This window comes from Theobroma cacao, chromosome 4 (genome assembly GCF_000208745.1).
Source record: "Theobroma cacao cultivar B97-61/B2 chromosome 4, Criollo_cocoa_genome_V2, whole genome shotgun sequence".
NCBI classification, from domain to species: Eukaryota; Viridiplantae; Streptophyta; class Magnoliopsida; order Malvales; family Malvaceae; genus Theobroma; species Theobroma cacao.
This window is the reverse complement of record NC_030853.1, coordinates 26,571,439-26,632,756: the sequence shown is the minus strand read 5'-3', so window position 1 is coordinate 26,632,756 and position 61,318 is coordinate 26,571,439. Positions and strand designations below refer to the sequence as shown.

The window sequence follows — 61,318 nt, the reverse complement described above, 5'->3', positions numbered from 1 at the left end:
ATATTATTCATAAAAAAATTTGAATACATTCAAAATGAATCTAATCCAAACCAAAAAACTTCATCCTCATCGAGTCTTTCTTCTTTTTTTGTGATCAGATAAGAGAGTTTCCCAAGCCTGACGAACGATCTTGAAAGCACCATCTGCTGCAACTGAATCATTCTTGTCCGGATGGACCAATAGTACCACTTCCTTGTAGTGTTTTCTAATAGTCGCAGCATCAACTACGGCAGAACAATCTTCGATAAAAAGAATCGAATATAGGACTTCAGTATCGTCCATCTTCATCTTCTGGCAAAAGCATAGCATCAAATCAAACTTGTGAACAAGATAAGCTGCAGTGCATTTTTGGACCATTCGTAACTCAGGGTTCAAATCAAGTGCTGCGAATCCTTATTGGATGGCCTTGTTGATATTTCCCAACTTAAAGTATTCTTCTGCAACTGCTTTGGTATTTTCAGCAGCGATTTGTGTGAGTTGAGGTTGACAAAGGTCTTGAAGACGAAAATCAGCCATCGCAACACAATTTCTTCAAAGAGAGTAAGAAACGATCTGAGATTTGATATCTGAAATCTGAGATCTAAGATTTTGTGAGTAAAGGGAACGGTTTTTATAGTGTTGGGCAATTTGGCGTTGAAAAGACGCTATTTCGTTTGGTTGGCGTCTAAAACAAGCTAAGGCAAGTGAAAAGGAAGGCCGGGAGAGAAACCCAGGAACCATCGTGGGAGAGAGGTGGTGCGGCTCGGTTAGAGTCCTAGCCAGACGAGGAAGAAAAAGAAACAGGCCAGGGTTTCAAGGGATGGTTTTATCACTTGCTAAAACGACACCGTGTGGCAGGAGGGAAATAAGCATTAAGAAGGAACGACGTCATTTCACTCATTTCAAGTGACTAACAACAAACGACGTCATTTTCTCTCAAAATTTTTAAAATTTTTTTTTTTTCTTTTTCTCGTGATGAACTCTATGATTTGAATTTAAAATTTCTACTCAAAATGCATCTTATCTTTCTTGAACCAAAATTCAATTTGGTATTCATTGCAATAAGAAATTATGATTGAGAATAATTATAATTAAAGGTATTTAATCGTTATAACATACTACTTTTGTAGTTTTTTATTTTCATTTATAAAATTAGAAAAATACAGACTATACACGACAGATTTGTAAATTTTATGAACAATTGATGTTAAAAGTTTTGTATAAAAAATTTAAATTAGTAGAATCAAGAATTGTTTATTAATTTTAATAATTTTTAAGATTATTATTGTTATAAATTAGTTACAGAAAAAGAAATATAATGATGTATTTGTTATGATGCGAATGTAAAAGGATTGATTATGTTATGGTAAAAATAATACGTAGTAATGAATAAATAGTTAAACAGACTTTGTTATGATAAAAATAATACACAATAATGTATAAATAGTTACACAAATTGTGTTAAGTTATATATAGTTTAAAAGGCAAAAATAAAAAATATAAACATTTATTGGAAAATTAGTGAAAATTTTGTTACCAACTTTATTGACACATCAAGGCAGATCTTTCTTAGTGACAAATCTCTGAGACCAAAGAATGATATGAGTTAAAAGTCTACTGCTTCTTGGTGAATAGTCTTGCTTCTTTAGGGACAAAATGAGATTCAAATGGCTTCAAGAAATTTCGTAAAAATATAAATTAACAATTCCAAGCTGAAGCACATTCCACAAGGCCAATTGTGCCCAAAACCTTAGTTCTCATCTCTGGAGCAAAACCCTCAATGTGATCTTTCTCTTTTTGCAAAACACTTGGAGATACAAAGAAAGGGAAATAGTAGTTCTTGACTTTCGTTTTCTTGATTTCCACGTCAAAGAATGTGTGCAATTTAACATCACAAATGAGTTAAAAGAAAGGTAAAGAAAAAAAAACCAAGGAATGGCATCCGTGGCCATTTTTTCCCTTGTAATTAATTAACACTTGCTATTTAGTACTTAAACTGCAATGAATATAAATATTATATGACTTAATCTCCCACTTGAAATTGCCCACGGCCTCAGAATATAATAGCTAAAAATGTCATTGTACTCAATCATTTCATCGTTGACAGCAACTTACAAAAGCCAAAATGTATGATATAATCATAAAATACTAAGATCCTGATAAAGTAGTATAACAATCACAAGCAATTGTACCATTGCAACAAAATGTACCTCAAAGTACCATTCTTTGAAATTTTCATCCTTAGTAAAAGAGAGACCCAAACCAGTCTCCTTCACTTCCTTCTTTTTTCCTCCTAGAATATGAAAAACACATCATTTGCAAGATTAGAAATGAACATACTTTTATGCATGCATTAACAATGGATCCTAACAAACTTGAGCAAACCAAAAAAAACTTACCACCGACAGACTTTTTCTGCTCCCATCTAGCCATAAACTTCAAGTACATATAAAATAAAACATAATTTAGAACAATTAAAAACACATTCTAGGCTTTGTGGTTCTTGAAAACTATCCTCCAGTTTGCCAAGGTGTTCAGCCCGCAGGGACATCCGATAACCATAAACCTACATCCAACAATACTGGTGCAACTAATAAATTTAAATAGGAATTTAGGCAAACATTAAATATATTTTATACCCCAGAGATACTATTCTCCATGCTCTAATGCCGTTTTGTTTCCTTTGAAGCATATGCTAAAACAATTAAACCAAAAAAACAGAAGTAGTATGCATAAATGACTGTCTAGCACTTTTTTGAGCATTTAAAAATGAGTACAGACAGAATCCCAAACCTAGCAATGCGGGCGGGATTTGTTTCCTGCCCATGGGTAATTTGGTTGGTAAGCACCTAATAGCTATTTTTGTGTCCCTAGAACCATTTAAGGATCTTTAGTTAATGTTTACTGATCTCATGATAACATACTTATCATCAATTATCATCCCTTTGGTATGGATATAAATCATGAATCTGCAAAACTTTTGAGCCAATGCTTGTCAAAATATATAAGAAGAAATTTCTAGAGTTAACCCAATACGGATGACCAACGAAAAAAAACCAATCCATTAAAATTGTGTTCTTTGCAAAGTTTTTGATACCCATAAAAAGTGTTTTCTGCCATGATTCGCTATGAATGGGCTATATATCTAAGCTCTGTTCTGTTATAGAGCACTTTATATTTTAAATGTGCATTCTTTGCTTGTATTTAACAAACATTTTAAAAAATATTCTGTATTTACAGAACTGAGGTAAGAGATAGAGATTGATTAATACTACAAAATTATGCAAGTATTGATGCAATAAGTACTGTCAGAAAAGGTCTTTTGCAGCAACTATATAGCAATTAATCAACAATTAGTCTAATTTTTAGTCTTTGGTTGTTGCCAAATTAAGTAAGTAGTCATTGTTAAATCTTAGTATACATTCTTTTGAAGAAGTTCTGGAAAGCCTTTGACTTTTGAAATTTTTATGATGACAACAAATTTGAGTTTGATGCTACATTTGAAAAAATAATTATATATTCATAGCATTGTTGACACAAAAACAATAGTACACACTTCATACAGAAGGTATCAAGAACATGCCATTGCCCTTTTTATTTTTGTATAATGACAATCCAATATCAAAAAGATTCCTTCTAATATGAAGCAATAGAAAAATATGTAACAATTTGTATTTATTAAAAAAGAACCAGAGCTTCTTTTGCCAAGGTCACTTTTAGTCCTCAACTGAGTTTCCTCTGCTAATGATTCATCCATTTTTATTTAAGATAAGCTTTTCCATTGATGCAGAACTTCTCAATTCAGAAAACTAACCCAATATGGAATTTTGAGACTAAAAATGATGTAAGTAGTTGTTACATTCACAAAGTATTTTGTACATTCTAATCATCCTTTTAGAGAACAAATACGTTCAAAACAGAAGAACCCATATCTATTGAAATAAATCATTTGGTAAACTTACCTGAAGCAAAGAAAAATTACTACTCAAATCATTTTCAACTGTTTCTTTCAATCCATTCTTTATATTATCTGAAAAAATAAAGAAAAATTTTACTGCTCTGAGCTTAAATATAGCCATAACGTTCCAAAATTTGTCTTTTCATACACTTTTGTAGATTGTGACTCGAGCCCACCTATGTTTAATTATATTGGAATATAAACTTATGAAATGAAAGAGAATCATTTTTGCATATTGAATATATATCGGGAAAGAAAAGTAACAATTCAAACTGCAGAAAACCATTAATGATCATCATAGCAAGATGTTGATGAGATTGAGAAGACTGACTTGTAACCTTAGCCCGTCTTCCAAACCCTTCGAATTCCATAATCTTAGAAAAGTCCACCGGATAATTCAACTCCACTGCAACCATCGAAACTCTCCATTGCATTGAGTCAAGGTGTTTCGACCGTAAATCCATTCGCTGACAAAGGCCCGATTCCATGCTCATACCAAACCTTTCTTCCATGCACCGGATGAATGCCTAGAAAGACGGACAGAAGCTTAGAAAGACACTGGCAAATCCCAAGGCAATCAGCAATTTACCCATGAGTTGGCTGCTGCACAAATAAGACGGGTTAAGCTCTGTGATTGAGCATGTCCAAAATCACATATCCGTGTTGATCTCGGAGAGGATGATGACCGTGCTGAAGAACTTGGAAGTAGCATCTTTGATTAGGACCGACTTGTGATTGTGATGCCTGAGTCGAGGCGGTGTGACCATGAAAAGGTCGATAGGATCAACAAAGGAAAAAGGATCTGCAAGAAAGGGCGAGTAGAACTAAAAACTCAATAATACCCTTTACTCTTGATAAAATACCAGATACAGGTGTTGAATGTGGAGTATATAGGTAGGTAAGAATCATATATAGTTTAGATACCAATTAAAAAAATCCTTTGTTATATAATATATATCTATATATATTTTAAGCACGTAAAAAGATGAGACAGAGATGATAATGAGACAAAGATGATCCAGCCAACAACGGTCATAAAGCTTTTAGGTATTTAATATTGAAAAAATTCCAAAATGTTAAAATTTATGTTAAGCCTTAGTTTTTCCATTAGTGGCATCTAATCTTAACATATGATGTACAAACCCGTGAAGACAGTAGTGCTTCTGCTTCACATCATTGCTACAATTTCCCATATATTATAATCTGTTCATGTGAACATTAATTTTCATTGCTCAAAACTCGATATTACTGTTTTAAAGAGTTTGTACGATTAGAACTCAAATTGGGTCGTTTTTAAGCAAAAATATCCTAACTCCTTTTATTTGAATAATGTAAAATCGAAAGGGAACCAACTGTCAATTAAAATTCGATTTGTTTCATAGTCAAACTAATTTTTTAACAAACCATTTTAGTTTTTTAACAAAATAACCCTTCATCAACATCCCTTACTTGTTCCCCAAATTTCTCTCTGGAGAAAGATTAGATCCTCAAAACAAGACTTCAAGGTGAGCGGGGGAAAATCGATCATACACATCGCTCTAATCATTAGAGCTAAAGACCTTCCCTGCGGAAGGTAAAGACACCGAGCTACTCATGCAACCATAGGCTCCTAAGCATTAAAAAATTTAACAAAACCAACCGTCTCCTCTTACCTCTAAAAAAGAAATGCATATACAAGGATTTACATGATAAGCGAAAGAAACAGAAAAACAGATTAATAACATTTCAAAAGGACAAATATGATACGCAGGCATCCGAGTATTCCCCCATTACAATATAAAGAAGAAATCCTCCACAGAAATTTTTATCTACCGCAACAAGTTCAAACTATAACCTATACAGCCAACCAAGATACAAAGCCTCCCCCTATCCTAAATGGCTAGAAAAGGGAGATATATATGCCCTTAAAAAACATGTAAGACAAAACAATCTATCAAGACAACCAGGGCAGCAAGAGCTGTACCAGGGAAATCCAAGATAGATTAACATTTGAAGCCATGGCAGACTGACAGCACAATGATAAGGATCAGGGCAATAAGGATACCCAAAACAATCAATTCTATCTTCATATTCTGAAGACACATCTTTCTTCTCATCTTAGTTCCCTGCTGCCTAAAGTCTTGCGCCTGTAATGCAATATCAAATTATATGTATCATATTGAGCATCGTATGTATATCAAGTTAAATGCATCATATTGTGCACCAATATACAAGGCATAAAGAAACCATAAAAGACGGTACTTAAATTAGAAAACCAAAACTGATCAGAATCCTAATAATTTTTAAAACCAACTTTGAAAAGGCAATGGCTTCACCAAAACACAATTAAGTCCATGTTTCAGTTACCCATAAAATGCAGTTTGAATATGACTAACCTGTGAGCGAAGGTTCTCCGTTTTATCCACCAGCAACTCAATTTTCTCGCCACAATCAAGGACCTGGCAAAAGCCAAATGTTACTAACAAAACAACACACCACATGCAATATATTTGAAGTACTTTCAATTTTATAACACATCTAGCAACTTGCAGAAGCTGGATATGCATCTTATCATGTTTTAATCCCCAAACTACCTCTAGAACAGCTACAAAATCAGCAGCAGCCTATTACCTTCTCAATGTTTTCCATCATAGAACCCTTGACTTCAGAAACTTGAGCCTTCACTTTAGCAAGTTTGCTGATCTCTTCAGGATGGTCCACACAATACTGCATATGCTCCTTCAATTTGGACCTATTATGTATAAAGAGCTAAGCATGTCACGAAGAAGTAAACAATAAATCTACAAGAAAAATAAAGACAGCTAAATACCCAAATTCTCTATTTTGGCTATTCGCGGTAGCTGTTGCAGCTTTCCTCCACCATATCTCTTGTTGAAGTCTTCCTTGACTCGTTCCAGAAATGCAATTGGAACTTGCCTGCCAGCAGATTCAACTGCTACTACACGGTAGGCTGCAGCACCAAATGTATTTAACAAAATGAGTATATGAGAACGATTAAAGAAATCAGGATTTATGGCAATAAGCATTCATTTCCTATTAAAGCCACATTCAACAAATTCAAACCAGAAGTCAGCATCCAGATCTATGATCAAAACCAACATGCTTAGATAAAAAAAATAACCTTCTCTCCGTTTTCTTTTCTAAATGTAATCCATTATGCATATAATCAACAGCTTTAAAACTAACATCAATATGCACACACTTGTTAACACATGCACCCACAGAGAAGCTAAAAGGCAGCAGCCAGCTGCAATTGATCAATCAGACAGTGACCTGGATATGTCTCATCCATGGGTATGATTAGAGGGTGAGGTCCTTGACAAAACACGTAATTAACAATGTGTCAGAAGGTGCTGTTCATTTTTCTATGTTTGATACTAGTTATGTCTTCACAAGATCCTTTTGCTTTTCAACATCATTCCTTACTTTCTACATATTAAGCATTCATTTGGTAACATCAGCATGGAACTAACTTCCATGCATGGTCATTGGAACCAATCCAGATCCAAAGCACATATAGATGCATGAATGGAAACATCAAACAGATATTGACTTTTGGGAGGGCAGGGGAAAATCAACATGAAATGCAGCTAGCTAAGGAAAAGAGAAAAGGGAAAAGCATAGAAGCAACAATTAAAATGAAACATACTTCAGACTAGAATGCTTCTTGTAAATTATAAATGGCATAATAAAAAAATAAGCTCTCAGATTATGGTAAAATTCTCACTTAAGCCTTTATTATTTTATTTGTGTCAATTGAGCCGTCAACCTATTATTTGGTGTCAAGTGAATCCAATTTAGATGGAAATGCTGACATTTCTAATGTCCCCAATTAACTTATGTATGTTGGAATAAGTCACACCTTTAGCGATGTCAGCATTTCCCATTCAAATTGGATTCATTTGACATCAAAATAATAGGTTGGGGACTCAATTGACGCAAATAAAGCAGTAAGGGCTTAAGTGAGGATTTTATCACATGTGAAGGGCTTATTTATGATTATGGCATTATAAATTATGTGAACCTTATGCTACATTAACCTGATAATTTTCAGAGTCATCTCATTAATGCACCCGAATCTTAATATTACCTCCATTTTGTCTATCAAAATAACCGACAACCAGCACCCTCAAAAGATACAATATCGCTCATTATCACAACTTTTCTGATTAATGCTATATACATCCAAATAAAACATTACCATCTCATTTAAACAGGAAAAAATAAAACATTATCACCCCTAAGCTACGCATTCACACTAAAAATCCCCTCAATGATTTTGCTTCTTTTTATGGATTCATTTCACCAGACACTTATGTAGTAAAGATTCAGATAAACCAACACAAACCACTCCAATGAAGACCTTGTCTCCTGTACCCTTAAGTTAGAGGATAGCTGCCAGCAACATTTCAATAGATAATGCCTCCTTATTAACAAGGCAATTCAATTCATAGCCTAACATTTACAAATGGGACAAAAAAATGATTCAGGAGAGAACTACATGGTACATGAATTAAGGACCAAGAAAAAATGTACCTTTACATAAATGTGTATACGACAATTGTTGCAAACTGCTCAGCAAAGGTTGGCCGGAACTAGATATTAACAGCATTTCTTTTAGCACAGAAACAACAAGAGTAATTTAGGCTTATAATCGATGGTGACTGCCCAGGAAAACAGGTTAAAGGTTCAAATGAGTCAGAAGAAGGCCAGGCAGGTTGCTGTTTCAGGTTAAACTTCTTCCTGTCAATAAGAACTTTTACGGAAAGTCTGAAAGAAGAATATCGGTTGCTAATAGATATATCATGTGATGGGACCATAAATTGATGAATAGATGGATATGAATGGGTTGTAAGGTTGTCTTTAGGGCAGATAGCAGCAAGGTTGAGATGCAGGTAACTTTCATTTTGGAAAGTAAAACACCAAGATATGAGTAAAGATAAAGCGGAAAGTGTTAAAATTTCAAGATGTTAAAATCTGAATTAAACTTTAATTTTTCTAGTAGTAAGACCTAGTCTCAACATATTATATACAAAACCGTGAGCACAATAGTGCTTTTGCTTCACATCATAGCTACAGTTTTTCATATATTATAATCTATTCCTGTGGATATTAGTTTTCATTACTCAAACTCGATTTACGATTAAAAACTCAGATTAAATCGTTTTCAAGCAAAAATATANTATTAAAAATCTTTTGTTATATAATATATATATATATTTTAAGCAAAAAAAAAAAGATTAGAGAGGATAATGATACAAAGATGATTCAGTTAACAGCGGGCATTAAGTTTTTAAGTATTTAATATTGAACGAATTTCAAGATGTTAAAATTTGAATTAAATTTTAATTTTTCTAATAGTAGGACCTAATCTCAACATATTATATACAAAATCATGAGCACAATAGTACTTTTGCTTCACATCATAGCTACAATTTTTCATATATTATAATATATTCTTGTGGACATTAGTTTCCATTACTCAAACTCGATTTACGATTAAAAACTCAAATTAAATCGTTTTCAAGCAAAAATATACTAACGCCTTTGATTTTAATAAAGAAAAATCGAACCGACTACCAAATAAAATTCAATTTGTTTCGTTGTCAAACTAGTGTTTTAACAAACCATTTTTTTTTTTTTTGACAAAACAACCATTCGTCAACATCCCTTACTTATTCCCCAAATTTCTCTCCGTAGAAAGAATAGATCCTCAAAACAAGACTTCAAAGGTAGTGGGAGAAAATCAATCATACACATCGCTTTAATCATTAGAGCTAAAGACCTTCCCTGCGGAAGGCGAAGACACTGAGCTACTCATGCAACCGTAGTCTCCTAAGCATTAAAAATTTTTACAGAACCAACCTTGTCCTCTTACCTCTAAAAGAGAAATGCATATAAAAGGATTTGCATGATAAGCGAGAAAAACAAAAAAACAGATTAATAACATTTCAAAAGGACAAATATGATATGCAGGCATCCGAGTAATCCCCCATTACAATATAAAGAAGAAATCCTCCATAGAAATTTTTTATCTACCGTAACAAGTTCAAACTATAACCTATACAGCCAACCAAGATACAAAGCCTCCCCCTATCCTAAACGGCTAGCAAAGGGAGAAATATATGCCCTAAAAAAACAAGTAAGACAAACCAATCTATCAAGACAACCCAGGCAGCAAGAGCGGTACAAGGGAAATCCAAGACAGATTAACATTTGAAGCCATGGCAGACTGACAGCACAATGATAAGAATCAGGGCAATAAGGATACCCAAAACAATCAATTTTATCTTCATATTCTGAAGCCACATCTTTCTTCTCATCTTAGTTCCCTGCTGCCTAAAGTCTTGTGCCTGTAATGCAATATCAGATTAACTGTATCATATTATGCATCTTATGTATATCAAGTCAAATGCATCATACTGTGCACCAATTGACAAGGCATAAAGAAACCATAAAAGACAGTATTTAAATTAGAAAACCAAAACTGATCACAATTCTAATAATTTTTAAAACCAACTTTGAAAAGGCAATGGCTTCACCAAAACACAATTAAGTCAGTGTTTCAATTACCCATAAAATGCAGTTTGAATATGACTAACCTGTGAGCGAAGGTTCTCTGTTTTATCCACCAGCAACTCAATTTTCTCACCACGATCAAGGACCTGGCGAAAGCCAAATGTTACTAACACAACAACACACCACATGCAATATATTTGAAGTACTTTCAATTTTATAACACATCTAGCAACTTGCAGAAGCTGGATATGCATCTTATCATGTTTTAACCCTCAAACTAACTCTAGAACATCTACAAAATCAGCAGCAGCCTATTACCTTCTCAATGTTTTCCATCATAACACCCTTGACTTCAGAAACTTGAGCCTTCACTTTGGCAAGTTTGCTGATCTCTTCAGGATGGTCCACACAATACTGCATATGCTCCTTCAATTTGGACCTATTATGTATAAAGAGCTAAGCATGTCACGAAGAAGTAAACAATTAATCTACGAGAAAAACAAAGACAGCTAAATACCCAAATTCTCTATTCAGGCTATTCGCAGTAGCAGTTGCAGCTTTCCCTCCACCATATCTCTTGTTGAAGTCTTCCTTGACTCGTTCCAGAAATGCAATTGGAACTTGCCTGCCAGCAGATTCAACTGCTACCACACAGTAGGCTGCAGCACCAAATGTATTTGACAAAATGAGTACACGAGAAGATTAAAGAAATTAGGATTTATGACAATAAGCAATCATTTCTTGATTCATTTCCTATTAAAGCCACATTCAACAAATTCACACCAGAAGTCAGCATCCAGATCTATGATCAAAACCAACATGGTTAGAAAAAAAAAAAAAAAACCTTCTCTCCCTTTTCTCCAAATGTAATCCATTATGCATATAATCAACAGCTTTAAAACTAACATCAATATGCACACAGTTGTTAACACATGCACCCACAGTGAAGCTAAAAAGCAGCAGCCAGCTGCAATTGATCAATGAGAGAGTGACCTGGATATGCCTCATCCATGGGTATGATTAAAGGGTGAGGTCCTTGACAACACACACAATTAACAATGTGTCAGAAGGTGCTGTTCATTTTTCCACGTTTGATACTAGTTATGTCTTCACAAGATCCTTTTGCTTTTCAACATCATTCTTTACTTTCTACATATTAAGCATTCATTTGGTAACATCAGCATAGAACTAACTTCCATGCATGGTCATTGGAACAAATCCAGATCCAAAGCACATATAGATGCATCAATAGAAACATCAAACAGACATTGACTTTTGGGGGGGACAGGAATAATCGACATCAAATGCAGCTAGATAAGGAAAAGAGAAAAGGGGAAAGCATAGAAGTAACAGTTAAAATGAAACATACTTCAGACTAGAATGCTTCTTGTAAATTATAAATTGCCTAATAACAAAATAAGCTCTCAAATTATGGTAAAATTCTCACTTAAGCCTTTATTATTTTATCTGTGTCAATCGAGCCGTCAACCTATTATTTGGTGTCAAGTGAATCCAATTTAGATGGAAATGCTGACATGTCTAATGTCCCCAATTAACTCATGTATGTAGGAATAAGTCACGCTTTTAGCAATGTCAGCATTTCCCATTCAAATTGGATTCATTTGACATCAAAATAATAGGTTGGGGGCTCAATTGACACCAATAAAACAATAAGGGCTTAAGTGAGGATTTTATCACAGGTGAAGGGCTTATTTATCATTATGGCATTATAAATTATGTGAACCTTATGCTACATTAACCTGATAACTTTTAGAGTCATCTCATTAATGCACCTAAATCCCAATATTACCTCCATTTGTCTATCAAAATAACCAACAACCACCACCCTCAAAAGATACAATAACCCTCATTATCGCAACTTTTCTGATTCATGCTATATACATCCAAATAAAACATTACCATCTCATTTAAACAGGAAAAAAATAAAACAATATCACCCCTAAGCTACACATTCACACTAAAAATCCCCTCGATGATTTTGCTTCTTTTTATTGATTCATTTCAGCAGACACCTATGTAGTAAAGATTCAGATAAACCAACACAAATCACGCACATATTTGCACAAATAAAGTGCATGAAAATCAAGTGAATCACCTTCGATGTTTGTAAAAACAAAATTAACCATGGATTGTCCTCATTTCCTTTCAATCAAAAGCTCAAATTCATTTCCTTACTCTGCGTTTGCTCGGCAACCAAACAGAACATAACCCAAAACTCAGAAATGAAAACAACAAATCCAAACAAAACACCTTCCAAATAAAAAAAAGATAAAGAAAAAGCCCAGATCCAACACGGGGCAATAGCACTCACCCGATCAAAAAAAATCAAATCATAACTAAACAACAGAAAGTATCGCATATCGATATTAATATCCGAATGATTATATAATTAATCCAAAAATAGAAGATCCACAGATCAATTCAATAAAAAAGAAAGTCAACCAACCAAAAAAACACAAAGATCCAGATCGCAAATCGCAACCAATAATTTCAAAAAAAAAAAAACAAGAAATCTAGAAAGAGAAAGAAAATATATTCTTACTGAATCCATTTTCAACGAGGTAATTGAAGGTGTGGCCATCGCAGTTATAGGTAAACTTGTTGTTGGAAGCAGGGAGCTTCTGGAGACATTGAGCCGCGATGCTGGTGAAATTACCGGTGAACTCGGTATACTCGGCGAGGATCATCGTACCACGCGCCACGAAGCTGTAGATCAGCGACTGTTGCCCCATCTCTCAAAACCCTAGCCCTAAAGTTTCACAACCAAAAATCCAAACGAAAGGATAAAATAATGAAAATAGACAGAGAGAGAGAGAGAGCAACGAGAGAGCGAGGGAGGGGCGATGGGATCGGAGAAGGAAATTGGAAAATGAAGAAATGCTGGATTTGCGGTGAATGGATTTATATTTATATATGTACGACGATAATTTTGTTTGTACGTATATATATTTAAGAGTATTTTTTTTATTCCTATGTTACAATTTAGAAAGAGGGGAAATTGCCTTGAAATAGTGCGAATTTTGGATTTGGTCGTAAGGGGGGAGTTGGAGGTGGAAATATCTAAGGCGTTGCTGTGGATTCAGGGGTTCAGAGTCACGCGGTTTTGTTGAACTTTTTGGGACAGTTTTGAACTAGGGATTGGCCCATTGGAGAACCTTCCTGGCCTGGCCCACCCCCATTCTATGGCTTCTTTTTATTGGTGTTCCCTTCCTTCTTCTCATGTTATATGTTCGTTTATTGTTTAAAGAAAATGAGAAGGAACCTTTGTGCAGTAATCTGTCCAACGCGATGGCAAAGTTAGCTACAAAGATGTGCATTTAATCATTTTTAAAATTTTCATTCTATGCATTTTACAAAAATAAATTTAAAAATAAATAAGTCATAATCTTATATATTCAAATATGACACGTTTTATTTTATTTTATAGAAATATCGAGATTTAAGAATATCATTAATATAATTTAAATCCGATGTCGTTCATTAAAAAAACAATTGAAATATTTAGTGTATTATTTTGTTTACATATATAAATTTTGAAAAAAAAAATAAAGTGCATAAAGATATTCTAATTCAAAATGATGATATATGGTTTACCTATGATTACACACAACTCAAACCGCACGTAATATAATGTAGCAGTTGTCTCTATTTAAAAGGATCCAGAGTTTTCAAAACAAAAGTCTGATGTATAATTTTTTTTTTCTTATAAAATATTTTATTATGGGTTTTCAAAGGTTTTGTGCTATTCTTTTGACACGTGCATGTGAAATATCAAATCAATGAGATAAGGTGCATGACGACTATCTTGGAACTATCATCTTTGTATTGATGTATGAATCCTCGACAGTTTCTTTCTTATATATTGATATATAAAAACCATTGTCACGGAACGCATGGTACATTTGTCAAAAGCAAACAAACTGTATACAATGTCAAGTTTACAATAAGCATAATCCTTCTAGAAGCTTCCATTTGGTGGTGTGATTTTTGGTTTCCACATTCGTTTTGCTCGATACAAAGCAAAGAATATTGACTCATTGATTCAACACTATTATAGATTTCAACGACAGTATAAACTTCCCAAAGAATGTTGGGAATGAGAGATTTGCAAGCAAGGTTACATTCAAGCTAACTAAATAGAAATCGAGTCATTTTCATGCTTCTTCTCTCTTTACATGGCTGATGGCTTTGGTGACTTGAGAAATAAGATTTAATTAAGGTATGAGGGTGACCCCTCCACTCCTTAGGCAGAAGGCTCCACAAGCCGAATGAATTCCTAGTTTGTTTGTTTGTTTTTTTTTTTATTGGATTGTTTGTACTAAAATTCTTGACCAAATTAAGGTATAATTATTTTTATATTTTCTCATACTTGATTTTACATTATTCTTTTTTATTTTATATTATTCACCTGATCCAAAGGGAAGAAAAGTAAACATAATCACAAGTTAGGCATCTTACCCAGATGCACAATTATGTTGAGAGCCTGTTTGGTTTGATTTTTTTATAACTTAAAAGTTATTATAAAACTCTTATGAAAAGTAATAACTTTTAAAATTAAGTTAAAATTATTTGATAATTTTTTTTATAAATTATAAATTTTATTAAAATTATCATATAATGTATTTTTTTAGAGGGTAATATTGTAATTATTTTTAACTGATGAGAATATTTTTGAAAAATAAAATAAAAATTCTCTTATATTTTTAAAAGAATCGAAGATTCTTGGAGATATTTTTTAAAAATTTTATTCTTTAAAAAAAAGTTACTTTTTTTTAAGAGTTTATCAAAATTTATGTTTGACCCGACTTTTACTTTTAAGAGATATATAAGCTGAAAAAAAATCAAGCCAAACAAACACTGAGTCAAACTGATAAAATAGAGTAAAATTAGCACAAAATATGTCTCCAATTTATAAAAAGTAAACGTAATTATAGAAACATCTATCTGTATTTATTCTTTTATCACATTTATTTAAGATAGATAAATTTATTGTTCTTCAAACATGACCATCATATATTCAAGATTAGTATCAAGAAAAGATTATTAATAAAATTAAAATATAAGATATCATTATCGAAACAGATCAATTTATCTCATGAATTGAGATATTTTTTAAGTAGTTAACTTAAATATTTAATTACAAAAATTTAGGAAAGGGATTTATTAGTATTAGTGAAATGCATTTATTGGATAAACTATTTTAATACTAAATAATAGTTTCTTTTTCTTTTTGATAGATAATAGTGATATTTTATGCATATCTTATCTATACTAATTATTTAGCTATTTTTAACAGTATTTTTATTTTAATAATTAAATATTTAACTCATTAATTAATACATAAAATTTTTATTTAAAAATATAATTCAAATATCTTATTTTAAATTAAAAAAACAATATTTTTGTATTAAGGGATTACACCCGTAATTTATTGCCCAAGCCCGCCCGGGGCCCAAATGCTAAATAATAGTATGGAAAGCGTAAGACGGGACGGCTAACTGCTACATACCCTAATGACACGTTTGGTTCGTGAAATAGACAGAAATATAATAAAATAGTTATTAAGTGAGAATAAAATGAGGTGATAATAAAATAAAATAAGTATTACGTAGTTTGGTATGATGAATGAAATAGAGTATGAATAATTATTATGACTTATTACAGTGTTTTGTTGGTAACAATAGCTTTAAAATAAGAAAGGAATAGAAAATAAAAAGATAAAAATACCATTATTATATATAATTATTTATTTTTATTTTATTTTTTAAATATTAATAATTTCAATATCAATATTTTAATATAATTTAATTATTAATATTTATTTTATAATTTAATATTATTTTTGATTAAAATATTAAAATTTTTATTTATACTCATTAAAAATTTAATAAATAAAATATTAATAGTTTAAAATATTAATATTTTAAAATTTACAAATAATTTATTTTTTTATTTTATTTTTCTATTTTTTTCTTTTTCATGGGTCGATCGCCAGAAAGGCGACCAGTGTAACAAAACATCGATCTAGTGAACCATATGACCAGATCTGGCCACTACGGGGCTAGATCAGTGCTTCCCCGCGACTGGATCTGGCTGTGGAATGTCAAATCTAATCATGAGATCTGGTCGGGAAGTACCAAATTCGGTACTTTTCGCAGCCAAATTTGGTTGGATCTCAGTTGAATGTTGTCAGAAATGACTAGATCGATGCTTTTCGATCATATTCAGTCACTGTCGTCGCCGTCATCGATGTTGAGTTCTAGTTAGAGAGAGAATGAGAGAGGAAAGAACATGAGAAGAGAGAGAAAGAAAAGGGAAAATGAAAAGAAAAAAAGTATTTATAGGTATAGAGTTATAATATTTTTAAGTTATAAGGGGTATTTTAGTTATTATATATTTGAAAACTATTCCATATCTCATGGAATAGATATTACTGAGGGAGAGAAGGAAATAAATAAAGCTAACTTTTAACCTATTTGGTGAAATTTTTATTCTTACAGAATTATTATTTTGTGTCTCAATTTTATACCAAACAAAGGTATAGGAAAGGGTCGAGAATAGAGGGGGAATAGCTATCCTATTCCCCAAACCAAACGTGAAGTAAAGGGCATATTGGGAATTACAGAAAGTCAGCCTGCCGCTTCTTTCCCCTCATTTTCCCGCCAAAAAACATAAGAAAGTTCGAAAAAAAAAAGCACCCGATTCATTTCCGTTCTCTCTGCTCCTCTCATCTACCGTAAGTTGCAGCCACCTGGTTCCTTCCAATGGAGATTGACATCCCGCTCCCAGAAGAGCTCGAATTACTCGAAGCCAACTCCCATTTTTACGAAGAACCCTACCTAGATCCTCCCTCACCCGATCCCTTCCCTCCAAAATCACCACCCTCCGAAAACCTCGAAATCGATGGCTCAAAACGCCCTCGGAACTCCGTTGAAACGGAATCACCACCAGAGGAAAACAAGAGAACCAAAACAATTGAGATTGAGGAAGAGGAAGAAGAAGAAAAAGAAAAAGAAGAAGAGGATTGGCTACGGTACTCGCCGCCGCAGGAGAATAAAGTTGGGGCCGCAGTTGAAAAGGACGAGGAGGTTTATTTGTCCAGACATGTGTCAGCGATCAACGGCGGCTGCATGCCCGTCACAGCGCCGAGTGGTGGAGAACGGGTGTATGCCAAGATTAGTAGAGCGCAGAGAGATGAAATATTAAAGAAATTGAATATCAAAGAACGATCTAATGGTAGGAAACAAAGAGGAGTTTAGGTATTGGAGATTTAATTTATTTTTCAAGTGAATTGTGGAGAAGCTGGAATAATAGGGTTAATTAGAAAATATAGGAAATTTAGGATAATTAGAAAAAAAATTCTTAAATTTCTATAACAATAGTTATGTGGTTGTCGTATACGGTTAAATTAATGTTTGAATTCTTTGCAGGCCTTATTTTTGAACCAGTCAATGTTCTATTGCAAAGAGTGGAACAACAGGTTTTAACCAAGGTACATGCCATTTTGATTAATTTCATCGCAAAATTAATGTTTAACTCTTTTGACTGCTCTAACTTGTTTCTTTGTATTACATCCTATTGTTTGACTATCTTTTTCAAAAAAGAAGAATTAATGAGCTAAGTATGAAGTGGAGAGCTTGTGACAAAAAATTCGAATATTACAATTTTGTAGACTATAAAGCATTTCATGGTCCATCATATCATGTTTTTGATGTCATACTAGCTAGTTTTTAAGCTTTTGCTTCAATGTACATTAGTGCTTAAATAAATTCAATTGTACTCCTTGGCTTTATTAATGATGTTCACACATGGTCTTGTAATTTTGCTATGGAAAGAATGTTTTTGACAAGTCAATTATTGGGTTTTGAAGGCCTTGCAAGCGAGTTCTGAACATCAGAGTGATATAACTCTTCACGACACACCTATGGTCCACGAACAACTTTGGGTCGACAAATATGCTCCAAGTTCATTCACTGAGCTTCTTAGTGATGAACAGACAAATCGTGAGGTATATAGTGGTTATTCATACAATTGCTTCTGAAAGATGATAAGAATTTTAAGGTTATTTTTTTCTTAACTATATCATTAGTGCTCAAGTCTTGATGGTGGTCTTACCATAGGTCCTACTGTGGTTAAAACAATGGGATTCCTGTGTTTTTGGATCTGAAATTAGAAGTACCTCAGATGAGGTTTTGTCAGCTCTCAGACGTCATTCTTCTACTCAACATCAGAAAACTTTTGATTCAAATTTTTCAAGAAAGAGCAGAGGACATAGATGGAGTAGCGGAAGTTACAGACCCATTAATAATGTGGACCAAGGGAACAATAATCAAAAAGGTATGCAGGAATTGTGGAACAAAAAGTCAAGGCTCACATGTCCACCAGAACAGAAGGTAAGCAATGGAACATTTGAGGGAAACTTGTTTTGGTTGATATATTTCCTTGGCTTCTTGTCTCATTGTGGATGGCATGCCTTCCGGTTAATGCATTTCCTTCAGTAAGTTGAGAAATTAAAAAATCATTTCAATTTGGCACCAAATTGGACCTATAAGAGTTATCACCAGAGAAGACTAGTCTATTAGATCATTTTCTACAAGGAGCGGCACACTGTTTTTAAGCACTTGTTTTGCTAACCAACTTGATCCATGTTCCTGGTAATTCTGGTTTATGTTAGCTGCTTACTATAACCAAAATATCTCTTGATCTCAGTTGAAAAAAGTCTAGTTTTTCACTAGGTAGATGATTTTGTTTGAATTTTTTCATATGTTAATATGCAAAACACTGCCTATGAATATGATTTCTTACCTTGAATGCTTCATTTGAGAAATCATCCCTTGCTTACCTGCTTGGTGCGTTTAAATCAAATGTGAAGGATAGGTTTAACATAAAACTCTAACATCTCTTGCTACTGGTTGACAAGTCTTATGTATTTCATGCATTTCACTTGGTTGATGACATAAAAATGAACAAGAAAATCCACTTCTAGTAGATTAAGAATCGTTTGAAATTTGCTTCATGATCTTTTAGTGCTCTTCATCATCAACTTTTAATTTTGAAATCCATTACTAATTGAATCTTATGGACATTGCAGATTCTCTTACTTTGTGGTCCCCCAGGGCTTGGAAAGACTACACTAGCGCATGTAGCTGCAAAGCATTGTGGATACCATGTTGTGGAGGTCTTTTCTGTTTAGCTTTTAGTCTTACATGGTCCTGTAGAGTCATAAGCATTGCAGGCAATTAGGTATCTTTGCCTTCGATCGTGGCATTAAGCAACTTCTGAGGTTTCTGTGTGTTACTGTGAATTCAACATGATTTGCTTTGCCGTAAAGGAAGTATTTTGTGAATTTCATTGGCCAAAAATGATTTTATAGAAAGTCATGGATATGTTGTGAATTTGCACATGAAATATATTATCTCAATCAGTTCATGCTCCAACACTTAGTGCAATTAATCTTGCTATAGTAGCATTGATAGATCTAGCATGTTATACTTACCTGATTATTTTAGTTTATATATATGTTCAGGACATAATTTTATCTATTTTATTGTCTTCATTTTGGAGCTTTACTTCTCTCCTGGCTCAAATGTCTGCATAGATCTTCTTAAGTATTTGATATGAGTTCTGTGTAGGTTAATGCTAGCGATGATCGGTCATCATCAACAATTGAAACGAAAATCCTTGATGTGGTTCAGATGAACTCTGTCATGGCTGACTCGAGACCCAAATGTCTGGTTGGTTATCAATTGTAACTTATGAAAGTTTCACACTTTTTTTTATGAATATGTGGCCCAAACAAAAGCTTGTTGAGTTGTTTGTAGGTGATTGATGAAATAGATGGAGCTCTTGGTGATGGGAAGGGTGCTGTGGAGGTTATCTTAAAGATGGTATGACATTGTTCCCATAGTTTTTTTTTTTTGATTGATGGTTCCCATTGTTGGTGTCCTGTGGGTCATGCTATTAGTCACTAGATTATACTCAAACAATCTTCACTACCTACCTTCACATTCTCTCTTTCAGTCAGTATTTTGGTGTTTTATTTGTTTTCTGCATGGTGTTAGAAGGTTGCAATACAGGAAGAAAGCTTACTTTCTACCAATTCATCAAAACTTACTTTCAATCACTCCAAAGAAAATGCCAAAATATTCTCTCTTTGGAATTTCCAAATGTTGTAAACTTTGTTAGTGAAGGTTGTCCCAACTTCTAAATTGGTTATGTGCGGTCAAAGTTAGCACAAGCTATGGGAGAACCTTTGTTTAAATTGGTGTTTCATAAGTCTATCACTGAAATTCTATAAGCCTTTAGTAGAGTTATAACAAAATGTTATACAATCTACAAGGACCTTGAGTTGGCATCTAATCGTGGTTAACAACATAGCTAGTCATATGTTTCACTTAATTCTATTACTTTTACTCTTTTGAGGTGGTGATCAGTTGCTTTATAAATGTTCTCAAGTTATCTGTAATTTGAATTACCATTTTATGTCTCCCTGACTTTTTTTTGACAAGCGTCTCTTTGACTTCTCCTGCATTAATAATTCCAATTTGGTAATGGCATTTGTTTTAGCTTTATAATTTTTTTCTGTATAGTGATTCAGTTATACAATTACACAATGCAGGTGTCTGCTGAAAGGAAGTCTGATTTTGGAAGGGAAAATAATGCTAACAAAAAGGGACGTAAAACTGCATCCCTATCAAGACCTGTGAGTTTTAAATGTTATACATGGTCTATTTAATAATGGTATCTGTGGGTGTCATTAAATGTGTGGGCCATCTATGTAGGTGATTTGCATATGTAATGACCTATACACACCTGCCTTAAGACCATTGCGTCAGGTAGCAAAGTAAGTTTTTTTGGCTGTCAATAGTAATAAGCATGTTGATGATTTTGATTCAGTGTTGATGGTATTTCTTATTTGAATGATCACTTGGCAAGTGTTACAACCTTCTGGTTTCTTTTTGCTTGAATTTACATGAAATTCTCGTTCCACAATATATTTATTTGTTGTTTGATGGTAACAGTTTTTGAATTCAGATAGCATGTTGAATCAGTTTCAGTTACTGATGCTTTCTGATTTGCATTTTCTTGTTGGTGCTTTACTCAAAATTCTCTTTCCAAGTTTGTGTTTGTACCATGGAAATTTCCCCTTTATGCCTATCTCATTGGAGTTTACTATTATCTTGACAATATCAAATATTTTTTACAGGGTTCATATATTTGTCCAGCCAACAGTGAGTCGTGTAGTAAGCAGGTGATGATTCGTTTTTGCTATATCATTACTTAATGGTTGTAATGGTTCAAGTTGCTTCCAAAGTTTTCAAATCCAACATCTACATAATTGTATTAGCTAGTTATAATTTGCAGTGTAACTTGATAACAGACTGCTGTGCACGTTGATGGTGAGATGCAAAATATTTTTGTGGCAAGGAAGAAAAAGTAATCTGTGAACTTGATTTTTTAATAATTCTTTTTAACAGGCTCAAGTATATATGTAACAAGGAGGGAATGAGAACAAGTTCCATTGCCCTAACTGCACTTGCAGATTACACTGGTGAGTTTTATTGCTTGTTATTGAGAGGTTATTTTTAGTTTCATCAGTCAAGATATTCATAATTAGTAAAGGTTCTTTCTCTCCAAATTTCTTGTTCTCTTGTTTACGTTGGTTCTATCTGGGCCTTTGGTTTTTGAAGTATAATCCCTCTTACAATATGATCGTTTATATTTGGGTCTAACATGAACTATTTTAGCTTTATCTCTTGTTGCCTTCTAACTTTTTTTCACTGTCTTACTTCTTTCCCTTTTGTTAAAATTTTTACAGAATGTGATATAAGGTCATGCTTGAATACTCTCCAGTTTCTCAACAAGAAGAAGGAAGCCCTCAATGTGGTAGGACTGTTATGTCATCTGATGTTTTTGAACACATTCATTAAGAAATCTAGCACTATAACAAGGAGGGGTTTGGCTAATCTTAACAATTGTAAAGAGAAGTTCAAAGTTTAAAATTTGGTAACAGATGCTGCCAGAAATATTCTTTAGGCTTTTCTTATCAGAAGAATCAAGAAAATAGATTTTTCTGCTGTACTGGTTTACAATATTATAGTTTCGGGTGTAATGCGATGCGTGGTAAGTGTATAAAGGTGTAATGGAAGTCATGTATAGTTTTCTACCTAACATTCAAATTTGTTTTAAAGGAGGTTCAGAGTTATTCATGACCCAGTCTTCATTTAATTCTAGAATTCCTATCTGTTGAGATATTTAATATGTAGTTTATGGGTAAATGTAGTTATTAATTTGCTCCGTTCAAATTATTAGTCATTTCTGAAGGCTAAGGAAGCATCCGAAGATCTTCCACTGTAGTTTTGCTGCAAATATTTACAATTTACATGAAAGAAATCATGGTATCTCTTCCCTGTGCAAGCTTGCTTGCTAATTTTAACCCCTTAGGTAGTTTAGGTCATATTTTTAACTGCTTTCTTCAATTCAATCTAATAGGTGTATGAGAAGTAAAATCAATTGTGAAGAGGAACTCACTACTGTTTTAGTTGTCTGCTCCCTTCTTCCCTTCTAAGTCTATTCTTGCAAACTGTGGTAAACAAATTGCAGTTATTTTTTTAATCTAATTCATTTTTTTTCCATTTTCAAATTTTAACAGAAGGGTATATATATTTATGTTGGTCAATTGAGTATGATAAGCATGCTTTACTGTTTCCCAGATGGAGATCAGTTCACAAGTGGTTGGCCGAAAGGACATGTCAAAAAGTGCTTTTGATATATGGAAAGAGGTATGGTAGTGATCCATTGAAATTGTCCTAGTTAGTTGATTATCCTTTCAAGCATCTTTATATGTGAGGATGCTACTCTCCAGATTTTCCAAAAAAGAAAAATGAAGCGGGACAGAAAATCGAACAGCAGTTCTGGCAGTAGCTATGGTGAATTTGACTTTTTACACTCCCTCATATCTAACCGGTAAGTATTAGATGCCTCCAGATGTCTTGTATTCCAATTCTTTTTAGGTTTTATTATTTTTTATTTTCTGTTTGTCTCCAAAATACTGCCCAATGGTGTGATCTGATCCTTGTATTGGACCAGAATGCCTATTGTTTTTGTTTTTTTAAATCTGTTGCCTCTAAGCTTAAGTTATCAATGATCATGCAGTGGTGATTATGATGTAATTTTGGATGGGATCCATGAAAACATTTTGCAACTCCAATATCATGATCCAGTGATGCAAAAGACAGTAAGCCTTTCTCATCTTTATTTGTAGATGTCCTATTCATATTGTTATAAAATTTTGTGCACTGCCTTGTTTTACAATTTGATTTTTTGCCATATGCTCATGTTATTTGAAGGTCAAATGCTTAAATTCTCTAGGTGTCTCTGATCTAATGCAACAATATGTTATGCGGACACAGCAAATGCCCCTTCAAGGTGAATACGTGCAGTGCCTACATTCAACTGCCTGCCTTGTTTCTTCATTCTTTTGTTGACGTATGCTTCTAAATACTCATCTGCTTTATCTTTCATTGCAGTTTATCAGCCTTTTATTGCAATTACTTTGCATCGAATGGTTGCCCAAGTCCAAAAGCCAATTATTGAGTGGCCAAAGTCGTATCAAAGGTGAGCTCTACTCCATGCCCGAGTGCCATAGAACTCAATGTCAAACATGGAGGACTAACAGTCTCACAATATTGTATTTGGTACAATCCTTCAGATACCGAACAATGCTAATGGAAAAGACAGATATTCTAAGGTCTTGGCACCAGAAAATTCCCCCATATATTTCAAGACATTTATCGACCAAGTCCTGTATAGAGGACTTGATTTCTCCCTTGTTGCATATCTTGTCGCCACCAAAGTTGAGACCGGTAATTAATTTAATTCTTGCTTTTGCCTTTTTTGGGCCTGGGTCTCAATCCCCTGGTTCATGTCTTTTTTACTTCAAAAATGTTTTTTTATTTGATTTTTATTTGATGTATAATATTACTCTTTTGAGTGGGTTTGCACCATTGTTTGTTAATTGGAGACTGTTTGTTCATTGAATGCTGCGAAATTTTTTGGACATTTATAATCAATGATATTCTGCACAGAAAATCTTGCACCTGAGGTTTGAGGAAACGGGATACATATCTTATTTGCAACTTTACACAACTATGTAGTATATACATTGGTGCTTGACTCGTTCTTTGAGTTGAAGCAATTAAAGGTTATTAAATTTAAATTCCCATTGTTATTAAAGAATCTCGGAAGAAGGTATAGAGCTTGCAAAGGTATGCAAGAAGCTCAGATTTGGGCAGGGCTATGTGCAATCAAATGGTTGTAGGCTCCTGGATAGGCATTGTCCACAAGGTTAAGTATACAATTCCCATGAAATTTTTGGTTTTTTTCAGCAAAATAATAATGTATGTCTAGAAAAAGATTGTTACGAGTCCTTAAGTAATTTTTGGCTCCTTAAGTCTATCAATGGATTTGTGTTGTATTCAGTATATCAATCTTCAAAGAGAGAATTAATTTATGGTCTTCACAAACTCCGAGAGTGCACATTGGAAAAGGTAATTTTGATCAGAAGGGATGATGTTGTGGACAATGTTGCTTCATTTTTTGTTTAGGGATGCTAAGCTTTTTGCACTAGTTAAAGCGATGGTTCTGTAAAGGTAGGTATTATTTAGTCTTTTGGTTGCTTACTACTATGCATTTCTAGTTCATGCTCATAATGCTTGAGGTAACTGTTATACATATAGATACATGCTTACAGAGCCACGATATCAATTATTTATTTTGACTTGATTGATATTAATTGGCCTGCTTTAATCAGGGCATAGGATGCCTACTATTAATACTAACTTTGGTTTCCCCTCTCTCTTCCCTCCCAGTGCATGTGTCTAGAAATTTCCCTTTTTGTTTTTATCTCTATTCTCTCGTAACAAAAAAAAGGATAGCAGTTTGCCCATTTTCTCATTTCTGTGGCTTCTCATGTGGTTCAACAGGTGGCATTGCACTTATTATCAGAAACTGAGAAGAATGATTTGGCCCAATTAGTTAATGTCATGGTGTCCTATTCGATAATCTATAAGAATGTCAAGTCTGATTCTCTGTCCACTAACCTGGGACAAGAAGCAATTGTAGATGCCTCAGCACTCTCTTTTGACCCTCCCATTGGTGAATTTATTAAATACAAGGTTTAAAGTTGTGCTTTATGTTTCATGGCATGTAATTTTATTCATTATTTCATGATTCTGACCTGAATATCAATCTCTCTGAATTAAGCAGGACTACACATCAGATCATCATGTACTTGCCTTAGCTATGAAGCAGGTTTTATTGCATGAGGTAAGTAATGTAGTTTCTTGATAGTCTGCTGTATATTTTTCTTCTATACCATTAAGATTTAGTAGTTCGATTGTTCACTGATGCCTATCGTTTGTTGGTATAGAGCCTGATGACTGTTGGTGCTGAAGTTGGGCTTTAGAGAAAGAAAATTGAAACAGACTATGTTAGTTCTCACTAGGTTGTAACAATTTACTATGCCTTTTAATCTCAGTAATCTGTTATATAACTGGATTATAATCCCAAAAATCTATGATTGACAATTTTTAAGATTCCGTCAGGTAAATAGGGAGTGTGATCCTCAAATATATGTGGTGGAGGAAAGCATTTTTGGTTCTATTCTTGGTGCGATGTTTGCTGCATGTAACAAGAATTCATTCCAGAAGAAGTAACAAGACTAGGGTACACATATAGGAAAAACTATTGTTATTTTATTTGGTGTCATGCATCTGATTTCTGAAGTTTTCTCAATGACACTGCGGTTATCTAATCCTTTCATTAATTTTTTTTTGAGTTTTAATATCTTGAACATTTGACGATGTAGATAGGAAGCATCTTTGTTTTTCCTAGCCAGGCAAATGAAACTTGTATGTGTTGCAAAGACATAGCTATTTGAGAGAACACTGATGTTGCAGTTTTTTTTCACTTTTGAAGCTTTGTAGGTGGCCCAAAACATTTTTGTAGGGTCCCATTTTTAACTCCCTGTTATGTGAGAAAATTAAGGATCTACTCATAATAAATAAGTTAAAAAGCAAAGAAGATCAAATTTACTATTTCAGTGGCATGTAAGTTTCAGCAAATGCATAATGAGTTTTGAAGATTTGGAACCAGTGTTAGGTGCCATTTTCACGGATTTAAATTATTGAGCATCTGGGTGCATTTTGCCATTTCCCTACTTTCACTTTAGACCTGCCTTGAGTTAAAATTGTTGCTTCTTTTAGAACCACAGTAAGAAGTGTTAAATCTGTCAATTTAGTTCAAAAAAAGAGTTGAATATTTTTTTGCATGTTTAGTTTATCTTTAAAATATTTTCTTTATGCTTGGATAGATTTTAAGCTTTCAATTATTACCACAATATCTTGTCCCTGTGAGTGGCATGTATGTCTTCGACCTTTTTCCCCTTCTTTTGAGAAGGAAATTTAAGTACAATTAAATTTTGTTATATATTGTTGTGAGTAGTGACTATTTTCATAGTCACTTCTGATTTCAGGTCGAGAAGCAAAAGATTTTGCAAGTAAGCATTGGAAAATCTGTGCATACAACAGATGGATGCAGCAATGGAGACCAGAATTTCATTGGGAAAGGGGTCAGTGGAGCAAAATCTGCTAAACCTATTTGTGAGAATGCAGTTGCAGGTGCAAAGAACTTTGAAAGTGTGAAGAATATATCCAATACAAGGCAAGGTTTTCCAAGTACCTCCACAGTTTCATCATCTTTAGTTTCTAGCAGAAGTGCCTCCACTGGCGCAAAGCAAAAATCCACTGCAGATACCAGGAAGCCACCTAGTGGTTTCAATTTTTTTGAAAGGTGATCATTTTGACTTTGTTCTTTTAATTTTCATTTCTAATATGTTTACCTTCTTTATACTTTTTGTTATTGCTATGTTAATACCAAGTTTGACTAATAAAAACCTGGCTCTTTGATGGTCCATCCATATTGTTTAAACTTCATATTATTGCTATTTCTTTGGTATGTTTGATTGCCTTATGAAATATGACCATCTTTTAATGCCATTAGACTTTCCAAACATTTATTTTTTCTAGATGATTGAGTATTGTGGTTAAGCTGAGGTCAACATGTCTTTGAAGGTTTCTCTTATTGATCTCAAGCTCACCTTCATTTCTGCATTAGGCACACTGTTTCAGAACTCTCAGCAAATTCCCTGGCTTCTTTAGCTGTCTTTCTCCCTCACTTTTCTTGTTGTTGTTTGTTTGGGACTATCATGTCGGCCATTTGTTGGTGGAGGAGTAATCAATTATGTTACCTTTGATCATAAGTCATAACTTGATAGCTAATGTAGGTTCAGTGCCAGTTCATAAAGAAATCTCATCTGGTTTATAAAAATAACCAGTTGGGGATCATACCAGAATACATTAGCTACAGCATGTTTATTATCTTTTCTATTTGCTGATAATTTTTGTTGATTATGATCCAGGTTTAGAAAACCAAGCAGCAAAGGTTCTCAGGATTCTGAAATTGCTGATGTGAAGGAAGTGACATTGGAAAGAGATTTGCGCCCTCTGTTATTCAAATTTAATGAGGTAAGTTCCCATCATTTAACTTCATTTTATCATTCTGAAGTTGCAAATTGTGTGCATCTTTACACTACGTACATAATGAGTTAATGACTGGTAGATAACTGGTTGAGTGGTCATGTCATGAATGTTGTGTTAAAATGACAGGGTCACTTGCTCAGTGGTTATGCTGAAAGGACTGATTTACAAATTCTCATGTTTGCATTCCCACTTATTCTTTGGTTAACAACATTATAATGCTACCTTTTCATCAAGAATTTCAGGGCTATAAGCATATAGGCATTTAGCAGAATGTTTCAAGTCACTTTTCACTCTTCTCCAATATTTTGCTTTTTCTTCTTAGCTTTTCATACTGCAAGCTATGCCTCTTGTTCTTCTGTATAGTACATTAGCTGACTTGCCACAAGGTGCAAAAATCAAAAGCTTTCTTTTTCATAAATAAACAGCATTAGAAAGTTAATTTACTACCATTGCATAACCTACAAGTTAAAATAACCTAACAAATTTTCTCCTTGGTTTAAAATCCAATATGGGATATAAGTGGCTCTGCCAAATGTAAAAACTATGTATGAATTCTACCAACTCAACTTCCCAACCTCTGATAACCTGAAAATTGCATTGCCAATTCCCAACTAAGTACTTGTTGATCCATTTTAAAATTTTCATAATCATCTGTAATATTTTGGAATTTGACTCCATTCTCATACAAATTTCTCACACTGCTATAAGTGCAAATTAGGGTTTGTATCTAGGTACCCTTAGATAGTAGTGCATCCAATTTACAAAAAAAAAAAAAAAAACAGAACTGAGAGATCATCTGGATTATTGGTACTAGAAATTTCATAATATCAGCTACCTCCTGGAAGGTAGTGATAAATCTGTTTCGTCACTACTGGTTACCCTGCTTTAGTAACTTCAATTTCTAAAACTAACAGTATCTAATGGACTGAACTATATTCTGTGTTGTTTTTGCTTTTCTTTTGTATGCAGGGTTTTACAAATGCTGTCAAGAGGCCAGTTCGAATGCGTGAATTTCTGCTAAGATGAATCTCCATTCAAGCAATATATAAATGCTAATTTCCTGTACTAAATGAAATACACTGATATTCTTTACATTACAAAAACTATAGTGTTTCCTACAATGTGCTTTTATATTGTCAATTCTCTTGTACATTCTTTTGATAGAAAAAAGAAAGCTAAAAACTAACAGGGCAGGGTAATTCTCACTTCTCAGATGTTTTCTCCCTGATTCTAGCGACTTGAGCAGGGAAAATCTTGTTCACGTACTTGAAAGTCTTGCACCAATGGTTCATGGTTCTCAAGTACTGCATCCTCTATGCAATTATTTTTGCAGATATCTGCATCCCTTTTTGTCAAGCTTGGAATTGATCAAGTAGTGCATAGTATCTTGCCATTGATATTAGCATGATCCAATATAGTTCCTTAAGATGAACTATCTTGAAGCAGCATGCCAAAACCTGGACCAACCGGGCGGAATCTGAACGTAGGTGAAGATTTTCCTTGCCAATCATTCTCTGTTTGATCCTTTACCCTAATTAAACACAACAAAAAAAAACAAAAGGAAAAAATGGATGTCTGGTTTAAACTCCAAGAACTCCATTCCTTGCACCAATAAAATTCCTAAGGTAATCTTGAGCACAACCTGCATCATCCAGCAGCATAACTCTGCATCCCTTCTATCTGGAAGCTTATACGCGCCTTCAATGTCCAATTGTGAACATTCAAGTAAAAAATATCAGGGGGTACATATGACAAATCCAGAAGGTTTAAGTCTTTACACTTGAACACTTCCACCACCAGCAGATGCGGTATTTCCATCTGGTGGACTGATTGATATCCAAAGCAAAGATACCGTAATAGACACAAGCCCAGACCAAACGTATACGATTGTGGGTACCCTTCCTCTTCTCCCCATCAATCCCTTGGCAAATGGGTACATGTGAGCTAACACCCAAAAGCTGAAGAATAGCCCTCCGAACAGCTTATTCCATTGTGGTATGACACTGTAAATGGTTCTCGAGACCGCAATTACTACGGCCACAAGGTTTACAACTATGATGGTCAGAGGAAGTATGAAGAGACTGGTCCATTTGACAACATAAAGATCAGCATAAATATCATCCTCGTCATCACCGGCTGATTTAGAGGTTAGCGTGAAAGAGATCTCGATGCCAGCTATCACTTTTAGGAGACCCTGGATGACAGCCACCAGGTGAGCACTTGTGCCACCGATGACCCAGAACTGTTCATTCCGCCACCATTCCTCAAGGGCAATGCCTGACCACTTCACTTCAAGAAGGGAAAGGAAGGTGAGTGTCAAACTGATGATGAGGAGGTAAAAGAGGAATGCAACATTTAGGCCCTGGACAATGAACTGCCCTGAGAAGAGAGAGAGAGCGGGGAGGAAGCAGTAAGTAACCAAGAAGAGAGAGGTGAAGGGGTAGAAGCCAACGTTAAGATATGCAATGCGTTGTAGGAACTTGAGGCGCCGAGTTGCAAGCAAAGGATTGTTCCTGGAGAAGAAGATTTCCACTGAACCAGTGGCCCATCTCAGGACCTGGTGAAGGCGGTCAGTGAGGTTGATTGGCGCAGTTCCTCTAAAGGCATCACGCTTCGTCACGCAGTATATAGACCGCCATCCACGGTTGTGCATCCTGTATCCTGTCACCACATCCTCTGTCACCGAGCCATAAATCCACCCTATTTTTCCTCCCCAATCAGTCTTATCTTCATACCTGAAAGATGAAAGAACAAAACAAATATCAGTCAAATTACAATGTACACAGTTGTATCAACTTTTTCTTCGGAAATGGAAGAAAGCTCTGAACAAGTTCCACAATTTGTGCTGTTTTCAAGCTTGATAGAAGTCTGTTTGCAAAACAAGCATAGAAAAGTGGAGGCAATCAGAAAGCAAGGGCGTACCAGCAGGAAATAACAGCAACCGCCTCAGCAACAGTGGGTGCATCAAGTGGTGGGCGTGGTGCGAGCAATGCACCTGGAGGTCGACCATTCTTCACAGAAGCGTGATCAGCAAGGGGACGTCCTTGGAACTCCGCCACGGCTATGCTTTCAGTGAACATGGTTGAATTACCAAACTTCCGTGGAAGGTCCAGGTCAGGATGCACATTTAAGGGCTGTGATTCATCTTCTTCTGACTCTGGCTGAGCTCGAATAATTGGTGCCTGAGACTTGATCCGCCCAAACATGCCTGAATACTCGCTTGCCCTCGGTGGATGGAATCCATAGAGTGCATAACGCCGGAACATGCATCCAGTTCCTACATACACTGGCCCTTGAAGACCATCAAGCGCTCTCATACTTCCTGTTGTGAGCAAAAAAACAAAAGGTCAAATTTGAGTAAGGAGCCAAAATGGGAACTTGCAATGTAAAAGAGCACTCAATTGAGTAGATATCATAGTTTAAAAAGGATAAGTCATAGTAGTATCATACTATAAAAGTTACGAATCTAAAGATTTTCACTACTGGTACAGGCGATTCAATTGATTGTGTGGTATTGGATAGTAAGTATAGTAAAGAAGGTTACCCAAATTCAAAATAGCTCCTACTTTTCTCCAAATCAAGCTGAGTATAAGAATAAAAGACACAGTTAATTCTGAACATTACCATCAAAGAAGACAGTGTTATGATTTGCATATCGATCTGATGGATCAATCCCTTCAAATCTCTGTGGAAACTGAATGTAACAAATACGGTCACCGCCACGGTCCATCATGAAGCACATTCCTTCTCTTATGGCTAGAGAATTATAGACGTAATGGTCACAATCCAAATTCAGTATAAATGGCCCATTGGACAATATTGCTGAAGCTCTAACCAATGCATTCATGGCTCCAGCCTTCTTGTTGTGGTCATAGCCTGGCCGCTTCTCCCTCGAAACGTACGAGAACATTGGTATCCTGATGTCTACCCCTGTGAAGTCTAACTTTCTCTCATCTGGCTGACCCAACACCGGTTCACTTTCTGGGACTTTACTCATCACCTATGACATATTCCATAATTCAGGTAGGTAGTTCAAAATTCAAAATTCCCAAAAAAGAAACAACAGGAATTGCGGTATATGTAGAATCAGAAATGAAAATGGCACAAAATGACTATTATTAAATTAATTGTAATTGTATTTAAAACGTGTGTGTTTCTAATCAATTTCTCTTATGTTTGATCCAAGTACCACAAGTTTTCAAGGAATAAATATTCAGAGTGATGATCACCTGCAAGATTCCAGCGTGGTCCCCCTTGGAATGGTCAGCAGTTGGATTGTGCCATGTGCCAGGCCAGTGGGTTCCATCGGCCATCCAGGTGGCCTTTTCGACCTTGAAATCTGGTGGCAGCGAGCCGCCATTCTTCTCTTTGGCAAGTCTTTTCTCCTTCATTGCCTCCTTGGAGTTGTGCATTTCACTCCTTTTACGGATGGACTCAGGGAGACCATTGATCCTCACCTTGAACTCATCGTACTCTCTCTTGATCCACCGGCGGTCCTTCACGAAATCAGGCCGTTTCTTATTCTTTGTTGGATCAGTTTTCAAGCTGAAGTAGCTGTCTGGATTCCTTGGCTCAATGGCATGTTTTCGGCAAAATGGCACCCACGCCTAAGCGTATGTTGTTAAATAAAAGAAAACCCGTTAAGCAACAGATACAAATAAAATTTTAATTCAAACTTTTGATTAGTCATAGTTATCATTATTGAGTAGATATAAACAGAATTACTTATTAGCAGCTTTGCACCCTTAGAAACTTAATGTCAAGTTATTTTTAATTTGTCTTGCGAGATGGTTTAGATTACTTAAAATTGACATAAAAGGGTGTTGTCATGGGAAAAGAATTTTGACATAAAAGTTGCAGTAACTAATTACCTCAGCAAAACGAACTGCCTCGGCCATGGCCTCAAATGTGAGTATGGCACCACCATCATCTGAAATATAGCAGGCCAGTTTTTCCACAGGATAGTCAGCAGCCAAGATGGATAAAATGGTGTTGGCAGTGACAAGAGGAGGTTCCTTTTCAGGATCAGCGGTAGAGACGAAAACGTCGACGCCGGGAAGGTCGGAGCGGCCAGTTGGGTTGGACGGAGAAGCCTGCTCGAACTTGTCACGGAGGGCAGCAAGGTCCGTGGCTCGGTTGATGGGATTGAGCTTGGGAAGGATGTCTAGGAGCCAAGAAAAGGCAAACCAACACTCACAAACAGTGGAAAGTACCCAGAGCCAGATCGCATCAGGATTTGGGTTTTGCCAACGCCATGCAAGGAAAAGAAATAGAGCTACAAGACGGATCACTATTAACAACCTGTTAATAGAGAATAAAGGTCACTTTAACTACTCATGTGATGATAAAAAAGGCGAGAGGTGTAATATTTGTTCCATGCACCTATTCCAGCCGTGCATGTTGATTATTTTTCGAAAGAAGAGTATTGCTATGTTGCAAAGTCATTGACATGCTCTTGCAATTACTTCCTTTTTAGGATGATATTAATAATGGCTTATTCTCATGGTGACAGGCGAAGGGAACTGACCAAAGCCAAAAAAGAGACATTTATTCATCTACTTATTTTCATAATTCTTAAAACTATAAAATAACTATAGTAATAAGTTGACATGATTTCAATGTGGCTCAGAATAATTGCTCTGCATATACATAGATAGACCTTTAGTGAAATTTTTTGTTTATTCCAGACTTAGTAGCAAAAACCTCGTTAAAAAACTGAGAAGCACAATCTATTTGATATTGGTCTAACTTCAAGCAAAAAAAGGTTTACTCATCTGCCAATAAAATCCATTCAGAATAGTTTTTAAATGTGCAAATGGATATGTCCAGGTTGTGCACCTGTAAGGGCTAAGAACTCCAGGCGGAACCTTAACCTTCCTAGTGAGTGGCTTCCATGGCTTGTCCATAAAATCCGACATTGTCACTCCACCATCCGTTCCATATTGATTCTCATCATCCTCTTGCCAAAACGCATTTCCTATCCCATACCTTGCTTTCGACTCAAACAACCAACGATTATGATCAAAATCCCCTGTCTGGCTCCTCAACAACATGGACCTATTATTTGCTGAATTCATTATCGACACCCTTCTATCTAGTTTCGCCCCCATTGCAGGCCCGCTCTCTCCACCCTCCTCCTCTACCCGCCTACTTGTCCGCTGTGAGTCTGAGGCGAACCGAGATGCCCCGTATGTGCCTTGTTGCCCGTCAGGTTTGGTGTCGGAAGAGGACCCTGACCCTGGTTGGTTATCAGGTGTCGGCGGCATAAGAACAGTGTAATTGATATAGTCATTTTGGTTCGATAGGTCACCGGAGATGTCTATGTCATCGTCCCTGGACAAGCTCACAACTCGACCGCTTGATGTCCGGCGGGAAAATTTTACTGCCTGAGGTGGCCGGGCGGCGTTTGATGAAGATTTCTTTGGACTTGATGTTGCCATTGTCGATGTTGTTTTGTTTTGCTTCTACTACATCTAAACCACGCTTGCCATTGTTTTATCATGCAAAATAGATGTTTTTCATGACTTCCATGATAGAACCAAAATAAAGAAGGAATAATGAAAAAAGAAGCAAAAAAGTGGAATCGTTTGTTCAATAGTTGGTTGAAGTAGGAAAGGAGAAGAAATTCTGTTGATGTGTTGAATGGTTTGCAATTTGGTTTCTATTTTTGGGTTTTGGTGCAACGATTTTTACTCCCTTGCTTTATGCTTGGCCTTCTGATTGGGTTTTAAGCAAGGCTGGGTGGAGTGGGAGCTTCATCATTAACATATTAAATCTTTATATTCTAGTTTATAAAAAGTTGGGAATGCTGAGGGACTTGGAAAATCCTTTCAAGCTTCAGGCTATGACTATGCCTAACCTTCGTACCCAAATCAATGCCAAAATTCGGAAAGCTTTTTAATACAACAGCATAGTCTCACTCAACACAGCAGGCAGGGGTTGGTAATAGAATTTTTGCATCTTCTCCTCCTGTTGGTCCATACGCAAAACACGGTCCATCCAGGCAGATTGATCATCTTCTTACCCAAACTCACCCGCACGATGGAAAGCCCAAATATTTTTTGAACTCGCTTTCACAAACACTTCGCAGCAGGTGTGCGCATATACTGACACAAACACATTCTACGTGTACAAAATAAAATATTAAATTAATTGTTGATTTTCTTAAAATGTTAATCATAATACAAAATTTATAGAAAGATACAAAAATGTCTTTGAAGGGAAAACCATTTAAGATTGAAAATATGTATTTAAACTAAACATTTCATGAAATCTTATAGGTGTAGTATGCATGTTGAGTGGATAAAGTGACGAGTAAAAAAGAATAAAGAAAAGGAATCAAAGTACGAACACCAAAAGATTCTAGCTTTGTCAGATAATTCCATATTGCCATTGACTGACCCGTTTACTACAGAAACCTAGACTTTGTCCCTAAGTCCTATTACAGACCAAATTCTTGATTCTCTGTCTCTCACGGTTCATTTCCAATAATCCAGTAGAAACAGCAGATGGAAAGAAAAATGCAATTTACAGTACCTCCCACGTTGCCAGAAGGTTGCATAGCCAACATCCTCTCTTTCACATCACCTCTAGACGCCTGCAGGTCAGCCCTTGTTTCCCCTACTTTCAGATCAGCTGCTTCCTCTGACGCTGTCTGGGAGAGGTTTCTGCCTGCTGATTATCAGGACATCATTTCCAAGTCGTCCTTGAAGTTGTCTTCCTTGGATTCTTTGTCCAAGAAGGATCTCTTTTTCCATCTTTGTCATCATCCTGTCATCCTTAACAATGGCTCTTTGGTAAGTTAAAACCCCAATTTTCTTATCTATTTCTCAAGGTTGTTGTTTGAAGAGCATATCAGTTTCTGTTAAGCAAGAAAATTGGACTTGGGTTTGGGATATCATTATATAAATCAGGTTTAGACTTACTAGCATTGGTTAAGTGAATTGATCTAATTCGATCAAAGCATCCTTTCTTTATTTCGTACTAAATTTACTAGTGTTAAATCCTTTACTACTGTTTTCAATTGATAAGGCATGGAGGGAATTGATCCTTAAAGCTAAGTAGGTTGATAAGTTAATTATTATGCATCGATTGGTCATTTTAGATATCACGGGCTTTTCTTGAGCTCTTTAAGCAGTTTTATGCTGAATGCTAATTATAAGCAATACTCCATCCTCCTTTTGTTTTCTCCCTTGTTCTGAACCAGGAAATTTTGCTGTTTCTTTTCGATGTTTTTAATCAAGTATAATACTCTGGGTTTTATTAGCAAATTATTAATGTGACTTCTCTTCAACTTCAAGGCTGCTTCTAGTTTGAAGATGCTATCCAAGTTTGACAAGCACTTTAGATCTCCTATCTCGTTTTTCTTCTAGAATTAAATTCTCTTGTGGAATAGAGGTATTAAATCTGATAGAATACTAGAAATCCTGCATCATCCAATGACAAAGGCCTGTCTCACTTCTATTGAATTTATTGCTTTTTGAAACTATTGTATCTGACATGTATACCCAAGTTAACATTTGCAGATGCTTGTTTAGCTATAATATTAGATGGAACATTTTCCCTAATAATTCACCAAAAACAGAGAAAAAAGAAATCAGAGACCTTGTGTGAAGTTATCAGTAACAATAATTTTTCTCCCTTGGTGCATGTATCAGAAATGTTTAACAAGGTTTGTTCTTTCCACACAGAGCTTTACATTAGATAAATGGACTGGCAAAAAATGCTATATGTTGGGGGCAAGGGAGCTGTCAATTATTTGGGGAGATACTCATACCTATTGGAGATGGTTATCTAGACCTGAGTCCAGGTTCTTTTCTCTCCTCCATATTCTTTGTTTTTGATTTTTACTATAGATAATTTGTTATAATCCTAATCAGATCACTCTCTTCCAGAACAATAAGAATCGTAAGATGCCCTTACTACCTTCATAATTAAGAGGAAGCACAACAATTTTAACCTTGCACACTTAAGCTAGCAATTGTAGATCAATATTTTTGCTTCCCTGCCATCCCCTCCTTTACTGTCAAGCCTGTCCTCTTCCCTTTCTTGAGGGCCACGAACCTGTAAACCAGAATGTTTGACTAGTATTGTTGTTACTTTAATGTTGTGATTCTTGTATTTTACTCTTGTTGCATTGTATTTACAGGTTTTCTGAAGTGGCTGAGCTCAAGGTTGTTTGCTGGCTTGATATCAAAGGAAAAATAGATACCAAAACCTTATCCACCAAAACAACTTATGCTGCTTACTTAGTTTATAAGTTTGCCACGTTCAGACATGGATTCAAACGAAGTCCTGTAAACATGCAAGTCAAATTTGAAGAAGAAGAGGGTGGCGTAACAAGTATAGTGTTCCTAGACCCGCCCTTCGCTACACGTGAACAATCTCAACACAGAGAAAATGGGTGGATGGAGATCAAGATGGGTGAGTTCTACAATGAACAAGGAGATGATGGAACAGTGGTTTGTAGTCTATGGGAGGTTGATAATTTCACAAGCAAGCATGGCCTTATCATTGAAGGTATTGAGCTGAGGCCTAAACGCAATTTGTAAATGCCAGTGCGTCTCTCAATATAGAGAGGTAGTACGACAAATACTTGTCTTTTAAACTTGTATCAACCTCGCTCAGGCCAAATGTTTGCTCTTTTCTCTTAATGGCTTCAAAGCAAGTAATCTTTGGGGCAATAGGGGAACTGTTGTTCAAGGGTTTTGCGTATAGAAAAACAAAGCTTAGAATTTAACATGGTGGATGTAAGAGCAATTCAAAATTGACATGAACAATATTCCCTTGTGTGCCTTATAGTATGAGCTCTTGCCAAGGTAACGGGGGTATAATTTATAAAAATTATCTATTTTGCAACATTTTATAATATTTTTACGTCAATACAGATAAAAGAAAAATTCCTCTTTAACTTTTAAAAAAATAATATAGATAATAGAAAATTTTTAATATTAGATTGACATTGTTAATTTTAAAAAATATAAAAATTTAATTTTTATAAATTATTATATAAAAATTAAATTCAATATTTTAATAAAATATAAAGATTAATTACATAATTTAACCTATAAAATAAAATATCGATATCGGATAGAAAAAATGAAGCCACATTTTTGCAGTTGCAGATAACCAACAGGTCCAAAACAGTAGACCTACGTGTACTTAAAGTGATAATAATAAATAAATAAATAAATAATAAAATAAAAGGAATGCTTATTCCTTAAGATTGTAAATAACACAGCTGTCCGAGCACAGTGAATAGAAGAGAGAACAGTTGGAAACCATCTTTCCTCCTTTGCTCTTCCTCCCAAAAAATAAAGGAGAAAAATGGATTTTACAAGGGTGTTACCGCAAGAGTGCTTGTGTCTGATCATATCATTGACGTCGCCTCGAGACGCATGTCGATCGGCCCTTGTTTCTCCTGCCATGAGACCAGTTGCAGACTCTGATGCTGTGTGGGAGAGGTTTCTGCCTTGTGATTACAGGGATATTATGTCTGTGGGATGATTTTTGTGTGGGGTTTAAGCTTATGACTGAATATGTCGGGCGTCTAGCAGAGTCTTTGTTTTCATCCCAAGTGTAACCAAATTTTTTATTTTGATATTCTATACGCAGATTCAAGTAATGAAATTAAGATAATTGCCTTGTATGGCTTATGTGGCTTTTACTTGCATCAATCTGGTTCTCTCTGTGTCAAATATTGTGACCAATGGGGTTCCTCGAGACCCAGATATGAAGAGGATGATCAAGTGCGGCTTTTTCTTTTCTTTTTCCTCATTTTTTAAGCTCTGTGCTATTCCATGATTACATTAATCTTTTCTGTAAAATAATCATTTCATTGATATTGGCAAATTTGAACCCAATAACAGTGTTAGAGCAGAGGACATTCAAAAAAATGTGATCCATCTTGTCAAAACAATGGCACTGTATATACTTTCTCTCAATAATTGTTTTTCAAAAAAAAGAACTTTAGAATTCTTGGGATTGTTCTTAGCTTTCTTTCTGTCCATGCACAAGTGGTCTAATCCAAAACAATCTTCGGGATTCTTGAGATTGTTCTTAGCTTTACTCTTGTCCGTGAACAAGTCATCCTCGGTTATGAACCCAGGCGAAATCTAAAACTTGCTACTGTCTGAAGCCTCCACCATGACGGAAGAAGAAGTAAAGAGCAAAAACTGGAGAGTAACGATTGAAAACATTGGAAAAGACAAAAAAGAAGGGAGTTAACGTTAATAAACTTCCATTCATTGGACAGATGGCGTAATCTTATAAAGGGGAAGGAAATGGGGCACCAATTCGGGGCAGAAGATTTGCATTCATTTTGGACCTGTTGGTTATCTGCAACTGCAAAAATATGGCTTCATTTTTTCTATCCGATATCGATATTTTATTTTATAGGTTAAATTAAGTAATTAATCTCTATATTTTATTAAAATATTAAATTTAATCTTTATATAATAATTTATAAAAATTAGATTTTATATTTTTTAAAATTAACAATATCAGTTTAATATTAAAATTTTTTTATTATCTATATTGACATAAAAATATTATAAAATATTTCAAAATTGATCATTTTTATAAATCATATCCCCGTTACCTTGGCAAGAGCTCATACCATAAGGCACACAAGGGAATATTGTTCATGTCAATTTTGAATTGCTCTTACATCCACCATGTTAAATTCTAAGCTTTGTTTTTCTATACGCAAAACCCTTGAACAACAGTTCCCCGATTGCCCCAAAGATTACTTGCTTTGAAGCCATTAAGAGAAAAGAGCAAACATTTGGCCAGAGAGAGGTTGATACAAGTTTAAAAAGATAAGTATTTGTCGTACTACCTCTCTTTATTGAGAGACGCACTGGCATTTACAAATTGCGTTTAGGCCTGAGCTCAATACCTTCAATAATAAGGCCTTGCTTGCATTTGAAATTATCAGCCTCCCATAGACTACAAACCACTGTTCCATCATCTCCTTGTTCATTGTAGAACTCACCCATCTTGATCTCCATCCACCCATTTTCTCTGTGTTGAGATTGTTCACGTGTAGCGAAGGGCGGGTCTAGGAACACTATACTTGTTACGCCACCCTCTTCTTCTTCAAATTTGACTTGCATGTTTACAGGACTTCGTTTGAATCCATGTCTGAACGTGGCAAACTTATAAACTAAGTAAGCAGCATAAGTTGTTTTGGTGGATAAGGTTTTGGTATCTATTTTTCCTTTGATATCAAGCCAGCAAACAACCTTGAGCTCAGCCACTTCAGAAAACCTGTAAATACAATGCAACAAGAGTAAAATACAAGAATCACAACATTAAAGTAACAACAATACTAGTCAAACATTCTGGTTTACAGGTTCGTGGCCCTCAAGAAAGGGAAGAGGACAGGCTTGACAGTAAAGGAGGGGATGGCAGGGAAGCAAAAATATTGATCTACAATTGCTAGCTTAAGTGTGCAAGGTTAAAATTGTTGTGCTTCCTCTTAATTATGAAGGTAGTAAGGGCATCTTACGATTCTTATTGTTCTGGAAGAGAGTGATCTGATTAGGATTATAACAAATTATCTATAGTAAAAATCAAAAACAAAGAATATGGAGGAGAGAAAAGAACCTGGACTCAGGTCTAGATAACCATCTCCAATAGGTATGAGTATCTCCCCAAATAATTGACAGCTCCCTTGCCCCCAACATATAGCATTTTTTGCCAGTCCATTTATCTAATGTAAAGCTCTGTGTGGAAAGAACAAACCTTGTTAAACATTTCTGATACATGCACCAAGGGAGAAAAATTATTGTTACTGATAACTTCACACAAGGTCTCTGATTTCTTTGTTCTCTGTTTTTGGTGAATTATTAGGGAAAATGTTCCATCTAATATTATAGCTAAACAAGCATCTGCAAATGTTAACTTGGGTATACATGTCAGATACAATAGTTTCAAAAAGCAATAAATTCAATAGAAGTGAGACAGGCCTTTGTCATTGGATGATGCAGGATTTCTAGTATTCTATCAGATTTAATACCTCTATTCCACAAGAGAATTTAATTCTAGAAGAAAAACGAGATAGGAGATCTAAAGTGCTTGTCAAACTTGGATAGCATCTTCAAACTAGAAGCAGCCTTGAAGTTGAAGAGAAGTCACATTAATAATTTGCTAATAAAACCCAGAGTATTATACTTGATTAAAAACATCGAAAAGAAACAGCAAAATTTCCTGGTTCAGAACAAGGGAGAAAACAAAAGGAGGATGGAGTATTGCTTATAATTAGCATTCAGCATAAAACTGCTTAAAGAGCTCAAGAAAAGCCCGTGATATCTAAAATGACCAATCGATGCATAATAATTAACTTATCAACCTACTTAGCTTTAAGGATCAATTCCCTCCATGCCTTATCAATTGAAAACAGTAGTAAAGGATTTAACACTAGTAAATTTAGTACGAAATAAAGAAAGGATGCTTTGATCGAATTAGATCAATTCACTTAACCAATGCTAGTAAGTCTAAACCTGATTTATATAATGATATCCTAAACCCAAGTCCAATTTTCTTGCTTAACAGAAACTGATATGCTCTTCAAACAACAACCTTGAGATATAGATAAGAAAATTGGGGTTTTAACTTACCAAAGAGCCATTGTTAAGGATGACAGGATGATGACAAAGATGGAAAACGAGATCCTTCTTGGACAAAGAATTCAAGGAAGACAACTTCAAAGACGACTTGGAAATGATGTCCTGATAATCAGGAGGCAGAAACCTCTCCCAGACAGCGTCAGAGGAAGCAGCTGATCTGAAAGTGGGGGAAACAAGGGCTGACCTGCAGGCGTCTAGAGGTGATGTAAAAGAGAGGATGTTGGCTATGCAACCTTCTGGCAACGCGGGAGGTAATGTAAATTGCATTTTTCTTTCCATCTGCTGTTTCTACTGGATTATTGGAAATGAACCGTGAGAGACAGAGAATCAAGAAATTTGTCTGTAATGATCGAAAATATCAGGGACAGTAAAATAAACAGGAGTTAACCTGCCGTTCATAAACTTCCATTTGTTGGACAGATGGCATAATTTTATAAGAGGGGCAGGGAACGGACCACCAATTCGGGGCAGAAGATTTGCATTCGTCCAAAACAGTGGACCTACGTGTACTTAAAAGTGATAATAATAATAATAAATAAATAAATAATAAAATAAAAGGAATGCTTATTCCTTAAGATTGTAAATAACACAGCTGTCTGAGTACAGGAAACACGACAGAACAATTGGAAACCGTCTTTCCTCCTTTGCTCTTCCTCCCCAAAAATAAAGGAGAAAAATGGATTTTACAAGGGTGTTACCGGAAGAGTGCTTGTGTCTGATCATATCATTGACGTCGCCTCGAGACGCATGTCGATCGGCCCTTGTTTCTCCTGCCATGAGATCAGTTGCAGACTCTGATGCTGTGTGGGAGAGGTCTCTGCCTTGTGATTATAAGGAAATCATTTCCGGGTCATCATCATCATCATCGTCGTTGCTTTCATTGCCAAAGAAGGATCTTTATTTTCGTCTCTCCCTTCATCCCCTTCTCCTTGAAAATGGTAGCAAGGTAATTACCCCAAGTCTACTCCGAGTTGACTCGTCCAACTTGCTTCAAGATACTTGTACTCTCTTCTCAGCTTTAACATCATGTAGTTAATTACTAGCAAAAAACTATAAACGTATATGTGTTTTTAGTCTTCCATTAGATCAAAAACAGTTATATATATAAATATATATATATATATATATAAAGGTAAAAAATAAGAGAATGGTATGATCAACATATATATTGCTATCTAGTTCAATTTTTGAATTGAGGGTTCTTTCATACTGTAAGACTTACATGATCATAACTCTGTTAGAATATATACATATACATGCATCCCAATGAGGTCGCACGCTCATTTCAATCGTTAATCTGTTAATTTGCATGTATTTTCACAAAAAAAAAAAAAATCATAAATTAAGATTGTCATCCATTCTCAAACTTGATATGTGAAAGTTATGCTTGCCATTGTTTATTATAGGTGAATTGGTGATTAGAAAGGTAGAATTGGTAGCGACTTGAAGGTATAATCCAAATTTGAAGGGTATAGGATTTTTCTCTAGTTGTATTCCCACCAGTTAGCTGCAGGAGCATTAGGGACTCTTGATCAGTCATTTCCAGTATAAAAAATTGCTATGAAGATGTCCTGGAAATTAAAATTTAAATACAAATTTCAGAACAATTTTATGTATAGAATTTTTTAAGGGATGTTTGACGGACCAAAAGGAGTCATGGCTCTTCTACAATTTTTAAGAACTGAAATTTAAGAAGATTGATTTATACATTGGAAAACATGCATATTTTGTACAATGATTTAAAGTAGTGTTTTGTTTTCCCCTCCATTTTGTGCATTTATCTGAAAAATTAAGGTTGCTGGTGTTTGAATAGAGCTTTCAGCTGGAGAAAGAGACTGGAAAAAAATGCTATATGTTAGGAGCAAGAGCGCTTTCAATTATATGGGAAGATGAACCTGAGTATTGGGGGTGGACATCTATACCAGAGTCTAGGTTTGTTCTCTCCTCACTTATTATTATTTTTTTATTTGTTCAATGATGTTCTCATCTTAAGTTCTTAATTTGCATTATCCGAAGGAGAATGTTCGCATGACTTATAATTTCTGCCTTGTCAAAACAATGTCATTTACAAGAAAACTATGCCAATCTGCATAATTCTACTACTTAACAGGATGACATTCTTCAGATTGGTGTGTTATTATTTATCTTATTATCTTATTGTCATCATCAGCATAAATTCCTTTTTCTGTCCCGTTCCAACATATTGACAGGTTCTCTGAAGTTGCGAAGCTCGAGATAGTCTGGTGGCTCGAGGTCAAGGGAAAGATTAAGACCAGAATTTTATCTTCCAGAACAAGCTATGCAGCATACCTTGTGTTTAAGTTCGATGATGAGTATAGATATGGGTTTAGAAACAGAAGTGTAAGCTTGTGTGTCAATGTCCAAGGAGGCGCTTCAGGGGAAGTGCGGGACGTGTTGCTAGACCCTTCAGAAAATATGCCCCGACAAGCTCGAGAGAGAGGAAATGGCTGGATGGAGATTGAAATGGGTGAGTTCTGGAATGAATGTGGAGATGATGGGACAGTGGAGTGTATCCTATGGGAAGTTAATACTGCTTACCGTAAGGAAGGCCTCATTATTGAAGGAATTGAGCTGAGGCCTAAAGATATTGGTAGCTAGACAGCAATGCCTACAATATTAGATTGTGCTTTCCTTTCTTTTTGGTCAGGATTTTGAATATTTAAGTGTTTTGTATTTAAAGGGGGGACAAAAAGAGGCTTGCAGTCTTGCACATTGCATGTTAATATTTTGCCCCCAAAGGCAGACTGTGTTCCAAACAATCAATGGGGCTGTATTTTTTCAAAGTTTAATAATGAAATGATCTGTGACCACTTCTATTGCAGAACTAATTGTTTTCAAAGTTTGACAGCGATCTCCAAGGTAGGCATTTGGAATTTCCTGTTTGTAAGATTGCAAAATCCACTACCTCTGGTGAAGCAAGAATGAAAATGTAACGTGTTGAGTCATGATGCAGACTAAAGAATTATATAGTAATTGGGACAAAGACAAGGGAAGATACAAATTATTGCTGTAACATTGAGATATAGTAATTAGAAATGCTTTGTTTTACCCCTTCTTTTCTTGTCCGAATACCCTGCTGACTAGAGATAAAATATAAAATGCTCTCCGGACTTTCAATTTAATTGTATCCCTGTCTCGAACAAAACTTTTGGAACCAAGTAACATCCAGCCCCCGCCACCCACAGCCCCATCAACCCAGCTTCTCCCTCCACTGACCGCACCAAGCCACCCCTTTCACCCCCCAGCCCCACTTCTGAATCGGCCACAAAATCACAGCAACAGCCAAACTTTCCGTTACCCACCAAGACAATATAACCCACAGCCAACATTATGCAAAAAACCCACAGATCTAGACTGGCGTTCATCCCTGCACTCGATCTTCATCGCCAATTTGAGCGGAAGAGTGACCAGGCAAGGGCTGAAAGAAGTCTTTGAAGCCTATGGCAAGGTCAAGGATATTGTTATCTTCAACAGACAGAATCAAAACATGGCTACTACCTTTGCATTCGTACGATACAAGGAGATAAATGAAATGGAGAAAGCAATCAACTATGGTAACGGTCGAAGGCTGGACGGCTTCTTCATTACTGTCAAAAAAGCCGACTATGGATGGGACCAGAGAAGAAAAGGCTCTCAACGCAATCACACCACTCAGCCAAGAAAGCAACAAAAGGATATCTACGCTAAACAACCATGCATCAACCGCCATCAATGGCCATGCTCCTCTAGAGACGAGAGAACATATCTCCAAGCCCTCCAGAACAACATGCAATCAAAATCATCACCACAACAACCCAGCTTCAACATTGATATCTGTCAAAAGGAATTTGAATGGCTTGATCGCAGCGCTGTAGGAACACTCCTCAATTATGTGCATCATCAAATCCTTCAGGAAATCTTTGCAGAGGAAGGATATCAGTGCACAGTGAAGTCGATGTGAGGAAAAAAACGTCTTTCTCACTTTCTGTTTCATGGAAGACATGAGAGCTTGCACAGAGGAGTACAGAGCTTGGCTCAATCTCTGGTTTGAAACTATTATCCCCTGGAAGAACGCCTCCGCCGCCCCCCCCNCCCTAACAAGCTTGTGTGGCTCAATGTTGACGGCATACCAATCAACCTACAGACAGAAACTCTTTTCACAGAAATTGGTAAATTATGGGGTTCATATATCTCAACAGATGAGGATACTCACTTCAAGCGTAGGTAGGACGTGGCTCGTATCTTAATTGCAACCGACAGGAACACCACCATCCTACTTTTCGTCCTTTTCAAAGCCAACGAAACCATGCACAAAATCTCCATTAAGGAAGAGGAAGTTAAACAGCTGCCAAAGCTCTACGGCACCGGTAAAGAAACGGCATCCACTTTCCATCGCTCCAAACAGTACAATGGCAGCAATAGGAAGTCAACTGGATGGGACAGGTCTAAGCGGAATACTTCAAGCAGTGCAACCTGCAAAAATCAGAACTGTCATCCTGTCATGACTGACAGCACAAAGGATTGATCTGTGATCAACCCGCAGCAAACCTATTTGCCAGAATCCATAACACAAGCCCAACAAGTAGCTTCAGCCTATATGCCCAACTTTATCACCCAATAACTGCCTGCTCCGTAACAAAGACCCAAAACAAATCAAATCAACCAAATCCACAACAAAATCTCACAAGCAACCCCATGGCCACCCAAATAAGAACCCAAAGCCCCATACACAACTTGGATGAAAACCAAAAGAAAAAACCTAGCAACAAAGGAAATCATATCACTACTAGCTCCAATAGAACCCAAAGGAAAAAACCATAGTTCACAAAAAAACTAAAAAATCATCAAAAAATGAAAAGCAACCAGATTTAATCGCTAATGACCTCTCATCAGATGATGACTTCACCCCTAGCATTGTTGAAGGCCAAAGTTAAAGTAAGGAAATTAAAAGAGAAGAGAGCTCCCTTTCAATTCAAAAAAATAAGAAAACTGAAAAAATGTCAAGGTACAAACAGAGAGTAAATCCATAAGAAAAGAGGAATGATGGAAGAAATTAAAGAGGGAAAACAAATGAAGAGAAAGGCTCCAGCAGATATAAGTCACGGGACTGATCAAGACAATGACGAGCAAGTTTGGCCCACACAACCCTCTAGTGATCAACCAAATTCAAACGGCAACATCATGCAAAAGAATTCTGCTCTCATGAAGGAGATTGAGAAAACCATGGACATCTGCTCATTCTTGGATCTTGTCTTTGATGAAGACCATGATACCGCAATCAGTCATTTCTCAGAGACCCTGGTAGGGAAAGAAAAAGAAGCTTGGACCCTTTTTTTTTTTGCTTTAAAGTGATCTTCACGATTTTTCCCTTTCTATTAATTATTAATATCATCTATTGGAATGGGAGGGGATTATGATCAAGAATTAGGAAAAGGGCAGTCAAAAGACCGGTTTTGTCCCAAAAACCAAAAATGATTTTCCTTTAGGAAACCAAGAAAAACACCATCCAATAGAACTTATTACAATCCATGTGGAGGAATGGGAGCTTTTCCAGCAAAGTAGCAATGGCGACTGGAACATCGAGAGGACTTATATTCATCTAGTCCAACGAATTCTTTGAATAACAAAAATATCAATGCCTCCTTTATCACTCTTATACCAAAGATCAGTGGAGCTGCATCTCTTTCTCACTTCAAGCCAATTAGCCTTGTCGGAAGCACCTATAAGATTCTTGCAAAGGTTCTCGCTAATAGACTTAAAAATGTGATCAATTTAGTTGCAGGAGATAATCAATTTGCCTTCGTGAGAGGGGGGCAAATCCTCGATTGCACATTGATTGCAAATGAACTCATCGACTTTCTAAAAAAAAAAAAGTAGGCATTCTTTTCAAAGCTGATTTCGAAAAGGCATTCCACAATGTTGATTGGAATTATTTCAACTTCATTATGCAACTGATGGGCTTTGGTTGCAAATGGAGGGAATGAATCCAACAATGTATCTCTACAGCCTTTATCTCTGTCCTCATTAATGGCTCACCAACCTCCCAATTCTTGACTCAGAAAGGACTCAGGCAGGGGTGCCCTTTATCACCCTTTTTATTCAATATTGTGACAGAATCTCTTAGTGTCCTTCTTCACAAAGCCCTTTCAAGGAGACTTTTCGAGGGAATCAAAATCTGCAGCATATATACCATGTTATACCAACTCCAATTCACCGATGACACACTTATTTTTTGCGATCCACAAAGTTGTGAACTCTTGAACATTGTAAGGATTCTTAGAATCTGTCAAGCAATTTCAGGCTTTAAGGTTAACTTTGCGAAAAGTAACCTTTTAGGCATTGGCATGGATGATCACACTCTACAATACTAGGTAAGCTTGTTTAATTGTAAGGTGGAAACCCTCCCTACTAACGACCTTGGTCTTCCTCTAGGGGCTAACCCCCCGTGCCATTCACACTTGGCAGCCTATTATAGACAAATTCAATTCTAAACTTGCTGGATGGAAAGGACAGCTCCTATCCATGGGGGGATAGGCTAATGCTTATCAAGTCAGTCCTTGCAACCTTTCCTTTCTATTAGTTCTCCATTTTTTAAGTCCCTTCTCTAATTAAGAAAAAACCTGTAGCTGCTCAAAGAAATTTCTTATGGTCCGAAAACTATGACAAAAAGAAACTTCACTATGCTGATTGGAAATCCATTTGCAAATTCAAGAGCCAAGGTGGACTTGATATCATGGACCTTGAACTCAAAAATTGGGCACTTCTCAACAAGTGGCTTTGGAGGTACGTAAACGAGCCCAATAATTTTTGGCGTAAAGCGATCTCTGTCATATACAATCTTGAGCCAAAGCAATTAATTCCAACTGATCAAAATCACAAACCTTCACTGCTTTGGAACTACATCACCAAACCACTTAATCCAACCAACAAATACCATGAGTTGGTTGTTAATGGCTTCGGCTTTATGTTGGGAAAGGGAGACTCCATTTCTCTTTGGAATGATTTCTGGTATGATGAACTTCCTCTTTCCGTCAAATTTCCTCGTATTTATGCCTTAGCTACTGATAAAAAGGCCACAATTGCTGAATCTAGAACATGAACTAACAATAAGTGGACTTGGGAAGTCAAATTAAGAATACAACTATTTAATTGGGAAATAGAACAGTGGGAAAGCTTCACCACTCTTATAGAAAGTGTCCAGCCATACTCAACTGATAATGACAAAGTCATATGGAAAAATACTACCAGTGGCATGTACTCTCCGTCATCATTTTGCAAGGCCTACCATAATGACTCTCACATCCCAAACAACCCTTGGAAAGACTTATGGATTGAATATGCACCACCACAGGTTGAACTTTTCTATTGGCAAGCCCTCCAAGGAAAAATGGCTACTAAAGTAATCCTGATGGAAAGGGGTTTGTTTGAAGCTAACAAAGCTACTTGCATTTCTTGCAAAAACCAACTTGAGACACCATTTCACTTGCTTTTTGATTGCAAGATTGCTTGGAATATATGGATTTCCTGTTGCTCTATATGGGGTACTCAATGGGTTTCTCCTGGGGACGCTGTTTCATTTTTTAAAGCATGGATTAATCACCCCTTCCCTTACCTCCATATGAGGAGTTCATGGAAAATGTTCCTTTTTGCAATCCTTTGGTCTCTTTGGCTTTGCAAGAATGAGATTATTTTTAAGGGAAAAAGTTTTGATGCTAAACATATTATTAACATTATTCTTCTTCGACATGTGTTGTGGTGCAAAGGAAAGTGGGACCTAAACCATATCTCCACCTCTATGTCTCTTATGGACCCTGCAAATCTTACAAACAGCAGCAAAAAGACTAAAGGCAAGAAAGAAACCACATGGACACCACCGTAACAGAGCTCACTCAAACTCACTGTAGATGAAGCCATCAAAGGGAAGCCTGGACCTGCTGGTATAGAAGGAGTTCTTAGAGATCATCTAGGCTTCATCAGAGGAACTTTTTCCTTCACTATTGGCATTGAAGACTCTAATTATGCAGAATTCCTAGCCATCAAAGAAGGAATCAACTTTTTCTTTTCTTCACCATGGGAAAGCACACACTATCTAGAGGTTGAAAGTGATTCCTCTAATGCCATAAATTGGGCCAAAGACCATAACTCAGTGCCATGGTGAATGAAAATTTTGTCCAATGCTATCGAAGTCTTTCTTAGATACCCAACAAAGATCACCTTCAAGCACATCATGCGAGAAGCCAACACAGTGGCTGATGGCTTAGCTAAAGCTGGGGTCATGATTCCAACTACAGGGTCTATTTTGAAAACCACGACAGAGAAGGCCACACATAGCTATTCTGTTCCCTGTTCTTAATTCTTGATGATAATTACAATCCTAGTTTCTTCTTTGTAAGCCTTCTGGGCTATGATATCATGTTCATCTCATAGAAGAGATCATTTCAGCAATAAAACTGCTAGCATTTTTTTAAAGAAAAAGATGTGTCCTATCTTACAAAAGTGAGAAATAAAAATTACCACTAACGAGGGTTATCGGTAGACATTGAATCGATGATAACTTACTGTCAACTGAATGATTAACCAATTGAGTCAGGTTTAACTCTGTTATTTCAAACCGTTGTACCTGCAACAGCATGTGAATCCAAATATCCAAGTAGGGAATCAAATAAGGAATGTTGGATTCTAACCCGTAAACCCAGGTTGAAACATGGATGCTTGATTAAATTTGTATGTAATTCTTATCAATTACCATTATATTGTTGTGACAATGCATATACAGATTCTCAGAAGTAGCTGAACTCGTGGGCATTACCATGATTGGTTTCGAAGGAAACATAGAGACCAAAATCTTGTCCCCTAAAACAACCTACGTAGCGTACTTGGTATTTAAGTTTGCAGAGTGTAGATACGAATTTAGGCAATGCCATGTAAATTTCTATGTCAAATTCCAAGAGAAAGAAGCTAAGACGCGTAAAGTGTTCCTAGATCCCCCAGTTGGAATGCCTCAACTATCTTGAGATAGAGGACATGGATGGATGGAGACTGAGATGGGTGAGTTTTACAATGAAAAGGAAGAAGACGGGGTCGTGAATTGTTGTGTATGGGAGATTGATAATTGGTTTAGTAAGCATAGTCTTATTGTTGAAGGAATTGAATTTAGGCCTAAGCAAAGTTCATAGATTGCAATGCCCTCTCCTCTTCAATGTGGACAACGTTTTGCGTCGCCATCTTGTCTTGTTTAAAGCCAAACCTCCATTAACCATTTCTTGCTTCATTGCAAGAAATTTTGCATCTCAAGCAAACATTATTATTAGCCTTTTTTGAGGGCGTGGATTGTGGAAGAAATTTTCAGGCTTGGTATTTCACACGTTTGATAATGTCATTTGCCAACCATTTTGGATAAAATGGGTCAGAGAAATAGAGTATTAAAAAACAAAGAGAGAAATTTTTTAAGTTCTTTGGGACTTTGTTAATGGTAACGTACATATATAATATACTAACCAATTTAAACAAGGATTAAAAGGTCAACTTACTTATAATCATATAATAATGATAATAATTAATAAATAAACAGCTATGCAATTAAGTTGGTCCCTAGGGTGTCTTGACGTACAAGAGAGATGACTGCGTTATTGGCATTCAATTCAGGTACGTGTTTATATCAATTATAGAATAGTTAATGTTTGACTTTCGAAAGTCGATATTCTCTTTGGGAAATTAATAAGGCTAATATAATTTGATAAAATAATATTTTTTTCTCTTTTTGGGAGGTTACCCCTTGAGGCATTGGAAAAGGAACAAGTCTTCTATGCCCATTCCTAGCTATTCTTCGAGGAGGATATTGGTCGACATGTCTTGGTGGGCTAGGGAAGATAAAAGAATAGTATTTTTTGTTCTTTTTTCATGTGAGATTCTTTAGGCTTTGGATTAGTGTCAAAATCCGAAATTTAAACATTTATCTAAATATTTTCTGAGAAAATAAATATAATTTATGTAAAAATTAAAATAATAAATTTTCAACATCTAAAAATTGAATTGATATATATAAAATTAATAATATCTCAAGAAAAATTCATTTTAACTTTTCTTTCTTAAATTAAAATAGAGATTAAATTGCACAAAAGAGAAAACATCATGACCTAAAGCATAGGCAAAAAAATTATCTCCAAGGAAATACTAAGAAGCATGAAATGTATGAGCAAGAAAAATATTTTAAAATGTAATCGAAATTTACAGATTTGGAAATACAGAAAATAGTGAGATTATGTATGAAATCCATTTTCAATACATAATCCAAAAAAAATTATGAATGAAAAAAAGAATTTTATTATGTAATTCAAAATTACATACATAAAGAAAAGAAAACATGGGCAAAAAAGTTATATCATTGGAATAATTGATTGAATATGCCATATGTGTAAACGTGCCCGACTGTTTTAAGTAGGAAATAAAATAAACGTAACGTACGTGTCCAGGATACAGGAGAAAAGAAGAGTTCAAAGCAATCATCTCTCTCCCTTGTCTCGCCTCTTCTCCAATCACAGAAGAACAAACATGGACATGACAAAGGTGTTACCGGACGAGTGCATGTCTCTCATCATATCGCTTACGTCCCCTCGAGATGCCTGTCGAATGGCCCTTGTTTCTCGTGCTTTGAGGTCAGTTGCGGACTCTGACGCTGTATGGCTGGTGTTTCTGCCTTGTGATTACAAGCAAATCATTTCCAAATCATCATCATCACCTTCATTGTTTTCATTACCAAAGAAGGATCTGTATTTCAGTCTCTGTCATCGTTCCATTCTCTTTGATGACGGTACTACGGTGAGCCCCGAGCCAACTCTGTGTATCTACCTTCTCCAATTTGCTGGGAACTTGTCTCCATGTTACTAGTTTTGCATCATTCTTTTCTATTGTTTTGATACGTCTGGTTGTCGTTTTGCATCTTTGATACAATAAAGTTTATATGTACACATGTAAACATATTCTGCAATTCACTTTAAATATGAGTTCATTGTTCTTTGTTGGTTATTGATGATTAGATATAGTAGATACTAGATAGTAGCAAATTAAATTGAAGGTATAGTTAGTTCGAATTTGAAGGGATATGATTTTGTTTAAAAGCAAAAAGATATTTAAAATTATTATCACTTATGAGGTGTAATAAAGGAACATATCTCTTATAATTATTACATTACAATTAATTAATTATAATTTTAAATTACGTACGATTCATCAAAACAGTATATTAAACCCACACTTATTAATGAAAGATTTCTACATAATTCTTGATCCCTCCTTTCCAACCAATCAAATTGCTATCAAGATGCTCCTTATCTGTGGGTTCAATTTTCATGAATTTAAATTTAAGAAGAGTTATACAGAGGAACATATGTATACCCTTTAGTCCTTATGATAAGTAGTGTGTTCCTGTGCTCCATTCTATGCAATTATCTAAAAAATTAATGTTGGTGGTGTTTAGAGCTTTCGACTGGAGAAAGAGAACGGGAAAAAATGCTATATGCTAGGAGCAAGAGCACTTTCAATTCAATGGGCAGATTCTCCTGACTATTGGAGTTGGATACCTCTACCGGAGTCTAGGTTTGTTCTCTTTTGTTCATTAATTATGTTCTCAAGTTATCAATCTAACGTGTTTGCCATTGGAACAACGTTGAGGAAAGACAAGATCATTTGCCCCAAAACTTTGTCAGTCTGCCATAAATATATATACTTACAGAATGGCATTGTTGCTAGCTATTGCTGTTGTTAATAGTATCTTATTGTCAATTTGTCATCATTGGCATCAATATATGTTCGGCTACATTGACAGATTCTCTGAGGTTCCTAAGCTCAAGAATGTGTGGAGGCTCGATGTGAAGGGAAGGATTGAGTTGAAAACTTTATCTTACAGAACGAACTATTCAGCATACCTTGTGTTTAAGATTGTCAGGGACAGATATGGATTCAGGCATACACCGGTGGAGTTTCGTGTCATCATTAATGAAGGAACCGCTTCAGGGAAGGTGCGTAGTGTAATCCTGGACCCTCCACCGAATGTGCCCCAGCAAGCAAAAGAGAGGGGAGATAGCTGGCTGGAGATTGAAATGGGTGAGTTCTTCAATGAATGTGGAGATGATACGAGAGTGGAGTTTTATCTACGGGGAGTTCATGATAATCAGCCTAAGCGAGGCCTCATTATCGAAGGAATCGAGCTCAGACCTAAAGATAATAGGTAGATAGCAATGCCTGAACCTTTTAACTTGTGTTCTTCTTTCTGTTGGGTGCTTCACACTAGCCATAGAAATGAGTCATTGAGATTCTTTCACAAGATTCGTTGATTTTTAGTGTTTTATTTGTAGGGGGGAAAAAAGCTTGCGTTTTTATAATGTGTATACTTCTGCCCTGAGGCTGACTGCCTTCATTCACGCACTGTATTGATCAAAGTTTGATAATCAAACAATTTGCCCACTTCTATTGCAGAACTATTCAAAACTCAAAGTTTGACAGCATTTTCCCAGGTAGGCATTTGAAATTTCCTTTTAAGTTTGCAAAATCAATTACCTATACTACTTTAAGGTGATGTAACCATGAAGATGGAACTAGAAAGAGTATAATGCCATGAACTCATGATGCAGACTGTAGAACTGGAATTCTAAGGTTTACTGTCTCTCTTTTCCCATCTTCTTTTGCGTCGCAAGGCATGCATAGACACCTTGCTTTTACAATGCGAACTTGGGAAGGAAATTCCCGGTTCATCGGCTACAAGGACCTAGCCCTCTTAAAGAGTTAAAATAGTATTATTGGCCATATCCTCTTTAATGTCTCCCTTCCCCTGTTAATTTTGTTATGAAAATTTATGGGAAAAATGTGGGCTGTGCTGAGAAATGGAGATTAATGGAACTGGGAACATTCATTGTTTGCTCTGTGTGTAAATCTACATCTTTTTTGGTACTGGACTTTAGTGCCCAAACTCGGCTTACAAACGTAAGAAACTAGCTAGTTATAGGTATCACTTGGTCAGCAACAAGCAAGTTCCCTAAACCTGGAGCTGGGTTTTCAATAATAGTCAGACCGAGGATAGTAGTTTGCCCCATGTTGGCCAAAAAAATCCAAGCGAAGATTACCTTTCCATAGCATATCCTGAATATACATTCAAGGCCGCCATTGTCCAGAAGTTTCAAACTGTTTCTAACATTGCCGGCGGATGGGATTCCACAATTCCTTTAATTAAAAATTTCACAAGATCTCAGAGTAAAGCCTCTGGCAATTGCATATCTGAATTATACCCTCCTGCTTTGAATAATTGAGATTTCATTTATCCAAGAAAACAGGGGATAGCCTCCTACAAGAATACAATAATGCAGTTGGGAAACCAAGCTACAAGCCGATGAATACAAGAAATTGAGAGATAGGAGAAAAAGAAAAGAAAAGAAGGAGCATTAGGCTTGCTACTAGAAGTCTAGATTCTGGAGCAATTCCCCATTTTGCCCAAACATTGTCAGCATTTCCTTGCAAGCAACTCCTTATATCCGTAGCAATTTATTTATTACAGTTCCAACTGCCAACTATTGCCGGGCTACAGATGTGATATATGTAATCAAGCTCACTTTGCCCATGTGCGGTACTTTCTCTGGATGCCTGACTTGTCGAGAATCAGTTACAATCGGTAATCACTCTCCAAATTTTAGCGAGGGAAAAGGAAAATCATGATTGCTAAGACTTCTCATCACACTTATATAGCAAACTGATTGTACGATCAATTAATCATGTCATCCAGATCTGACATAATTAATATATTTATTAAAAAAATTAAGTTAAATTTTATATGATACTGCATAATTTATTTACATAATTAAAATTTATACAATTTATAACTTGTTTACATTATTATTGTAATTAATATAATTAAAATGATTAAATTAATATATAGAGGAAGTTGTGAAGAATAACCTTTCTTAATAAGAATATTTTAAAAATAACTATCAAAATAAATTTAGCGTTTTTAGTCATATTTAATTATAACTTAACAAAAATACTCTTAAAATTATTTCAAATAAATTAAATCATTCGTCACAATTTCTCTCCATTTGTACTTCTGATTTCTCTCTCTCACCATCCCATTCTCTCAAAGTTTATCGATTTTTCTCTACGACATTCTTCTGCTATGCTTCTGATTTCTCTCTATTGTATTTTTAGATTTTTTTTATTGTGCTTTCAAGACACCAAGCAATGATTTTGATGTGCTCGGGTGGGTGGCTATTTGAAAATTTTGATTTTTGGATATTTTAGATAAAACTAAAATGGTAGAAATGATTTTAGATGTTTGAAATAACTCTTAATTGAATCAATTTGAGACCTAGATACCAATAAACTCAAAATTTTGAAATTTATAAACCTATGTTTTTAAAGGAAATTTTTTTTATTTTTAGTCAAAATAGGTGTTTTAGATAAGAAAATTTGTTTTTTGATTTATGAAAACATGTTAGAAACACTTTAATCGGTGCTAAATTATCAAAAAAACAAAAAGAAATAAAGAAAGTTGAGAGGATTTGAAGTTTTGGTTCCTAAGTAACAACAACATTTTAGGCATTAACGTGTAACAAATTGCTTTTGAATAAGATGTGTAACAACAATATTTTTTCAACATGACATGCAACAATAATATTTTTTTTTCAACATGACATGTAACAACCTTTTTTAACCATAGTGTGTAACATGTTTTTGTACATGACATGTAACAACAATATTTTTTTTTAACATGGCATGTAACAATCTAACCATATCATGTAACATGTTTTTGTACATGACGTATAGCAACATGTTTTTCTAATACAACGTGTAACAACCTAACTATGGTTTGTCACATATTTTTGTACATGGCGTGTAACAACTTAACATGGAGTGTAACATATTTTTGTACATATCGTGTAATAATAATATTTTTTTTTTCAATATGAAGTGTAACAACCTAATCATGATGTGTTACATGTTTTTGTAAATTGTGTGTAACAACCTAACCATGACATGTCATATGTTTTTGAATATGATGTGTAACAACAATATTTTTTTCAACATGGCATGTAACAATAATATTTTTTTTCAACATGGCATGTAACAATCTTTTTTAACCATGGTGTGTAACATGTTTTTGTACATGACGTGTAACAACAGTATTTTTTTTTACATGGCATGTAACAATCTAACCATATCATGTAACATGTTTTTGTACATGGCGTATAGCAACATGTTTTTTCAATACAGTGTGTAACAACCTAATCATAGCGTGTCATATATTTTTGTACATAGCGTGTAACAACCTAACTATGGAATGTAACATATTTTTGTACATATCGTGTAATAATAATATTTTTTTTCAAGATGACGTGTAACAACCTAATCATGACGTGTCACATGTTTTTGTAAATGGTGTGTAACAACCTAACCATGGCATGTCACATGTTTTTGTATATGACGTGTAACATCATAGCGTGTAATTTCATTAAAGACAATTTTGTCCAACTTAACTAAAAATAGTTAAAATTATAAAAATGGTTATTTTTTAAAGTATCTTATTTTTAAGGGTTACTTTTAAAAATGCCCCTAATATATATGTACAATTAAAATATAATTATGTTATTCAAATTTACAATAAAAATTATAAATATCATAATATTTATCAAATATAATAAAATTCAACATTAATAAATCTTAATCATCATAAAAATATTAATATTTATACGAGTCAATAAACGAGTCTTAACCATATACTAAACGTGTTTACTCGACACATGAAGATAACTAAATAAATGAATAATAAATAGATCACAGATTATATAAATACATGATAATACGATTAATTAACTATATCTTAAACCAATCTTAAAAAAATAAATGAATTTGACACTATAAATCATATTTTAATCGTATTGACATAATTGATATATAAAATACATTTATCCTAGACTCAAATCTTAATTGCGTTCGTATCGTGTTATCACATGGTATTCCAAATTTTCAAGTCTACATGTTTTCTTGTAAGATGCTTCGAGAGGGAGAAATGATTGAAATTGAGGTTTCAAGTATGAAACTTAATAATGGCTACCCTGTTCTACATTAGAGGCTTCACCAACGCTGCCAGGTGGTCCCATTAATACCAAAAGAATTGTGTAGCTTATAATATGATGTAATAAAATATGAATATTTCTAACCGAACGGTTTGGTAATGGATATTTTCTAGGGGAATAAAGGGTCAACAAATTAGTACTAGCTAATGAGATTAGTGGATAAATTTTTGACACTTCAATAAATAAGTGGTATCATGCGACACCACTTGTCTAATGTAAACCCATCCCTAACTGCATTAAAATCTGGCATCGACCAGACCAACCGAGGATGTTTTTGGAATCCAACCCCAGCAAGCTGCCTCCTAAAGCATGATAAACAAGGCCAATCTAATAAGTTAAATGTATAAGTAAAAATTTATGATCCATTACTAATGAAATAACATCAAAATAAGTACATTAATACATAATTAGTCTTCGAATATTTAATTTATTAATTAGTGTAAAATTTTCTTTTAAAAAGAATAAAATTTAATATTTTTTCAAATATAAAAAAATACATTAATATATAATTAGACAAAATTCAACATAAAATTGAATAAATTTTATACAGGATGAGATTTCAATTTAAAATTTAAAAGTTATCTTCTTTTTTTGTCGTTGATAGGAATGTTTGGTTTGGCAATGGCCCAAGTGGACCATCTCTGGCTTAGTTGGAGCCCACAGCAACTTTCTTCATATGTTCTGTCCGTCTCTCCCTCTCTCTCTTCCCATTTTTCTGTAAATTTCTCTTCTCATACTAATTAATCAGTATGAGCTTGGACTTCCCCGTGGTGTTGAATAAGATACCCTGCTCATTACTTTATTAATATTGGTTTTATCTTCCTTTCTTCTTTGTTTTACCATTTTTAAACTCAACCATAAGAGCTTGAGTTAGAGAACAAATCAAAAGCATATGGGCACTGATCTTAGCTCATCGATCCCTTCTCTTCCGGTCAAAATTCAACAAAATAATATACAATATTTCCTAAGGATTGGCATGCTTGACGATTGAAGCAGCAAATTACCAAGTAATTGACATAAATCAATAATTATCCAGAACTAGATAAATCATGTCTATCACAAATCAAAATCTTAAATTACACATTAAGATCCCGTCTAATTACACCCAAAGCTTTCCTGGATATTTGTTAATCACTGATACTAAAAAATAATATACAAATCATCATCCCGTCGATGATGTGCATTGACTTTGCTCGGTCTCCTTTTTTTTTTTTAATGGCAAGTGATCATGAAAACAAAGCGAGTTAAGGCAATACAAAGAAACTGCCAAGGACCAGGTACACAACCCATCCATCTGTTTCTTTTTCTTCCGTTTTCGCATAAAATAATTACTGAATAATTTCCATTATTATTGTTTAGTAGTAGTTAAACCTTGTCGTCTCCGAGTCAATCCACGTATAAAGAGCAATAGGAACCAACCACGTTTCATAAGCAAAGAGGAAGGAGACCAGAGGAAAAAAAAAATGGAAGAGCTAAAGCCAAGGCCTGCAAGTTCTTCCCCCCTCACCCCGTTAGGCTTCTTAGAAAGAGCAGCCACCGTGTACGGTGACTGCACCTCCATTATCTACAATAACACTTCCTACACGTGGTCAGACACGCACCGTCGATGTCTCCAGATAGCATCTTCCCTGTCATCCACCGGCATCAAAAGGGGACACGTCGTCTCTGTTTTAGCCCCCAACATCCCAGCCATGTACGAGCTTCACTTTGCTGTTCCCATGACTGGTGCTGTCCTCAACAGCATCAACACCCGTCTTGACGCCCGTATAGTCTCCATACTCCTACGCCACTGCGAATCAAAGCTCCTCTTTGTTGACACCCTGTCTCGATCTCTAGCCCTGGAAGCCATCTCCTTGTTTCCTCCTAACACAAAGCCCCCACTTCTTGTCTTAATCGGAGATGATTCTGCTGATGCTGAGAGTTCCGATTCTTCTTCATCGACCGTTGATTCTCGCTTCTGTTGCACATACGAGAGCCTGGTGAAGAAAGGTGACCCTGATTTCAAGTGGGTTAGACCTCAAAGTGAGTGGAATCCAATTGTTTTGAACTATACATCAGGTACGACCTCATCTCCCAAGGGAGTGGTTCATAGCCACAGGGGAACTTTCATGATGACACTTGACTCTTTAATCGACTGGGGAGTTCCAAAACAACCTGTCTACTTGTGGACACTCCCGATGTTTCATGCAAATGGGTGGAGTTTCACTTGGGGCATGGCGGCTGTTGGTGGGATCAATGTTTGTGTTCGAAAATTCGATGCCCCCATTATCTATAGTTTGATCAAGAAACATGGTGTCACTCACATGTGTGGAGCGCCTGTCGTGCTTAGCATGTTATCAAATTTTCCTGAAATCAAACCACTCCAAAGTCCTGTCAAAATCTTGACTGCTGGAGCTCCACCGCCAGCGGCTGTGCTTTTCAGGACCGAGGCACTTGGTTTCATAGTGAGCCACGGCTACGGGTTAACCGAAACAGGAGGGCTGGTGGTGTCTTGTGCTTGGAAAAGGGGATGGAACAAGTTGCCAGCGACGGAGAGAGCGAGGCTGAAAGCAAGACAAGGAGTGAGAACTCTTGGGATGACGGAAGCGGACGTGGTGGACACTGAGTCAGGACTCAGTGTAAGACGAGACGGGTCAACGCTAGGGGAGATCGTTTTAAGGGGTGCTTGTATCATGTTGGGGTATTTAAAAGACCCAAATGGGACAAACAAGTGCATGAAAGAGAATGGTTGGTTTTTCACCGGAGATGTTGGGGTGATGCACCCTGATGGATATATGGAGATCAAAGATCGTTCAAAGGATGTTATAATTAGCGGTGGAGAGAATCTTAGCAGTGTTGAAGTTGAGTCTATTTTGTATAATCACCCAGCAATCATCGAAGCAGCGGTGGTGGCTAGGCCAGATGACTACTGGGGAGAGATTCCTTGTGCATTTGTGAGTTTGAAAGCTGGGTTAACTCAGAAACCGAGTGAAAAGGAGATTATAGAGTATTGCAGAGCTAAGTTGCCACACTACATGGTACCCAAAACGGTGGTGTTTAAGGAAGAATTGCCCAAGACCTCAACAGGGAAGATTCAGAAGTTTTTACTGAGAGAGATTGCAAAGGGGATGGGTTCGTCTTCCACAAGGGTGAGTAAAATGTGAGCCGAGTTGAATCCAGAGAGTTACTCTTTGTCATGTTGCACCCATGTCTGGGTCAACATGCTAAGAGATGGGATTGTCTTATTTATGAAGATTCAATAAAACTGTGTCGTGTATCTACGATTTTAATTACTATAAACTGACCTTTTTACTACTGCTAAAATAAAAAATGGTTTTTCTTTGTTTTTGGTAATACACACTCTCTCACCTATGTGCATCCACCATCCGATCCGTAACGTATTGGGCAATCAACTTTGTGATGTTAACACGTGCCAGCTTATTTATCTTTCCTGCTGGATTGCACAGCCTTTATCCACGATGGCGTTTCCAAAAGATATTTTACTCTGCCTTT

At 35.6% G+C, this 61,318-nt stretch overlaps 9 protein-coding genes, 1 long non-coding RNA gene and 1 pseudogene across 19 annotated transcripts; 6 read left to right on the top strand and 5 right to left on the bottom strand.

Annotated features, from left to right (window-relative positions):
• LOC18602772 lies at positions 2,188 to 4,792 on the bottom strand. The gene is made up of 3 exons (XR_001927528.1): positions 4,269 to 4,792; positions 2,379 to 2,545; positions 2,188 to 2,272 (listed from the first exon to the last, which is right to left on the bottom strand). It is a non-coding gene; the product is annotated as an uncharacterized LOC18602772 (long non-coding RNA).
• LOC18602769 lies at positions 5,637 to 7,140 on the bottom strand (annotated as a pseudogene).
• LOC18602768 (putative vesicle-associated membrane protein 726) lies at positions 9,853 to 13,563 on the bottom strand. Its single transcript, XM_007034363.2, has 5 exons — positions 13,020 to 13,563; positions 10,974 to 11,115; positions 10,775 to 10,895; positions 10,540 to 10,602; positions 9,853 to 10,290 (listed from the first exon to the last, which is right to left on the bottom strand). Exons 1-5 carry the CDS (start codon positions 13,207 to 13,209, stop codon positions 10,147 to 10,149), a joined length of 660 nt encoding a protein of 219 aa, XP_007034425.2. The 5' UTR covers positions 13,210 to 13,563; the 3' UTR covers positions 9,853 to 10,146.
• Positions 17,159 to 29,225, top strand: LOC18602767 (chromosome transmission fidelity protein 18 homolog). 6 transcript variants are annotated; one of them, XM_007034361.2, is made up of 23 exons: positions 17,159 to 17,713; positions 17,908 to 17,969; positions 18,348 to 18,485; positions 18,598 to 18,870; positions 19,569 to 19,655; positions 20,110 to 20,211; positions 20,299 to 20,364; positions 21,096 to 21,179; positions 21,259 to 21,320; positions 21,684 to 21,728; positions 21,955 to 22,028; positions 22,296 to 22,363; positions 23,191 to 23,259; positions 23,343 to 23,443; positions 23,633 to 23,714; positions 23,827 to 23,905; positions 24,007 to 24,094; positions 24,189 to 24,342; positions 25,462 to 25,653; positions 25,745 to 25,804; positions 27,012 to 27,328; positions 27,957 to 28,062; positions 29,047 to 29,225. In XM_007034361.2, exons 1-23 carry the CDS (start codon positions 17,242 to 17,244, stop codon positions 29,101 to 29,103), a joined length of 2,838 nt encoding a protein of 945 aa, XP_007034423.2. In that variant the 5' UTR covers positions 17,159 to 17,241; the 3' UTR covers positions 29,104 to 29,225. The 6 variants fall into 6 exon arrangements, 5 of the variants coding, with proteins under 5 accessions (XP_007034423.2, XP_017975750.1, XP_017975751.1 ...); XR_001927694.1 differs by lacking the exon at positions 29,047 to 29,225 and having other exon boundaries at positions 26,996 to 27,328; positions 27,957 to 28,049; XM_018120261.1 differs by lacking the exons at positions 27,957 to 28,062; positions 29,047 to 29,225 and having other exon boundaries at positions 25,462 to 25,633; positions 27,012 to 27,282.
• LOC18602766 (cellulose synthase-like protein D1) lies at positions 29,539 to 34,560 on the bottom strand. 4 transcript variants are annotated; one of them, XM_018120257.1, is made up of 7 exons: positions 34,263 to 34,560; positions 33,916 to 34,208; positions 32,949 to 33,378; positions 32,307 to 32,684; positions 31,702 to 32,077; positions 31,000 to 31,399; positions 29,539 to 30,812 (listed from the first exon to the last, which is right to left on the bottom strand). In XM_018120257.1, exons 1-7 carry the CDS (start codon positions 34,515 to 34,517, stop codon positions 29,852 to 29,854), a joined length of 3,093 nt encoding a protein of 1,030 aa, XP_017975746.1. In that variant the 5' UTR covers positions 34,518 to 34,560; the 3' UTR covers positions 29,539 to 29,851. The 4 variants fall into 4 exon arrangements, with proteins under 4 accessions (XP_017975746.1, XP_017975748.1, XP_017975747.1 ...); XM_018120259.1 differs by having other exon boundaries at positions 33,916 to 34,192; positions 34,301 to 34,560; XM_018120258.1 differs by having other exon boundaries at positions 33,916 to 34,224; positions 34,315 to 34,560.
• On the top strand, positions 35,482 to 37,880 carry LOC18602764 (putative F-box protein PP2-B12). Its single transcript, XM_007034358.2, has 3 exons — positions 35,482 to 35,873; positions 36,768 to 36,886; positions 37,226 to 37,880. The coding sequence occupies exons 1-3, from the start codon at positions 35,586 to 35,588 to the stop codon at positions 37,626 to 37,628; spliced, it is 810 nt and encodes a 269-aa protein (XP_007034420.2). The 5' UTR covers positions 35,482 to 35,585; the 3' UTR covers positions 37,629 to 37,880.
• Positions 39,714 to 42,079, bottom strand: LOC18602765 (F-box protein At2g02240). The gene is made up of 3 exons (XM_007034359.2): positions 41,700 to 42,079; positions 40,687 to 40,805; positions 39,714 to 40,347 (listed from the first exon to the last, which is right to left on the bottom strand). The coding sequence occupies exons 1-3, from the start codon at positions 41,985 to 41,987 to the stop codon at positions 39,945 to 39,947; spliced, it is 810 nt and encodes a 269-aa protein (XP_007034421.2). The 5' UTR covers positions 41,988 to 42,079; the 3' UTR covers positions 39,714 to 39,944.
• Positions 42,291 to 44,557, top strand: LOC18602763 (putative F-box protein PP2-B12). The gene is made up of 3 exons (XM_007034357.2): positions 42,291 to 42,654; positions 43,522 to 43,640; positions 43,919 to 44,557. The coding sequence occupies exons 1-3, from the start codon at positions 42,385 to 42,387 to the stop codon at positions 44,325 to 44,327; spliced, it is 798 nt and encodes a 265-aa protein (XP_007034419.2). The 5' UTR covers positions 42,291 to 42,384; the 3' UTR covers positions 44,328 to 44,557.
• LOC18602760 (putative F-box protein PP2-B2) lies at positions 49,936 to 50,884 on the top strand. Its single transcript, XM_018119100.1, has 3 exons — positions 49,936 to 50,000; positions 50,485 to 50,622; positions 50,728 to 50,884. Exons 1-3 carry the CDS (start codon positions 49,936 to 49,938, stop codon positions 50,882 to 50,884), a joined length of 360 nt encoding a protein of 119 aa, XP_017974589.1.
• On the top strand, positions 52,168 to 55,383 carry LOC18602759 (F-box protein PP2-B10). Of its 2 annotated transcripts, none has more exons than XM_018118895.1 (4): positions 52,168 to 52,526; positions 53,185 to 53,303; positions 53,533 to 53,934; positions 54,183 to 55,383. In XM_018118895.1, exons 1-4 carry the CDS (start codon positions 52,260 to 52,262, stop codon positions 54,280 to 54,282), a joined length of 888 nt encoding a protein of 295 aa, XP_017974384.1. In that variant the 5' UTR covers positions 52,168 to 52,259; the 3' UTR covers positions 54,283 to 55,383. The 2 variants fall into 2 exon arrangements, with proteins under 2 accessions (XP_017974384.1, XP_007034415.2); XM_007034353.2 differs by having other exon boundaries at positions 54,062 to 54,184.
• Positions 59,079 to 61,105, top strand: LOC18602758 (probable acyl-activating enzyme 5, peroxisomal). The gene has a single exon (XM_018120147.1). The coding sequence runs from the start codon at positions 59,290 to 59,292 to the stop codon at positions 60,967 to 60,969; it is 1,680 nt and encodes a 559-aa protein (XP_017975636.1). The 5' UTR covers positions 59,079 to 59,289; the 3' UTR covers positions 60,970 to 61,105.

What these genes read in the sequence shown, in the direction of transcription:
- LOC18602767 (XM_007034361.2), top strand. Translation starts at nt 17,242, where the DNA reads ATGGAGATTGACATCCCGCTCCCAGAAGAGCTCGAATTACTCGAAGCC. An exon ending in CATGTCCACCAGAACAGAAG is followed by an intron (nt 18,871 to 19,568) that starts GTAAGCAATGGA and finishes TGGACATTGCAG; the next exon opens with ATTCTCTTACTTTGTGGTCC. An exon ending in TGTTATTCAAATTTAATGAG is followed by an intron (nt 28,063 to 29,046) that starts GTAAGTTCCCAT and finishes TTTTGTATGCAG; the next exon opens with GGTTTTACAAATGCTGTCAA.
- LOC18602768 (XM_007034363.2), bottom strand. Translation starts at nt 13,209, where the DNA reads ATGGGGCAACAGTCGCTGATCTACAGCTTCGTGGCGCGTGGTACGATG. An exon ending in AGCCTGAATAGAGAATTTGG is followed by an intron (nt 10,896 to 10,973) that starts GTATTTAGCTGT and finishes TATACATAATAG; the next exon opens with GTCCAAATTGAAGGAGCATA. An exon ending in TGATGGAAAACATTGAGAAG is followed by an intron (nt 10,603 to 10,774) that starts GTAATAGGCTGC and finishes GGCTTTCGCCAG; the next exon opens with GTCCTTGATCGTGGTGAGAA.
- LOC18602763 (XM_007034357.2), top strand. Translation starts at nt 42,385, where the DNA reads ATGGATTTTACAAGGGTGTTACCGGAAGAGTGCTTGTGTCTGATCATA. An exon ending in TCCTTGAAAATGGTAGCAAG is followed by an intron (nt 42,655 to 43,521) that starts GTAATTACCCCA and finishes GTGTTTGAATAG; the next exon opens with AGCTTTCAGCTGGAGAAAGA. An exon ending in ACATCTATACCAGAGTCTAG is followed by an intron (nt 43,641 to 43,918) that starts GTTTGTTCTCTC and finishes ACATATTGACAG; the next exon opens with GTTCTCTGAAGTTGCGAAGC.
- LOC18602765 (XM_007034359.2), bottom strand. Translation starts at nt 41,987, where the DNA reads ATGGAAAGAAAAATGCAATTTACATTACCTCCCGCGTTGCCAGAAGGT. An exon ending in TCCTTAACAATGGCTCTTTG is followed by an intron (nt 40,806 to 41,699) that starts GTAAGTTAAAAC and finishes CTTTCCACACAG; the next exon opens with AGCTTTACATTAGATAAATG. An exon ending in TTATCTAGACCTGAGTCCAG is followed by an intron (nt 40,348 to 40,686) that starts GTTCTTTTCTCT and finishes TTGTATTTACAG; the next exon opens with GTTTTCTGAAGTGGCTGAGC.
- LOC18602760 (XM_018119100.1), top strand. Translation starts at nt 49,936, where the DNA reads ATGCGAGAAGCCAACACAGTGGCTGATGGCTTAGCTAAAGCTGGGGTC. An exon ending in GTCATGATTCCAACTACAGG is followed by an intron (nt 50,001 to 50,484) that starts GTCTATTTTGAA and finishes ATGCATATACAG; the next exon opens with ATTCTCAGAAGTAGCTGAAC. An exon ending in GAGTGTAGATACGAATTTAG is followed by an intron (nt 50,623 to 50,727) that starts GCAATGCCATGT and finishes ATCTTGAGATAG; the next exon opens with AGGACATGGATGGATGGAGA.
- LOC18602766 (XM_007034360.2), bottom strand. Translation starts at nt 34,517, where the DNA reads ATGGCAACATCAAGTCCAAAGAAATCTTCATCAAACGCCGCCCGGCCA. An exon ending in GGAGTTCTTAGCCCTTACAG is followed by an intron (nt 33,379 to 33,915) that starts GTGCACAACCTG and finishes CTCTATTAACAG; the next exon opens with GTTGTTAATAGTGATCCGTC. An exon ending in AGGCAGTTCGTTTTGCTGAG is followed by an intron (nt 32,685 to 32,948) that starts GTAATTAGTTAC and finishes ACATACGCTTAG; the next exon opens with GCGTGGGTGCCATTTTGCCG.
- LOC18602764 (XM_007034358.2), top strand. Translation starts at nt 35,586, where the DNA reads ATGGAAAGAAAAATGCAATTTACAGTACCTCCCACGTTGCCAGAAGGT. An exon ending in TCCTTAACAATGGCTCTTTG is followed by an intron (nt 35,874 to 36,767) that starts GTAAGTTAAAAC and finishes CTTTCCACACAG; the next exon opens with AGCTTTACATTAGATAAATG. An exon ending in TTATCTAGACCTGAGTCCAG is followed by an intron (nt 36,887 to 37,225) that starts GTTCTTTTCTCT and finishes TTGTATTTACAG; the next exon opens with GTTTTCTGAAGTGGCTGAGC.
- LOC18602759 (XM_018118895.1), top strand. Translation starts at nt 52,260, where the DNA reads ATGGACATGACAAAGGTGTTACCGGACGAGTGCATGTCTCTCATCATA. An exon ending in ATACCTCTACCGGAGTCTAG is followed by an intron (nt 53,304 to 53,532) that starts GTTTGTTCTCTT and finishes CTACATTGACAG; the next exon opens with ATTCTCTGAGGTTCCTAAGC. An exon ending in CTCAGACCTAAAGATAATAG is followed by an intron (nt 53,935 to 54,182) that starts GTAGATAGCAAT and finishes CTTCTATTGCAG; the next exon opens with AACTATTCAAAACTCAAAGT.
- LOC18602758 (XM_018120147.1), top strand. Translation starts at nt 59,290, where the DNA reads ATGGAAGAGCTAAAGCCAAGGCCTGCAAGTTCTTCCCCCCTCACCCCG.